The sequence below is a fragment of the Lactuca saligna genome, chromosome 1, assembly GCF_052625555.1.
Source record: "Lactuca saligna cultivar CGN05327 chromosome 1, ASM5262555v1, whole genome shotgun sequence".
Classification (NCBI taxonomy): domain Eukaryota; kingdom Viridiplantae; phylum Streptophyta; class Magnoliopsida; order Asterales; family Asteraceae; genus Lactuca; species Lactuca saligna.
Window position 1 is genome coordinate 3,381,226 of NC_136417.1, and position 71,932 is coordinate 3,453,157.

Sequence of the window (71,932 nt, forward strand, 5' to 3'; positions counted from 1 at the left end):
GCTTCGCTCGCTGCGATGTACTCTGATTCGCACGTTGAATCAGCTACGGTTTCTTGCTTGGAACTTTTCCACGTCACTGCTCCTCCATTTAGGGTAAAGACCCAGCCCGACTGCGAACGGTAGTTGTCCCTATCGGTTTGAAAGCTGGCGTCACTATACCCTTGCACCTTCAAGTCATCACTCCCTCCAAGGACTAAGAACCATTCTTTCGTCCTCCGAAGGTACTTAAGGATGTTCTTCACCGCAATCCAATGTGCTTTGCCAGGGTTCCCTTGATATCTGCTAACCATGCTCAAAGCAAAGGCTACATCAGGGCGAGTACATGTCATAGCGTACATGATTGAGCCAACTGCGGAAGCGTATGGTACTCGGCTCATTTCTGCTATTTCGGCTTCGGTACTCGGACTTTGAGTCTTACTCAACTTGGCATTTCCTTGTATCGGTAGTTCTCCCTTCTTTGAGTTTTCCATACTAAAACGTTTAAGTACCTTCTCCAAGTAAGTATTCTGACTAAGTCCAATTAGTCTCTTACTTCTTTCTCTTACTATCCTTATTCCCAAAATGTAAGAAGCCTCTCCGAGGTCCTTCATAGCGAAGCACTTCCCGAGCCAGGACTTAACCTCCTGCAGAGTCGGGATGTCGTTTCCTATGAGTAATATGTCATCGACATATAGAACGAGGAAGCTTACTACACTCCCACTGGCTTTGACATATACACAAGATTCGTCTTCGCTTCGTACAAATCCAAACTCTTTGACTTTCTCATCGAAGCAAAGATTCCATCTGCGAGACGCTTGCTTAAGTCCATAAATGGACTTCTCAAGCTTACACACTCTATTCGGATGCTTCGGATCCACAAACCCCTCTGGCTGAGCCATGTAAACATCCTCAGCCAACTTTCCGTTAAGGAAAGCGGTCTTGACATCCATTTGCCAAATCTCATAATCAAGAAATGCGGCAATCGCTAGCATCACTCTAATAGATTTAATCTTTGCAACTGGTGAGAAGGTCTCATCATAGTCAACTCCGGGAGTTTGAGTAAAGCCCTTCGCAACCAATCGCGCTTTGTATGTGTATACGTTCCCATCCACGTCGGTCTTCTTCTTGAAGATCCACTTGCACCCTACGGTCTTACGTTCGGGCACGTAATCAACCAAATTCCAAACTTGGTTATCGTACATGGATTGGATCTCGCTATCCATCGCCTCTTTCCATTTCGCAGACTCCGGGCCTGCCATGGCTTCCTTATAGCTATTAGGTTCATCAAGATTTACTAGTGTACCATCACTAATATACGTGTCCCCTTCGGTAGTAATATGAAAACCATAAAACTGGGGTTGAACTCTAAATCTATCGGAACGTCTAAGAGGTAAGGATTCGTCAATCGGTTCAACCGGAGTTTCCTCCTCGGGTTGAACGCCAGTGGTAGAGGTTCCTTCATCTATCGATTCTTGAATCTCTTCAAGTTCGATTTGCCTCCCACTGTCTCCTTGGCTTATGAGTTCTCGCTCTCGGAAAACTCCTCTCCTCGCAACAAAGATAACATTATCTTTCGGTCTATAGAAGAGATATCCAAAGGAAGTTTGCGGGTAGCCGATGAAAATACATCGCTCACTTCGAGGTTCAAGCTTGTCGTGAGTATCTCGTCTTACGAAAGCCTCGCAACCCCAAACCTTGATATGTGCCAACGAGGGAACTTTCCCCGTCCACATCTCGTGAGGTGTTTTGGCAACCTTCTTGGTAGGGACTCGGTTAAGGATATGGGCGGCAGTCTCTAAGGCATACCCCCAAAAGAAGATAGGTAGTGAAGCACGACTCATCATAGAGCGAACCATATCCAATAAGGTTCGATTACGCCTTTCTGCCACACCATTCAGTTGCGGTGTCCTAGGAGGCGTCAATTGCGAAACTATTCCACACTCCTTGAGATACTCGTGGAATTCAAGACTTAAGTACTCTCCTCCTCGATCGGATCGAAGCATCTTGATTTTCCTGCCCAATTGATTCTCCACTTCATTCTTGAACTCTTTGAACTTTTCAAAGGTTTCTGACTTTTGCTTGATTAAATAGATATACCCATATCTACTATAATCATCGGTAAAGGTCACATAGAAGCGGTTCCCATCCTTCGTGGTTGATCTAAAAGGTCCACATACATCGGTATGTATTAGGTCTAATAGTCCCTCACCCCTTTCACAAGTGCTCGTGAAGGGTGACTTAGTCATCTTTCCAAGCAAACAAGACTCGCATGTGTCATCTTCCCTAAGGTTGAATGACTCCAACACTCCATCCTTTTGGAGTTGGGCTATGCGTTTCTTGTTGACATGTCCAAGACGACAATGCCACAAGGATGCTTTATCCATACTAGTGGAAGAATCAATATTCAAAACATCATTTCCTAAGTTATCAACAATCATAACAGTTTCATATATTCCATTACATGGTATAGCTTCAAAATAAAAGACACCATTCAGATAAGCCAAAATAGAACCATTCTCATTATTAAAAGAAAATCTAAAACCTTGTCTATATAAACCATGAAATGAAATGATGTTTCTAGCCATTTCTGGCGAATAGCAACAATTGTTCAAATCTAAAACTAAACTATTCTTAAGCACCAAAGAATACACTCCAATCTTGGTCACAGGCGACGATCTTCTGTTCCCCATGATTAGATTGATCCTTCCTTGCTCCACATCCCTACTTCTTCTTAGTCCCTGCACATTAGAACAAATGTGATAACCACAACCGGTGTCAAGAACCTAAGAAATAGCATGATTAGAATCGTTAGATTTTATTGCATATATACCTGCGAAAGATGGCTTGATCTTTCCTTCCTTGATGGCTTGCAGGTAGTCCGGGCAGCTTCGCTTCCAATGTCCTATCTTGTGGCAGTGGTGGCACTCTGCCTCCTTCGGGTTAGAGCAGGGCTTAGAGGGATCAACTTTGGTCCCACTAGAAGAGGAACCATCTCGGGCTTTCACCTTTCGATAGTTATTTGAAGAAGCTTTCCTCTTCTTTCCCTTCCCTTGACCAATAGCCAAGACAGGAGCAGCAGACGGATTGGGAGTTGGTGCAACAGACTTGTCCTTGAAATTGCTCTCAGCAACCCTCAAGAGACCTTGGAGCTTACTTAGAGTGACCTCCTCTTTGTTCATGTGGTAGGTCATTCTAAATTGATTATACATCGGAGGCAAAGAGTGAAGCACCATGTCGATCGCCAAGTCTTCGCCGAAGTCAACATTTAACTTGCGAAGGCGGTCGACATACCTTTGCATCTTTTGCAAGTGCACGGTAAGAGATTCTCCATGACCCATCTTAGCGGAAATCATGTTAGTGAAGATCTCGTAACGCTCTTGTCTCGCGTTTTGGTGGTACCTCTCCAACAAGTCTTGATGCATCTTGTATGGATACATGTCCTCGTAGGACTTTTGGAACTCGGAGTTCATGGTGGCGATCATGATGCAATGTACTTTCGTCGCATCTCGCTCATGGGTTTCAAAGGCGGTGATTTCGGCGGGAGTAGCAACTTCGGGGTTGATTTTCTCGAGCTTCTCGTCGAGGACATACTCTTTATCCTCATAGCGAGCAATGGTGCGAATGTATCTTATCCATTCGCCAAAGTTCGTTCCATCGAAGGTGACCTTTTGGCAAAGGCTCATCAACGTGAAAGAACTAGCAGCAGCGTTGTTTGCGTTTGACATCTATAGAAAGGACAAAGATAGATTAGAACAAGAATCCCTAATTATCAACCAATAAGAAAAATTAGGGCTAGGATCCAACAATAACATTTACTTACTAGAAAAGGGATGCCGTAATCTAACATGCAAATAAATTGAAGGTAAGTGAATGACGATTCACTAATTCTCCATCACAAAACTTAAACTTTTAGTCCTAAGTGTTTTTGAGAATTCCTAGGTTCGGATGAGATTCATTGAACTATTCAATGGCATGTTTAAATCTCGATATGCCCCTCTTGTTTGTGACTGGGATGCCGAGGATCACAAAGCGGGTGTGAATTACCATGCAAATTTACATGGTGCCTTCATTGTTACGATCACCTATTCGATGTGCCGGTAAACCACACACGCTCCATCGAACTATGATAAACAATGAATCACCCTTTGCCACCTTCGCTTAGAACCAATTAGTGTGCCGGTAAACCACACACGCTCCACTAACATCTTAGCAAGGTGCAAAGTGTAATTTCATGGGATTGCAACAATTCACTTTTCCTAAAGTAACTAAGATTGGGAAATTTAAAAGGAAAGTTTAGTTACTTCGTATTTATTATACTTTTAATGAGAGGATGAGGTTGCCCTATCCTACCCGTTCGGCTAACGACCCTCCACCAATCAAGCAAGCGGTGGGTGTGAGTGTACACCCATTAAGCGCCATTTTATAGGCCGCAACCTTATACCCACCTTATAGATCGGCTTCGTGAATGAGGCCTACTAGCGGTAAGACTAGCATTTAGTTATACATATATATATTATTCTAATAATATCATATAAGTATAGGGTTGCATTTTAAACTTTTCAAAATTTAGGGTTTGAAATTTAAGTTGTCTAAATTAATGCTTTTAATCACAAATATAAATTTCAAAACTATAGGGTAGGTTTTAAACATTTAAAAACATGGAGGATCAAATAACAAATAATTTCAATTAACAATTAATATCTTAATTATCTTTATTTGATTTATCTTTGATTTCTTTGAGGATAATTACCAAAAATAATTAAAACAATTAATTAATTATCATATAAAGAAACTAAATATTTAATTAGTTGATAATTACCTTTAACTAGATCAAGATAACACTTATATTTATCAAAAAATCGGATTCATATTGATCTAATTAGTTTATGGAAAGTTTGGATAAGATAAACACAAAGAAATCCCGAATCTGGCCCTATCTGACGCTTGGACTCGCCGAGTGCACAAGGGGACTCGACGAGTCAGGCCTACTCGACGAGTCCACCATGGAACTCGACGAGTCAGTGACTCAAAACCCAAAAATTCGAATTTTGCAGGTTTGTTTCAGTTATTCAAGCAACAATTTAAAGAAAACCAATCTAGGCTCTGATACCACTGTTGGGTTTTAGCCATAAGAACTTTCCTATGTGCGCATGCAAAACCCTATTGCTTGGATCTAGGCTTTCTAATAAACATGCTTTTGAATCCAAGACTTCTAATGGCTAATTAGGTTAAACAACAACATTAAAACAGATCTAGAATCATACCTTTGAGTTCCTTGTTGATCTTCTTGTCTTGGAGCTTCTAGAGTCACAATTGTCACTCCTCTAATGGTTTACAAACACCAATAGCAAGCAAGATGATTTAGGAGAGAGGAGAGGGGATGGAATTCGACCAGAGGTTCCTTGCTTTAGGTTCTGAAAGGTTGTACACGAATTCCACATCCCAAGGGCCTATTTATACTTGTAGACTCCTTAAGGGTTTCACTCTAAACCCTAATTGGATAATCTTCTCTTAAGGCTATCCAAATCCATTCCATAGATAACCCTATGGACGATTTTGAGCTATCCTAAAGCTCCTAGAATCCGTCCAAGGTCAACCCTAATGGATTTACAGTCTAAAGCTTAACTATCAAACAATTGACAGTTTATACCCTCTTATTTAATTAATCTCTTTAAGTCACCAAATTAATACCAATTAATTTATGACTTATATTAATCAAATAGCTAAATATTATTTCTTATAATATTTACTCTCTCTTAACAAATCATCCTTCAAGTTGCTATGGTGAAGGCAACCCAAAAGGACCATGCACAACCGAATATAGTTACAGCCTTAGACACTATTCCAACAGTATCAACAACGACATCATAATGTATTTTCGTTTCATGCATAACCATGGTGGAAGATTGTAAATGCATAAAAGAACCGGCCACGTACTACTACGACTGCTAATGTTCCCAAAAGGATTGATCCCGTCTGAACTTAGCCCAAACCGTATGTTTCTCATCTCTTTTCCAAATTCAGGATACTTCTTATCAATATTTCTCCACTGAGGTGAATCTGCAACATGTCTTAGTTTTCCGTCAGTTACACGTTCTTCCGAATGCCAACAAAGTAACTTTGCTTCTTTTTCGTTTGAAAATAACCTTTTTAGTCTTGGTATAATAGGGAGATACCATAATATTTTAGCCTGTGGTCCATTTTTCGTCACATCATCATCTACTTCATCCGAATCTTTTTTCCGTTTATACCTCGATGCACCGCAAAAAACACAATTATGTTTATTCTCGAACTCCTTTCTGTACAACATACAATTATTTGGACATGCATGTATTCTTTCAACTTCCAATCCCATCGGACACATTAGCTTTTTTGCTTGATATGTAGAAATGGGTAATACATTATCTTCCGGAAGAATGTCATGCAAAACCTCTAATAGACTTGTGAAACTTTTATCATTCCATCCGTTTTTCGACTTTAAGTTAATCAGCCTACATACCACATCGAGTTTCATAAATTTGGAACCGCTATATAACGGAGTTTCCGCTTCTTCAAATACTCGTTGTAACTTTTCTTGTTCAACATCATCCATGTTAGTCTCCATGTCATCAAACATTTCATTGAAATTGTCATTTGGGTCTTTTGAATGATGATCATCTTCATCAACAAATGAATCATTGTTGTATGTACTATTATGAATATTTATATTGCTCGACGATGTGCCACAATCAACAAGTGTTTCTCCATGTCTTGACCAACAAGTGTAATTAGGCACAAAACCATTTTGCAACAAATGATACTCTATTTCTCCAATAAAATTAAACGTTTTAAAGTTTTTACAAAGGTTACAAGGACAAGAAATCGATTCATTTCCATTATTCACGCGATTTGCTTCGGCAACCCTAATAAAAGTTCGAACACCCTCTATATAAAGTTCGGAAAAACGTGAAGCTTTGTAAATCCAATAATCACGAGTCATCTGAAAATTAAAATAAACAAACAAATATATCGATTTTCAACAAACAGGTTATGTAAATTTTAACATTTTAATAATCTATAAAAATCAATTTAAAAATAACAATTAAACAATCATTTAATAAATAAATAGGTAATATAAAATCAAAAGAACAATAAAATTTAATTTACCTTTAATGAAGATAACTAGACAATTTAATGAGGCTATTTTGAGTTTTTGTCACTTGCAGAGGAATTTCATCGAAGAAGAATGTTCACATTTACAAAGAAGAGAAACCCTCGCACTGAGAATAATTAGCTTTTAATTGATGCGGTTTTTCGAATATGGCACTAAAAATCGTAATTTAATGAAGCGGTTTTGGAATATGGCACCAAAAAATCGTTGTTTAATGAAGCGGTTAGAAAAAACGCACCAAAAAATCATAATTGATGCGGTTTTTCGAATATGGCACTAAAAAATCGTAATTTAATGAAGCGGTTTTGGAATATGGCACCAAAAAATCGTTGTTAAATGAAGCGGTTAGAAAAAAAACGCACCAAAAAATCAGAATTTAATAGTGCGTTTATAGCAAATAGCATCAAAAAATCGTTTTTAATGCTTATTTTTGGTGAACCGCATTAATAAATCTGTTGGAAGAATTTTTTGTTGCTCTTCTAATGCGGTTTTCATATTTTTTAGTGTTACATTGATTTGATGAGACGGTTTCCTAAAATAAGCGCATCAAAAAAAAATTCGCACTACAAAAGCTATTCTGTACTAGTGGAATACAATTTAGATTTAATATTTATTTAACCTAATTATCAAATTATAATTATTATTATAAAAAAATTGAAAAGTCATGAAAATTTCAAATAAATATGGGAAAAGGAAAAAAGAATCCGGATTGGTTTCAAATACATGAATTCAAAAAAAAAATATTATGTTATTAACCAAATTTTTAGCAAAATAACCTAACACTCCTGCTACAAAATACCACCATTTAATGAGTTTTAATTACTGCGAGTGAATAAATACACACACAAGTGCATTGACAACGCTGTATTTAATTACCACGTAGAGGAGTTCATCTTCTTGAAAGTCGATTCTGCCGCTTCTATTGCGAAAAAGGTCCAATCATATTTTGCAACGTTGTTTAATTACGTATTCAAATTTCATTTCGCTTCCACGTGCATGGTCGGGTCTTCAACTCGTATTATTTTAAATATTATCCACTGGAGTATTAGTTTGGCCTTATAGTCTTGTATACGGAAATACTATAGTTCAATAATTTGTATTATAGTTTTGTATACGGAAACACTATGCATGGTTCAATTTTATCACGTTATTGTTTTGTATATGCTTCAATAATTAGTACTGTTCGTGTCACATATAGTTGTGTTAAGGGAGTTGTATGGTAGAGCTATTTAGACTTTAGAGGGCAAATCTTGTTTGACTTTGGACACTTTATCAGCTGTATCCTTATGATCGAGATGGTGGAATACGACTTTGACCAAAGTTGAATAATTTAAATATATTTTATTGAACTGCTAATTGCTAAACTGTTCCTTTTTCGGTGATGCAAATCGATTTGGTGTTTTCATGTCTTAGTTTTATTTTAATTTGTGTCCTATATAAAACCTACACATAGAAGGCACCTGAAACACAAATTGTCCAACAAGAAACATTTCAAACATACAATCATGGGATCCCTTGCTAAACCTCATGCAGTGTGCATACCCTTTCCAGCACAAGGCCACATTAATCCCATGCTAAAACTAGCCAAGATCCTCCATTCCAAAGGATTCCATATCACCTTCGTCAACACCGAATTCAACCACCAACGCCTCCTCAAGTCACAGGGCTCAGCCACCCTCAGCCACCACCCTTCCTTCAAATTTGAGACCATTCCTGATGGCCTTCCGCCACCGGAAAATCTAGATGCCACCCAAGACATTCCCTCTTTATGCAAGTCCACCTCTGAAACGTCTCTTGAACCTTTCAAGAAGCTTCTCTATAAACTCAATGATACCCCGACCACACCTCCAGTGAGCTGTATAGTTTCTGATGGTGTAATGAGCTTCACACTTGATGCAGCCGATGAATTGGGAATACCAGATGTTTTGTTTTGGACGACTAGTGCTTGTGGCTTTTTGGCCTATGTACACTATAGCACTCTCAGAGAAAAGGGATTCATTCCACTAAAAGGTTATGCATCGTATTAATTTACCTCCTTAACACAATTTTCACAAATTCGCTAGTACTTTTAGGAAGTTTACTTTTGGTTTTTAAATTTTCTTTTATAAACATGCAGATCCTGCCGACTTAACAAATGGGTACTTGGATACAGTCGTTGAGTGCATACCTAGCATGAAAGGCACACGACTGAAAGATATGCCAACTTTCCTTAGAACTACAGATCCACACGATATCATGGTCAACTTTGTTATTCGAGAAACCACAAGAGCCAAACGAGCTTCGGCGATCATACTCAACACTTTCGAGGACCTAGAGCACGACGTGTTAAAGGAGCTCTCTTCGATCTATCCTCGTGTGTACTCAATCGGGCCTTTACATACCCTCGAAAACAATTTAAAGCACAAGGATTTGGAGTTATTGGGTTCAAGTCTCTGGAAAGAAGAGGCCGAATGTCTGGAATGGCTGGACTCCAAAGAATCTAATTCGGTTGTTTACGTGAATTTTGGAAGCATAGCCGTGATGACACCCCAGCAACTAGTTGAGTTTTCATGGGGACTTGCCAACAGTAATCAGACCTTTTTGTGGGTTATCCGACCAGACCTTGTGTCCGGAGACTCCCCCATGCTGCCACCGGAGTTCCTAGATGCGACGAGTGGCAGGGGGTTGTTGGCAAGTTGGTGTCCTCAAGAAAAAGTTCTAAATCACCCATCAATTGGAGGATTTCTGACGCATAGTGGATGGAACTCTACCTTGGAGAGTATATCGAGTGGAGTTCCGATGATATGCTGGCCATTCTTTGCTGAACAACAGACAAATTGCTGGTATAGCTGTAATCAATGGGGCATTGGGATGGAGATAGATAGTGCTGTCGACAGAAGACAGGTTGAAAAGCTTGTGAATTTTTTAATGGATGAAGAAAAAGGTAAAGATATGAAGAAAATGGCTGAAGTTTGGAAGGTAAAGGCTGAATCCATGTCATCTTTGTTGAACATAGACAACTTGATCAGGGAAGTGCTACTTCGATCTTAGGGTTCGGGTGCCTGGAACATGCAATTGATTTATGTGTTTCAAAGTTGTACAACGCAGGCATTGACGTCTTCACATTCACGACGATTGTATTATGTTACTTGATTAACTACTTTGTATTAGTATTACTATCATCCTATATAGTTTCTCACATATTAATAAATAATAATTATTTTGTTATTTTATTATTATTTTTTTAAAAACCGATAACACATATCATCTGATCGTACTTTTAAATCAAAATTTTTTTTTATAAGACTTGAACCGTAGAGAAAGATACATTTTTAATTTTTATTTTATTTACCTAACTAAAGAAACCGTGTACATACCATATGGTGTGGCCGCATCAGCATCGCCTCTCCCTATTGAAGAGGGGGAGGGATAGAGGCTATCTCCTTTCACACCCATTGACGGCCACATCATCACCATGCCGCTAAGGATGTGTATACCTTGAGGTGATGTGCCGCATCACCACTATGTCTTTAGTATGTAGCGTATCAAATATCCTAGTGTGTAGGATATACAATATGCCTTGTATGTTTTTAATCCTTTAGAGAGTTAAAAAGGTGGAAAATTTAACCTTGGATGTTTTTAACCCTTTAGAGAGTTATTTTTCCTTCACAGAGTTGTTTTTATTAATATTATAGAATATATAATTAATTAAAAAAGTGGTCCTTTAGTATTTACATATAATTATATATAAATAAACAGGTGATGATAATGGGCAATCAATATATAATTTTGAGTTGGCAATATTGCAAAAAAATAAAGAGATCAACCTTAAAAATAGCAATATAGTTTGATTTGTTTGTGTATTACATCATCAAATTTCGATTTTTTATAACGACATTGTATTTTCAGAATTTTTCTTATTAAATATATAGTGTTTTGACAAATCTACCCACTAATAGCATTGCACTTTCAATTTTTTACTATGAGAGCATTATACTTTAAAAAATATAGCAATGATATTGTACAATGTACAATGCTTTGTATTTGAAAGACATTGTTAAATAACTAAATTTTCCAATGTATAATGTCGTAATGCAAGGAAATGAAAAAAGAATGCCATATAAAACAAACCAATGATACTATATCGTTGTTTTTACATTTAACTCCAAGAAGATATGTTTGCAATTTTTATGGGACGGAATGTTGTTTCATGTACATTATTATTCCATAATGAAGCATTTATCAATTTCGTTATGGAATAGGTTTATTTTTTTGTCAAGGTGGGAACTATATTGAATATAGGTTGTGGTTACTAGCTAAATGGTAGATTAGATTGGGATCCGATCTCTATCCAAACAAGTTTTAAAAGCATTTGTTGCAAACCATGAGGCTTCAAGAAGCTAAGTTGAGATAACTATCGAAAGAGGTACAAGAGGATTAGTGGTTGTGGTCCCTAGATTGGATCAGGTGATTTTCTAAACGGTTCGACTAGGTCCAAAATAGATGAGCTTTATCTAGAAGGTTCCAATTTGAGTCTACTTGGAACTCGAGGTGTCCTATACAGATTAATGGTATTCCTACGCTTAGCAACCATGATAGTTAAGGCATTGAGGTTTCATCCATGTTGTTCCCTATTTGTATTGAAGATATTCAATCATTTGCTCGCTTTGTTCATGGCCTATGATATTTCTCTTCATATAAGGTCCAAATTGCAATCGAGTGAGGTCAAAACCCTAAGCATTTGACATTCAAACCCTTTTGATCGAGCTCAAATGAAGTCAAAAGACGAATAAGGCTTTCGATGTGGTAGTTGGTACACCTTATGGGTGATTTTGAGCTTAATGTACGGACTACCACATCGAAAGCCTTATTTTCCTTTTGACTTTTGACTTCTCCAAATCACTTAGCACTATATATGTTCCTATTAGAAATTCTTAATCTTGTTTTGGACTATTTTTTTCTAGGAAACATGGTTCAGCCCATCTGTGTGCAATGAGGGGCGTGATGTTAAATCCCCAATTGGTTATGTTGGTTTTAAGAAAAATGAAATGAAATAAGTGAAGCTGCAACTTTGAGCTTAAGGATGTATGTTTGTGGGTATGCTTATAGAAGGGTTTTTTAAGTGTCTACAACTTGGCAGTCATAAATCCAATTTTTACATAGCCCACAAAAAAAAAATCCTTTTTGGACCGGTAGTAGCATTGCGGCCAAACCCAACAAAAACTTCATCTAAAGAGATCTGAATATCTTAACTCATCCTCTGTTTTTTTTTAATTTATTTATTTATTTATTAAACATGACATTCTGTAAATTGCTCTTTCATTTTTTCTGACCCCTCTAAAAAATTTCGAAATAAAAGGTAGGCTTTAAACAATGTCACGCTCTTCAGCAACAATGGCCCTTTATTCGACATCGTTTTCTTCTCCACTGTCAATTCTAATTTCTGTCGAGAACTTCAATGCCAGCTGAAACTGGTCAACGGTTGACTCTAATTTCTTGGAGGTGGAATTTGAGATGATAACGCCTATGATCGTCTTTGACCATGTAAGATTATACCTATAAAGGGTCAAATACATCCTGAGATTGCTTTCCAATTCTTCTGCCAAATATGTAGGTCACAGGTAACTGCAGGTATTCCATATTTGTAGTGATTAAATAATAATAAAGCATTTTCCTCCTTTTAACTTTCATTTTCATAATAAACTAAAATTATCTAGAGATTACTTATTAGGTAAATTAAATAAACGTATATATCAATAATATTGTAATCATAGCAACAAAGTAATTATTAATATGGGAGGTTAATAATGGATGATAGGAATACATGAAGTAAAGAATTAACAGAATCCAGTCGTCCTGAATATGAAGACGTCAATGCTTGCGTTCTACAACTTTGAAACACATAAATTAAGTTCCATGTCCCAAGCACTCGAACCCTAGGATCGAAATAGCACTTCCTTGATCAAGTTGTCTATGTTCAACAAAGATGACTTGGATTCAGCCTTTTCCTTCCAAACTTCAGCCATTTTCTTCATATCTTTACCTTTTTCTTCATCCATTAAAAAATTCACAAGCTTTTCAACCTGTCTTCTGTCGATAGCACTATCTATCTCCATCCCAATGCCTCATTGATTACAGCTATACCAACAATTTGTCTGTTGTTCAGCAAAGAAAGGCCAGCAAATCATCGGAACTCCACTCGATATACTCTCCAAGGTAGAGTTCCATCCACTATGCGTCAGAAATCCTCCAATTGATGGGTGATTTAGAACTTTTTCTTGAGGACACCAATTTGTTAATAACCCCCTGCCGCTCGTCGCATCTAGAAACTCCGGTGGCAGCATAGGTGAGTCTCCAGAGACAAGGTCTGGTCGGATAACCCACAAAAAGGTCCGATTACTGTTAGCAAGTCCCCATGAGAACTCAACTAATTGCTGAGGTGTCATCACGACTATGCTTCCAAAATTCACGTAAACAACCGAATTATATTCTTTGGAGTCCAGCCATTCTAGACATTCCGCCTCTTCTTTCCAGAGACTTGACCCCAATAACTCCAAATCCTTGTTCTTCAAATTGTTTTCGAGGGTATGTAAAGGCCCATTTGAGTACACACGAGAATAGATCGAAGAGAGCTCCTTTAACACGTCGTGCTCTAGGTCCTCGAAAGTGTTGAGTATGATTGCCGAAGCTCGTTTAGCTCTTGTGGTTTCTCGAATAACATAATTGACCATGATATCGTCTGGATCTGTAGTTCTAAGGAAAGTTGGCATGTCTTTCAATCGTATGCCTTTCATGCTAGGTATGCAATCAACGACTGTATTCAAGTACCCATTTGTTAAGTCAGCAGGATCTGCATGTTTATAAAAGAAAGTTTTAAAAACCAAAAGTAAACTTCCTACAAGTACTAGCAATAGAAAGAATTTGTGAAAATTGTGTTAAGGAGGTAAATTAATACGATGCATAACCTTTTAGTGGAATGAATCCCCTTTCTCTGAGAGTGTTATAGTGTACATAGGCCAAAAAGCCACAAGCACTAGTCGTCCAAAACAAAACATCTGGTATTCCCAATTCATCTGTTGCATCAATTGTGAAGCTCATTGAACAATCTGAAACTATACAACTCACTGGAGGTGTTGTGGTGGTATCATTGAGTTTAAAGAGAAGCTTCTTGAAAGGTTCAAGAGACGTTTCAGAGGTGGACTTGCATAAAGAGGGAATGTCTTGGGTGACATCTAGGTTTTCCGGTGGCGGAAGGCCATCAGGAATGGTCTCAAATTTGAAGGAAGGGTGGCGGCTGAGAGTGGCTGAGCCCTGTGACTTTAGGAGGCGTTGGTGGTTGAATTCGGTGTTGACGAAGGTGATATCGAAGCTTTTGGAATGGATGATCTTGGCTAGTTTTAACATGGGATTAATGTGGCCTTGTGCTGGAAAGGGTATGCACACTGCATGAGGTTTAACAATGGATCCCATGATTGTATGTTTGAAATGGTTCTTGTGTGGACACTGTGTTTAAGGTGCCTTGTATGTGTAGTGTAGGGTTTTATAGGACGCTATATATAATAAACTAAGGTGAAAAGACAAAATCGATTTGCATCACCGAAAACTGAACTGTATAGCATTAACTTATATAGTTTAAATTACTCAACTTTGGTCAAAGTCATATATCCCCATCGTCTCGACTATGATATAGCTGATGAAGTATCCAGACTCAGAGTCAAACAAGATTTGCCATCTAAACTCTAAATAGCTCTACCATAACTCTACTATCGTTGCAACTTGCAAGATATCATTGGACCTTTTTCGCAATAGAAAGCAGAATCACTACTTTCGAGAAGATGAACTCTGCTACGTGGTAAATACAGCATTGCCAATGTACCTGAGTGTGTATTTATTCACTTGTCAGTAATTAGAGTTTTTTTTTTGCAAAAATAGGGCTGTTTTGGATTTGGTTTGTAAAACTTTCAGATTTATTAAAAATAGGGTCGTGACCCACAAAACAGACAGATACTTAGGGCCCCTATAAGTTTTATTTTTTACTTTAAGTTTTAAGATATGTAGATATAATCCCTTTAACTTACAAAAAATGTAAATATAATCTCTTTTTAATTACAATTATTATTTAGTATAACACAAAAGCCTATATATATATATATATATATATATATATATATATATATATATATATATATATATATATATATATATATATATATATATATATATATATATATATATATATATACCCTTAAGGGTATAAGCTTAGGTACCCAAACTCACCATACTACATCGCTTTGTATCATATATATATACATTGTAATTGTCTAATGTTCTTATAGTTCAAATTCTAACTTGATTTCATTCAAAGATTTTTATAAATTTCACATTTATTTTCCTCTTACATAATTTCATTTTCAACTATAATATATATAGCCTAATTGATGTTCGTAAAAAAGATGTGATGTAAGAGGAAGATAATAATAAAATTTTGAAAATCTTGGAAGTAAATCAAGTTAAGGATTGAAGTTGAAGAACATTATAATAAATATATCAAACAAAACGACGTATTATAGTGAGTTTGGGTACCTAAACTTATATACCCTTAAGGGTATATTCACTTTTCCCATATATATATATATATATATATATATATATATATATATATATATATATATATATATATATATATATATATATATATATATATATATATATATATATTTGTCATTTATTTCTGTTTGGTGTAAAAGTCATATTTTTTTCTACAAACCGACAATCTTACAAGTTATTATATCTTTTTCTCGATAACACATATCTAACTAATTTTTTTACATCAATTATGAATATTAACCTTTTGAATGATAATAAGTTTTTAAATGATACACCTTTGTAAGTTGGATATCTAATTAATCACATAACTATTCTATTATAATTATATAACTAATTTTGTTAAAATTTATATATAAAGTTATTAAACAAACAAATCTGATTTAATATTGGAAAAAATATAGGAAAAAATATTTAAAAAAATCATAAAAGTATGATTAAAGAAAAGATTTATAAAAAATATGATTAAAAGATAAAAATTACAATAAAATATTTTTAAAGAAAAAATTAGTAAAATCTTATTAAATATAATATTTATGGATTATAAAACTAAGTGTGAGACCCATATATTACATATGTTTATTTAAAAAAATTAAATATAAAATTTTAACAATTTATTGCCTATGCATCTGCTATTTCACAAGAGATTATTAATCATGGCTAACAATGGAAGAAGTTTAAGAAGAACGAGAGTAGCCTTGAACTGAGCTTCGTTTGATAGTACTTTCGGAATAGGCTTTTGGCTAGATTTAGGGCAGAATCCTGCAAGTACTTCTCGAGGTATAATGACAGACCGAGAGGCTAGATTCAAAGGAATCGGCAGATCAATTTTGTGCTTCTGCTTTCCCAGTTAGTTTGAAGTTAAACTTAGTGAAGAATGACTTTGCTAGGAGTTAGGACCTTTCATCCAATACATGTAAGGGGATCTTGATCCCAATAGAAATTGTAGACTAAAGATCTAGAGTGACCGATCCAACAGGAACGACAGCCAGAATTACCAAATGCTTGAGAAAGGATTGTAGTAAAGCCATTACTGTGGAGAATGAAGTCGGGAACGACAGAATTTGGCTGATCTAGAATGTAACTATGACATTAGCGAGATATATAGATTTGATCAGGCTAGATCTTGTAGCTGTTGGGGAAAGGAAGGAAAGTAAGGTTTCCTTCCAGCTTAGCTTGGCAGATCTCGCACCGTAATGCTAGTGCTTATTTACGAAAAATAGATTGTTGGTATGGCAGCAGCTACCAAAAGTGATCATTTCGTAGATCTAATTCAAGTTTTTTTTATTTTTTATTTATTTATTTATTATTATTATTATTATTTTTGCAGTGGAAAGGCCTTCAAATATGAAGTTTGACGCTTAAAGGAAGAAAAGAATTAGCTTTGGTTCAAAGCTTGAGTCAGAATATCGTTACCCCCATGGTAAGCTTATCTTTCTCCATATGGAAGTGCTTGAAATTAGAATATGAGTTGATACTGATAATATGATTTGAATGCAATAACATTAAGGATCGGGTGGTATATAGTTGAATTTATGGAATAATTGGCCATAATGACATTTTGGGAAATCTATTGATAATTTCATAATGAATCTCATATAAGAAGTGAATGATATTCATGAACATGAATTGACACTCAAGAGGTGATAGTGAAACATAAACATAAATGAATGTTAGCAAATATGCATCTCTAGTGATTGTTATGAACCAAGGACAATTTTGGAACATGGAATGGAATTGAGAATTCCATAGTTAGATCGGGCATTTTCAATGAGATTAATGGGGGTTTTATATGCTTGGCAACATTTACATGAGTGTTCAATAAGTTGGGAACAAACCTTGTGACCTTTGGAATGTTCAAGTGAAAAATCAACTAGTTTACTCTTCTTCTAAACACTTGAGGATCATCATGATCTTAAGGTTTCAATGAACACTTAATGGATTAAGTGGAGTGTTTTAAGATGATAAAACACCTCCTAAACATGTGTGAGAACCTATACAAATGGTACAAAGTGATTTGGAAAAAGGTCTTCAAGAACTATGCAAAGTATAGTGTTATGTTGAGAAAAAACGAGTTTTGTGTGTGTACAGACAAGGAAACACGGCCCGTGTTAATACATGCTTAATTAACACGGCCCGTGTAGTCCCCTGGTTTAGAGATTTTCTTGTTTTCTTCATAACTTTTGCATACGGACTCGGATTTACGCACGATTTTCGCCTACATTCATATTTTTGCATGAGGAATGATTTGAAACAATAAAATTTAGTATTTGAACCTTTTAGGGGTATTTTGGTCATTTTAATGAATTATATCCATACATGGTGTAGGTAGTGTTTAAAGAGGATTAACCTGGGGAAAGGAACAAGAAGAGCATTAGCTAACCTACGTGTGATTGAGGTGAGTACGTGTTGGCATTTTTCCCACTTTGGGGTACATGGCAAAATGATTTTATGATAATTAAATATAATGCTTTGATATATGAAATGTTTTGAAACGAAAGCGTCAAATGTTTTTGAAAATGGTATTTTGAAAGAGTGCCTTAAAGGCAAGAATGTTTTTGAAATAGTTGTTCTATTTCTGAATAGCAAAGTGTCCATCCAAATTATCCAAAACCATTCATATAATCATCCATCTAATCATCATCAAGATTATTCCGACGTATCATTCGGGTATAATCATCAACTTTTATCGTTATAATCGTCAATTATATTATGTCGTTAAAGAGGGGGGAGAGGGGGGGAACTGGGCAGTTGTACGGGGTCCATTTTTTTTTATTGTATTTATTTATTTAAAAATAACAACTTATAATAACGATAAGTATCCTTTTTTTTCTTGTTTGTCATGGGCATTTGAGGATATTTAATTCCTCAGGACCGGTCCTGTTGCAAATATATTTCGTATACACAAGCAAGTTATATATATATATATATATATATATATATATATATATATATATATATATATATATATATATATATATATATGAAGTCGTAAGAAACTATAATAAATTATTAAAAATATTGTATAACTAGGAAAGTGTCACCCCGCGTTCCGAGGGTTAGCCGTTGTTAGTTATGAGTTTTGATGTTCTTAAACTTTCTCTTTGTGAATCGTTGTGATCATGTTTCTGATTTTATGAATGCAAGTATTATCTTTCAAACAAACACATTAATTTGGGTAGTTTATGCATGAAACATGTGTTGCAAAGGGTTTTTATACATAAATGTACAATTCTTAATTGTCAAATCGTTCAATAGCAAGCCTTACACTATATATACTAATAATAATTAACAACATACACATATTTCAACCACATCAATTTGTATGCGACAAAAAATGTAAGGAAAGAGGTAGGCCAAAGCGAAACTCTATATAATTTTGTAATTTCTTTTTGTTTTTCATCATCATTCCCATAATCATTTGATTACATGGCATAGTATCAATTCTTGAATATTAGTGGTGTAAAATAATCTTTTCCAATCGTCACTTAAAAGTAGTCAATATAAACATTCTATAAAAGGATATATTTTGCTGAAAAGGAAAAGAAAAGTGGAGTTATAAACCCAAATACAAACAACCAATTTGATGACAACTATCAATGATCCCTAACATAGTTCTTGCCATGTGGTATATCAAAACTACACAATTGTCAAAAAGTTGCAGGCATTTGTTTAATTGTATAAAGGAAGTTGTTATTATACTAAATCTTATAGAAAGAAATAGTAGGCACTAATTGATAGCTCATCTTTTGAACATAATAAGCCGAACATGTTGAATTCAGCCATTGATAGATCGTGTATGACTTCCATGCCTTTGTAAACCAATTAAACAGATTTAACATATGTGTTTTCACAAATTTTATAATTAAAAAAAATACTTAGTTTTTTAATGTTCAAATAAGTGCAGGGGACTTACAAATCCAGTTAGAAGGGCTCTGAATTCAAGGTTTTCATCTATTTCTTGTTGGGGAGTGTTTTGAAACTATATCACCAATAATAAAATGTTTTTTTATAAACAAACAGATACAATTTGCCATTAAATAAAATTAAAAAAAAATCTAAAGAAAACTAACGTGTAAACCCAAAAATAATAAAAAAGAAGATTATAACCACATATATTATTAATACATTTGAATAACCTATTGCCCGTGTATCTGAATTTGCATTTGGTTGAGGACTCATATCAAGAAGTTATCTTTCCTCAAAAAAAATTCCATTACCTCATAATTATTTAACCTGAAAAGGAAAATACATTAAAAAAATAAAACAAATATTTAACAAACACAAAAAGCTATAAAAATATAACTCACCTCTGAATCAAATATAAATCATAGTTCAAATCTGAACATTATTAAATCAACTGCATTTGATATGATAAAAGAAAAGTCCATACCCAATTTGGAAGCTGGTTAAAGGATAGAAGTATCTATTCATGTAAATAACGCTTTAACTCCTTATTGAACTCGATCAAAGCGATAATCCATTTTTTTATAGGAGTAAATCAAGTACTTTAAATCAAACTCGGGAATCATGATGATTTAGAGTTACTAATTAACAAACTTTATACTGTGTGCGTACGTTTTAATTTAAGGAGGGGTATAACTGTCAATTTCCTTCAAAATCCATGGAAGTATCAAAAAAATTTGTTGATATATCAACGTTCTTTTAAAAATATTGCAAAATAATATGTTAGTTGACTTTACATTTTTTAAATTTAACAAAAATTGTATTATTGTTTTGTGAAATGACATTGTCGCATGAAATAATATTATGCAACTTTACTTACCATTATGTAGTGACAAATAAGTATTTGGTGCTAACCTTACCAATCTTTCAGCATCCTCGACAAATTCACTTAAGTTCTTACAGTGTACACGAAGATGGTCTCCAGTCTCATATCTAAAAATTACACAAAAATAGTTTAATTTGGAATGATATAAGATAAACTATAAACTATACAACCCTATGAAAGTTTGTTGATGTACCTTATCTTTATTCGAATTTAAGATGATCAAATGGTTTAAAGGGTTATGACTTAGGCAAATTCTGAGTTAGTCAAATCCATCTCCTCATATGGATTAACGCCAACTTTTAAATCTTTATAATTTAAAAAACAAATATCGTTTATATAAACTACATATATGAGTGAAAGGAAAACTAACAAATATAGAAGAGATCCACAGTACTCTCTTGGATGGCATAGGCTCCATTTTCCTATTTATCAGATTCCACAATCCTTTGGGTTTCACTTAATCAAAAGCTGTAAAGATAGTGAAACATCGTAGGAATATTGCATACATTAGCTACAATCACAAATATACCTGCTTCTGTCTTTGATTCACTAATTCCACTGTAGACCTCAACATGTGGCTTTTTCTTCTTTCTGTCTTTCCCGATACACCCAAAAACATGGTCTTTTATGACCAGAGACCAAAACAGAATAAGAAAGACCTAAAAACCGAAATCACAAAAAATCATAATTCATCCTATTCGAAGTAAAGTTAAAATTCGAAGCTTAAAACCTAAAAATCAAACCTTTTGGGTATCCTTTGGAATCCCATAACCATTGGAGTACATCAGGAACACCAAAAGATGCAGATACCCCCGTTTTGGCTTATTTTTGGTAAGCAAGGACCCAAAATGGAAATCGGGAAGCCCCTGGCCAAACCAGGCGGTGGAGGGGGAATCAGAGACCAGGAGAAGTAGGTCGAGGTGTCGTTGGCGGTGACGTTTCTGTTCTCTGCGATTCGATGAAAGAGGCGGCCGCAATCGAGACAACACCACCATATAGCGGATACCTTCATGGATAAGGCGGTGATAAGTAGTATCGCCAACTTTACAGATGAGATTGAGAGAGGATAGAGATTGATATTGAGAAGAGGGAACAGTGGAAAGAACTAGAACAAAAATTAAATCAGAGAGAACGATGATGGCATGATTGGATAAAAAATTAGGGCTCACTTGGGTACATACCTTCAAAATCGAAGCCAAGCATGAACTGACCTTCGATTTCTTCCTGTTTTTATTTGAAAGCGTTCAGGGAGAAGTGAAATCAATTTAGGGTTTTTGTTGGCCACCACCAGGAACACCAGCAAAACATAAACTTCAAGCACAGAGGAGCGTGTTGTGATTTAGAGGATCTAAAGCAGCCCTTGTGGCCGATGTAGTTGGAGGTAAATGTCGATGTAGGCGAATCTGTTGAAAGCAGAAATAAAAAGGGAAGAGATAGAGTCATAGAGATAAGGGGTAAGGCGGTGGAGCGGTGGGAACTGGATTATAATGGAAGAAATGAGTATCACCGATTGAAAAAAGAAAAAAAGAAAAAAGAAATTGATGTTGGTCCAATAGAAAAGAACTACTATGGTAAAGGAACTCTAAATTAATATGATTATAAATATGTATTTGTCTAAAAAACTAAGGTTCTTATATAGAAAAAAAGTGGGAGAAAATTAGAATAAAAAAGTTTAGAACAAATGAAATGGAAGGGAAAATATCAGGTGAGTTTTAGAGTTTTATAATCGGATGATTAAAAACTTGATAAATAAACCCAAAAATCAAATGAGAGAGAATATCAAGGATAAATTTGAACTATCTGGAACCTTAAGGTAAAAACAAACTAAAAATCATTTAATTACAAATAAAAAATAAACGGTAGACTCAGATTTAGAAAAATAAAAAATAAAAATCTACTCGAAGATTTTGTGGTTATTTTGAATTAACATTTTTTCCAGCACGTTATTTTATAAGTTTTCATATTTTATTAAATATCATATAATATTTTAATATAATAATTGTAATAAATGTAGTAATAATTAGATATTAATTTCATTAATAAACTTATTTTCTAATTTCAAACTTTTCAAATTAAGGTCTCTTCGTTTCTTTTGTTTATTTATTTAAATTATTTGATTAAATTTAAAAGATAAAAAAAACATTTCAATTTTAATAGTTCGTTATTTTTCTTATTTTCTTATAAATTAATTTTTTTTAAATATTTAAACATTCATATTTAATTTTTTTAAAATAACTAATGTAATATATGAATTTCACAATTAGTATTTGATAGAAATAACTATGAAGTTGAAATTGCAAGTATTAAAAACTTTAGGTGCAAAAAAGATAAGGGTAAAAAGGGTAAAAAAAAAAAAAAGAAGAAAAAAAAGTTCATATAAAGAATTAAAGGAGGGAGGGTGACTCCAACTTAGCTTCCTCGAAAAGAAGGCAACATACTACATAATGCGTTGAACAACATTAAATGAGACCGTATAGTTATACATCTATACAAATCCTTATAATCCGTTTTAAATGTAAGAAATAACAAAGTATTTTCATTTATTTGTACATTATAGCCCTTTATACTTATTTTTTTTTTCATATTACAAAAAATGACATTTGAAAAATCTAGAGTAAATTACTGAAATCGTCCCTATGGTTTGATCAAAATTGCACGTTTGGTCCCTAACTTTTTTTTTGCACTCGGATCGTCCCTGTGGTTTGATTTTGTTGCATTTTTCGTCCCTTACATATATAAAGTTAGGGACCAAAAACATGCATTTTTTACCAAACCATAGGGACGAAAAACGCAACAAAATCAAACCACATGGACGATCCGAGTGCAAAAAAAAAAGTTAGGCACCAGCCACCAAACATGAAATTTTGACCAAACCACAGGGACGATTGCAGTAATTTACTCAAAAATCTACTTAAGTATATACAAAGCAAAATTTACTTAAGTATATACAAAGCAATTTTTAGTAGATTAGATTTTGAAAGTATAATGTCTCATATATTTTTTGAAGTACAATGCTATAATTTGGTAAAACTACGAAAGCGCAATATCTTAATAAAATTTGTTTTTGAAAATACAATGTTGAATTAGAAAAAAATGAAAGTAGGATGTAACAAACAAATATATGAAAATACATTGCTATTTCTTGCATTTAGATATGGTGTTATTATTATTTTTTTCACTGTAATTTGTCGTAGATAATATACATCCAGTGGAGGTTGATCGTGTTCTCATACCTAGTGGATACTAAGGGTGTTAATTCATGGCACAAAACGACAAAAATGCACAACACTAAACGAATTTGGGACCAAATTAACTTTCGATAATTTGTGTTTGTGTCAAGTGTAGTCATGTTCAAAATTCAATACACAATTGACAAGATATCAACATGTGCTTGTCGTGTTTATAGTAATTTATATAATTAGTTGTGAATTAAATAAATTAAAGTTATTATTATTATTATTATTATTATTATTATTATTATTTTATCATTTTCACGTTTTCGATCATGTGCTTTAAATGTGTTTTTAAGTATTTTCGTGAGAATAGGAGTCATAATTCTCAAGTTACACATCAGTAACTATAAGATACCCTTTGGTAGAAGAATCGGGGGGAACAAAACTGGAGTAGACTTAACTGAATTGGACAAACAATTTATATAGTGTTTGGTAATATTGGAACCGGACATAACAAGTTGTTTGAAACACTTTGGTAACAATAGATATAGACAGAACAAGATGTAAAAATGATCATATTATCTTTTTGTAAAAAATATTAATAAAAATTTTATGTAACATACATAACTTCAAAATTAAAATTTTTATTTGATAAATAAATTAAATTTTTCATATTAAAACAAGTTATAATACCAAATAGTTGAAATTGTTTCAAGATTAACAAAGTTCTAAACCAAAATGGTTTCCAATTTGCATAATTTTAAATAAGAAAATAAAAAGCATCAATTGTCTTCTTACAATACAGTCTTTGCAAAAAGTGGTTTGGTAGTTGCGTCCAAGCTATTCCACATCGGTAAGAAATCCATTTTTTTGTAAAATTCAAACAAATTCGCATGATTTATGAAGAAAACAGCTCCATGGTCTTCAACTCTTCATGTATCGTTTTTAAACCTCCCAAGAACTAGGTTGCATCTATATCATAAAGTAGGCATAAACAAAAGCTTGGGAGCAATTTAGTCAAAACTTTAAGGTATACTTGCATCTGTTATTCATTCCTTGCTTGGAAATGATCTAGTCCAAAAGTTGAGTTCTAATTGCATTTGTTATTTATTCCCTTCTTAGGGGTAATTTAGTAAAAAATTTGACGTTTAATTGCATCTGCTATTCGTTCCATGTCATGCACTTCCTAGTGTTATGTCTTTAAGATGATGATGAAAGAAAGTCGTTTGGACAAAAAGAGAGAAGATAAAATATTGAATTATATGGCTAAATAATCAAGAAGGATAAAGGATGGAAAGTGATTATAAGATTTTAGTATTTTTTACAGAAGATAACTTGTAAACAACCAAGAGTTGGAATCCACCATGTATTCGAACATCACAATAATTACAGATTAAACTACCAAATGAAACAAAAAGATTTTATTGCAGGTAATTATAAAGTAATCAAGAAAGAATCAAGTAACAAGTGATATTAAAACACAAAATTATACAACAACAAATGTAAGTAACGATTGATAGAGAGAATGAATACAAACATCGATCAAAAAGTGGTTTTCATTATATAGAGAACTTTAGTCCAGTTGAAATTAATACACATAAGAGATGCGACTAAGGATAGGAGAGAAAGAGATCAAGATATTGTTCAATTGATTGAAGAGATGATGATACTACTGAATCTCAATAAAGAATGATGCCTTGCGATGTTAAGTATAACTAATAATGATGAGATTATCGATTGCTTGAGAGTTCAAATGACACTTAATCTAGAATCAATAATCAAGAATGAGTTTTTGTGTGCAGTTGATTAATTATGAAGATTATAGGAGACAATGGTAGATAACGAGGTAGGCGGAGATGCAAAACGAGACTCGCTCCAAGGGTTATTTTCGTCAGATTTTTTTTGGGCGGAGACGTGTTCTACTGAGTTCCACCTTTTTGGGTGTGACTGTTTTTTGAGTGAATTGTCCCATTGGACTTTATCAAACTTTCAAATTGTTCTTGTTCCAGGTATGCCAAACACCATCTAAAAAACTTAGTGTTGTTTTATTCCACCCAGGTCTATTCACTAAGCAGGGCCTAAAAGACCATGACAAGTTACTCTATTCAAATTCATCTACTTGAGTTGTAATGGTTTGGTAAGACATGCAGAAGATATGATGGATAACTTATTGACATGTGTTCAAATCCTCATACTAGTCAGTCCTCGTTGCCATTTAAAATTCGTTTGTAGTGACTCTAGTGCATGAGACATAGGTGTTGTTTGTTTTTTCTGAGGCAAAATGTCTGCAGTAGAAGAGGTGGACCAACCGTCTGCAGCCTGAAAGAATAAAACTGTTTGTTTTTTAATATCTGCGGGGTATTAGAATAAACTAAAATCTAATTAAACTGATTAAAAAAACTTAAACGATTTTTGTTAGATAATTTTATAACTTTATTATAGATAATTAACAAATGTAGATTAACTTTTATGCATGATTGTATCAAAAATGAAAATAAAATGGTAATAATTATCCTATATATTTAATAATAACCAACAAACTCTTATCGTAAAGTTATATTTAAATATTGTAATTAGGGATAATATAATTTAACACATAACATGAATGGAAATAAACTTTGATTTTAAATGAAAATTATCAAAATTTTTATTTTATTTTTTCAATTAAATCAATTAAAAACTGATCATAAACATTTTTCCCAATAAATGAACAATCATAAAAATTTTCACAAAAAAATATATAAGACAATATTATGAATTTTTTTTTTTAATATCTATATAAACAGCTCCATGAATTATTATTGTAATTAAATATTTATTTATAAATTTTTCACAAATATCATAGTTGTGTTATCAAATCTTTTTTTTAAGTATTGTATTTTTTTTTCAATTTATTTATCATACATAAAGTTGGAATAAATATAAGTTAAAAAAAAACAAAATAAAAATATATGTGTTTTTTTAGGTTAGAATATGTCTGAAGAGGTTTGAAGATTCTGGTCCACATATGCACCAAGAAGAGAACGCACAGACCTTTTTTGGTCTGCAGTCTTAAAAAAAAATAAACATTTGGCGAAGCTTAACGTTTGCATGGCGCAGACAGAAGATGACAAGAAGATCTGCAGCCAAAAACAAACAACACCATAATCTCATGTTTACAGCCGAAGATTACTCGTTGCACAAAATCCGAAACCCTTGTTAGGGAAGTTTTCTTAAAAAAAAAAAAAAAAAAGAAAATCCACGAATCAATGCACTTGAGGGTTTAACGGTTTAACCAACCGTATAACTAACTATTCAATTTAGCCTCTAAATTGTAATCCAATTTTTTCATAGCCCACACGAATTCTTTTTGGAATGGTGGGATCCACTATTGCCACCAAGCCCAAACAAAAACTTCTTCTCCTCTCCATTGTCGATTCTAATTTCTGTGGAGAACTTCAACACCAGTTTCATTGAAACTGGTTCACTGTTGACTCTAATTTCTTGGAGTAGAATTTGAGATGAGGTTTGGTCTCGTGATCACTGTTTCATCAGGTGATAACGACTATGTTCGTCTTTGACAAGGTAAGATTAAACTTATGCTCTTGATATTCGTGTCCAGTGAGTTCCTATTTTATGTTTACGGAGGTAGTTGATTTTTGTTATGTGGCAAATGTGAATACCCCGTCGATGGCGAGTTTCTGATTCGAGTCCTTTTGCTTTGAATTAGTATTAAGAATCAGTAGCATTGTCAATGGCGTTTTGGCGTCTGTTCTCCACCGCCACCAAAAACAAGCAACTGCCGCTGAAAAACTCCGCCGTCGCTAACCCTAACCCTAGTCTATGTTCTATCTCAACCTTCATCACACGTTCTTACTCGACTTCATTTCTAATCACCAAAACCCCCAAATCTCAGAAGAAAAAACGCAAAAAGGAAGAATCCGCGAGAACCAAACACGTCCAGCACGAATCCGAACGTATTCCTCACTTCGAGAAGATCCTCAATCGAGACAATCACTTCCGCTTTGTCACCAAAACCAAGGATTACCTCTTGAAACAACCACAACAAGTCCTCCGCCTAGATGATGCCGGAAAACTCTACCGTGAGCTAGGGTTTCCTCGCGGCCGTAAAGTTCTAAAATTCATCCAGCGCCACCCCCTCATTTTCCAAACCTACCGCCACTCCAATGACAAAATCTGGTTCGGATTCACAGATTTCATGGAGACATTTCTAGAAGAAGAGAAGATGATTATGGATGAAATGGAACATGATCGGATCAATACTGTTAGAAAGCTGCTAATGATGTCTGCAAATAAACGAATTCCTCTAAGCAAGATCTATCACTGTAGATCATTATTCGGGATTCCAGAAGATTTCAGAGATCGTGTGAGAAAATATCCAGAGTATTTCAACACCATTGTTGAAGAAGGTGGAAAGAGAATTCTCGAGCTTGTGAACTGGGATCCAAAACTTGCCATCAGCACATTAGAACAACAGTTCATGGTTGATGAAGATCGAGCCAAGAAAGCTTTTCAATTCAAGATAAAACACGGAAAATCACTGAATTTAGACGAACAAGATGAACGGAAATTGAATCTGTTAAACACTCTTCCTCTGGTTTCGCCTTATTCAGATGGGGCGAGTTTGGATCTTTGGACTTTGGAGGCTGAGAAGTATCGGGTAGGTGTTCTTCATGAGTTCTTGAGCTTGACATTGGAGAAAAGAGCATCGATTCACCACATTGTTGAGTTTAAAGAGGAATTAAGTCTTACTAAGCATACTTATGCAATGCTGTTGAAGCAACCAAGGAGCTTTTATTTGGCAGGAACTGAGATGAATTGGGTTGTGTTCTTGAAGGATGCTTATGGTGAAGATGGTGTCTTAATTCATAAAGATCCACAGGTTTTGTTTAATGAGAAGTTCTGTGAGTTTGCAGACAAACAAGTACTGGAAATTGAGTAGCTTGTGAATCATCCCTTGAATACAACTTGACATTGCTGTTAAATTCAAAAAAGTATGATCCATTTATATGGTTTATGAACAGGCGAAATAGAGATTAATGTTTGTGCTTTTACTATATTATAGACTTAGCATAGTAACATGTAACTATTTACTGTAGTGATTAAACTATTATATTTTTTTGACTGTTAAAAAAATACTTCTTTCTGGTTACTTGGTTTTGATATCAAAGCACAATACATAAGAACATTAAAATAATATAGAAAAAACCATGTGTAGTTTTACCATTTTGTTGTTTTACATAATCAGATGTCCGTTAATCTTTGTTTTTGGTAGTATGAAAAAAAAAAAATTTAACGGAAAATTTGAATACGTTAGAAAATCATGAACATTAATCTATGAAAATCATGAACTTGTATGAAAATTTTGAACAAGTTAGAAAATCATGAACAAAAACACGTTTGAAAAAGAATTTGTTTGAAAATGATTGACGTGTTCGAAAAGATGTACCTTTAATTAATAATAATGTATGTTTTGTATTTTATTAATATAATTTTTTTTGATATATGATAAAAAATCCAGATGCTCAAGACATTATCAAAATAAGAGAAACGATGTCATTGAATAAAACATGTATGTCTATGACATGATGTTTTTATACGAACGAATTAGGCTGGAGGGAATGAGCTTCAATTTACCACACTCAATGAGTGGTATACCATGGAGAGAGGAAAGAGAAAGAATAAAGAGATAGAGAGAGGGAGGATAAGTGAGTGAGAGGAGCGCTCCCTAAGAATGGCCGCACTCCCCTAACCGCATACAGAGGGCGGTGTTCCATATGCCACATAAGCGTCATATCATCTTTATCGTACTCTACTTCCTCTAGTCTTACTTCTGATAACATGAGTTAAAAATCCTACACGATCTTGATCTGAATTACTCCTGATAACAGAAGTTAAAAAATCCTATACAATCTGGATCTATTTGCTGACATTCTTCGCAATCAATGCGCTGGAATTGCATTTTGGCAAGAGATTGTCTCATCCAAACCTAAGAAAGATGTGACCATTCATTCATGGGATCTGAGACTTTTAAAAAATAATGTTTTGTTATTATGGACACTCCACGCTACTCTAATATATTTTAGGTTAGACATCATTACTCTCAACTAATCATTTTTATTAATTAAAGATTTTATTACATTGTTTTCCGAAAGAAACATATTTTTTATTTTTATTTTCTCTAATTCTCTCTCTTATATATATATATATATATATATATATATATATATATATATATATTAACTATTAATTTGAAAGAATAGAAAATGAAAGATTTTTTATTTTCTCTAATTCTCAGTCTTTTCCGTGACAAATAAGTTTTTGGGAAAATATGAAACAAAAAATGAATAACTTTAATAAAATGAAAAAGCATGGAAATTGTGAAATGTGGAGGCATGAGGAGAAATTTGGCTAATAGACACTTTATTGGAGACTAGTTTTGTAGTTTTCATAATCTAATCTAAATTTATAGAGTGGAGTGAGTATTTATTATAAATAGTGTGGAGTGTAAAAATAAAAAAACCCAAAATAAAAAACCTTTTCTATTTCTTGTTTGATAATGTTTCACATGAATGATTATCGAAAAAAGCATAGAAAATCATTACTAGGCTTCTTGGTCGACGATATAAATTATATAGGAAACTTTATTATGTAGTGGAAACCTTCAATAAATAAAAATAGGACACTATATAAATCATGATTATATAATTGTTTTATTTCCTTTAATTGGTGTTATTATATAACGATTTTATTTCCTTTAATTGGTGTTATTTATTAGCAACTTCTTCAATGATTATATAATTGTTTTATTTCTTTTATATAAATCACTGTTTAATTTAACAAGTCATAATGAATGTGTACAACTTACAACGATTTCCCTTGCAAACTTTTTTTTAAAAATCTAGGAATAGATAGCTACTTTTAGACCAATGACATCTCATGTAAAAGATTAATCTACAAAGGAGTCGACATCGAATAAAGAAGTAGATACAAATTCCTAAATCTTTGATACTATTGTTTTCTTCTTTACCATTTGCTTAGATCAAGTTAGTAGTTACCCGTTGTTTCTTGGCATTTATGTCATATTCCCTGCTGGCCAAATTATAGGTAAGAATGGATATGAGTCTGCATAACTTTGTCATTAAGCCCGAATTTCCACTACTTGTGACTTCAACATTTCATACCACATGTTGCAGATCATTCCCTTAAATTACTTTCGAGATCTCTTATTGACCGGATGACTTTTGTTATTTTAATAATTTCTCAGTCGAGATATTTGAAAACAATATATGTATATCCCAGTACATCCCAGAAAGTTTTGATAACCACTCACTTAGTTAAGAAATATAGAATGTGGATTGATATCAATATACGCCCTTACATATACTAAAAGGAAGTGTCTTCAATAAATTTTATAATGTTCGAAAATTTTGAACTATCTTTCACTAAAAAGTGCTTTGAAAACCATAACTGTGTCCGAATTTTTTTAAAATGTAATTTTCAAAGTATTTATATGATAAATTACATTTTTGGAAATCTTACTTAGTTTGAAAAATCAAATATGACATTTTTTCGAAGATGCTTTGTGTCAGAAGTTCAGATTTTAGAAACCATATTCCGTTTCAAAAATCATTATTTTCAAACTCTAATTAAAAGTTTGATTTTTGAACCTATGGTAATCAATCATTTTCTCAAATTATATTGAAGAGATAATTGAGGTTTTTATTGATAATTTCACTCTGTATCACAATTGTTTTCAAGAGTGTTTGAAAATTTTGACAAAAATTTAGAGAGGTGTATTAAGATAAGTATCGTTTAAATTATGAAAAATATCATTTTATGGTGCAACAAAGTCGATCACACTATCTCTTCAAAAGGTTTTAAGAAAGACAAGTTCAAAATTGATGTCATTAAATCTGTCTTATCCTAATACTATATGCCAGCTGTGGTTTTTTTTCTTGGCCATGCAAATTCATATAACTGCTTTATCAAATATTTCTCAAAGATCACTCGATCGATGTATAACTACTACAAAAAAAATGTCGAAAATTACTTAATAAAGCATGCAAGAAGGCCTTTGAGGTATTGAAGGAACTGTTGGTCACCACACCAATAATTTAACCATCAAATTGGGACTTACAGTTTGAAATAATATGTGATGCTAGCAATCATGCGGTGGGAAAGGTGTTGGGACAAATAAAGGATCGGGTCCCACAACTCATTTATTATGCACTAAAGACCATAGACCATGCCCAACATAATTATCCTACCATAGAGGAAGAACTTGTAGCCATTGTGTTTGCCATGGAAAAGTTTAAGCAATATTTGTTAGGTGCTAAAATCGTGGTATTTTTTTTGATATGTAGCTTTGAAGTAACTAATAACCAAGAATGATACAAAGCTGAGATTGATTTGATGGTACTCTTGCTCCGAGAATTTAACATTGAAATTAGAGACAAAAGTGACAAGCAAAACTTAGTGGCAAACCATTTGAGCAGAAATATCAATAATGAAGAATCGATACCCTTAAAAGTCTCCTTTTCAGATGAAAACCACTTTGCTACTCAAACAATAATTACATAACATCTTGATTTAGTCAACTACTTGGTGACTAGAGACTTCCCTCCTAAATTCATACAAACTCAAATGATAAGATGATGAAAGAAACGAGAAAATATATGTGACTATGTGAGACGAATCATGCATTTTGAAACATTGCTCTAATCAAGTTTTGAGAAGATGCATTAATCTTAGTGAGGTACCTTCAATATTTAATTGATGTCATACCAAGGTTTATGGCAGACACTTTTGTCCAAATGAAACCATGTACAAAGTACTTGACTCGTGATTCTTTTGGACGGACATATTTTTTGATGCCTACATGTTTTGCAAAGCATGTATGCGGTGCGGTTTAAAAAGTGATTTCATAATTAAAAACAATAAATTGTAATGCATATTGTAGTTTGAAGAAAATAAAAACCATAAATACGAAATTTTCAAACTGCATATACGGTTAGATGTGATCACTTTATACAGAACACTCTTAGTAAAAACTTAATAAAATATATTGAATCAGAAAGTCGAAATAAAAGGGTAAAATCTAAAAAAAAAAATTATAAGAGAAATAAACTGTTAGAAAATTACAAAATTAAAGGTTTTATTGATAGTATTCGGAATAAAAAAAAAAAACAATTGTTTTTCTCGATATAACAGGGACAAGGTTAAAGTAGTAAAAATGTCGTTCATCTACGTTACATATACTCGGCCCCCATTGACACAACACATTTTCCGATATGGCCGCCACGGTTGCCACCGCCGAGGCTGACGACACCGAGCGTCCTGCTATCCGGTTGGATTCGGTCCCAGTTGTTGATCTCCGCCTCCTCTCCCAGTCAGAACTCTACACTCTCTCCATATCGTCGGACTCCTCATTCGATCCCAACCGCTGCGACGAGGTCGTTATCCCCAAAATTAACCGCGCCGTTTTCAATGAATCCGCCGGTAGCCGTAAACAGACCTACTCTCGTCTCCGTCTTGCCTCGGCGGAGTCCTCCTCCACAACCACCAAGACCACCACCCTTCACCGACGCACACCTCACCTCCGGGCGTCTCATGCGCACCCTTCCAACAACATTAATGACCCAGAGCAAGCGGAAAACTCTCAAATCATCCGTATGTTGAAACAACTCTGCAAGTCAGACCCGAATTTCCAGGATGTAGATCAGATGGAAGCCGAAAACAACAGCAATTCCGTTGTGCCTGAATTTTTGAGTACTGAAAACCTAGGGATAAAGAGAAAACGAGGGAGACCGCGGAAGCATGAGAATGTGGTATTTCTTCGTCCCCCAACCGCCAAGAGAATTCGGCATAATACGGTTAAGAAAGTCGTTGTATATGATAATGAGATGGATAGAGAAATAGTAAATGATAGTGGTGTACCAGTCAATATGGCTACACTTGCCGGACTAGACGATCCCTACGGCCCGGAGATTAGGAGGAGGACGATGGGAATGTCGACGGAGGATGACTTGTTAGGGTTTCTGAGAGGTATGAATGGACAGTGGGGGAGTAGGAGGAGGAAGAGGAGGGTTGTGGATGCAAGGGAATTCGGTGATGTTTTGCCCAAGGGCTGGAAGCTGAGTCTCTGCATCAAAAAGAAAGAAGGCCGTGTTTGGTTATTCTGTCGACGCTACTTAAGGTTTTGGTTTCTCCCTTGCTTTTAGGCTATATATGATACACTTGTTGATGATCTTGTGTATACTGAAAATTAATCAATGCTGCCAACTGTTCCATTAAGTAAATGCGGATATAGATGTATCATTTCAAACAACTATATTGTAATTTCAGAAAGAAATCATTTGGTTGATGAACCAATAATGGGAGATAGAACTTACTGCATGCATTGCATTTCACTTCTTCTAGTTGATTAGGTGATAAAAACTGAGAAACAGGGGGTGGGGGGTTGCAACCATGGAATGATTTGGGTTAATTACTCACAATTGAGACTCCAATGGCAACATTGCTAACATCCTAATCAAATTCTCACTCTGTACACAACTTTAACTTGATAGATTGAGAACAGTCCTAATCAAGTTGAGTCATGCCATTAATCTTTGAAAACCTGTTATCAAGTTTAGGTTAAGACATATAGAATGGAGACATATGTTGCAGATAATCAAATTGGTTTCATTTTAGGGAGATCGTTCACAGAGCCTATTTTGTGGAGTGAAAGTTGGTGGGACATTTGGGAGAAAAGGGCATAGGATCTATGCACAGTTTTCTCGTTCTTTAGATTTTTTGAGTTCTTGACAAGACAAATGTACTTAAAATTATTTTAATACACTTAAAATAACATTTACTAGATGTTCTTGTTACCATCATCTATCATATGAACACAAAACTCAATTATTAGCTTGTTACATTTAGATCAACTTTGTGAATGTAATGTCTTCATGGTTCTCACATAATTTACTTACCTTGATTTCAGTCCTAGTGGTCGGCAGTTTGAGTCATGCAGAGAAATATCCGCATACTTGACCTCTGTTGTTAAACAAGAAAACTCGGAGAAACAAAGTCATGTGAACATTAACACTTCTGATAATTTTGCTTTGGAAGGAGCTTCTGTGAATGTAAGTTGTTATTTACAAGTGTTCTAATTTCCCTTTTCGATTCCTCCCTTTTCCTAGTTGGTTTATGTTGTTGTTTATGACAGGCTATGGATCTTGTTATACAACAAGACATCAAAACAGATGGCCCTGTTGACAATCCATCATCATCTTCATCACCACCAACACCAGCAGCAGCAGCGCCACCTGTACCTACAAAATGTGAGGAGCAAGTCACCATTGATGAAATGGAGGTACAAGTAGAAGACCCTTTCAAGTGCCTAAAATGCTCAATGACTTTTGAGGGGGAAAATGATCTATTGGTCCACCAGGTGGAAGCTCATGACACCAAAAGATCTGAACTTGTTACACCAGTTAATGAGCATATTGAATGCAATGTGGAAAATGAAATAGAGAAAGTTGAACCATCACTTCCTCCAGCTACAGAATTGGATTGTGATCCTAATTTGATGACTGATGCTACTAACAATAAGTCTCTAGCATCAGTTTCTTCTGGAGTCAATGTTGTAGTTGAGACTCATGATGCACATTCTAATGACAACCTTGAACCTGTTTCTCATGACCTTAACATTGTGTCTCCTAGCAAACAGGATGGAAATAGTAATGTAGATAGAGGTGTCTCTATTGAAGAATCCTGTCATAACTCAGGTGAAAAGAGTATTACGAATGATGAAGTTTCTCAAACAGATCAAGATCAAGATCCTGATGTTTCTGTTTCTGTTTCTCAATCTGAACTATTAGGCGATGAAACCGAAACCCCCCTGTCCATTAATGAAAACACCAGAAACACTGAAACTTTAGGCGAATCCCATGTTAATCCTGTTGACAATAAGTCAGATTCCAATCTTGATCTGGGTGTAAATTCGGAAAGCTTTATGCTTTCTTCATTTCCAAATGAGCAAGTGGGCAATCAAGATTCAGTTTCTGATCAGCCAATCAATCAAGATTCAGTTTCTGATCATGCAATGAATCAAGATCCAGTTTCTGAAACCGGGGTTACATTTGTTGATTCCATTCCTGACCAATCAGATTCCATCCCTGAACAGATGGGCAGTAAAGATCATGTTGGTACAACTGCTAGTATTGAATTGCCCAATCCTGGAGTAAAAACAATTGAAGAAAACTGTTTTGGTGCAAAAATGGATATAGATATTGACATTAAGTCTGATGACGTGGCGACTGAAAAGGAGAAATCTGTTGGTGAGTCATCATCTGTTTTTTTCCTTGGTCGTTTTGGGCTGGATAAAGATGGTGCAACTGTAGTCAAGAAGCTTTCTACTAAAACAAACCGTGATCCAGTTAAAGTTGTCAATAGTGAAACCCTAATATCTCCCCAAAAACAAGACTCTCCATCTGTTCATAACCTTGCTCCTGACACATTCAATAATGTAAATAAACTCTCATCTGGTTTATCAAGTTCTGGACTTGATGGGCAATTTGATTTCAGGACAAATGATTTTGGCAGCTTTGGTCCATCCCTGTCACCATGGCAGGAGGAAGAGTGTGAAAATAAAAATCTTGGAAATGATGTTTCTTTTCCTACTATGGAGGAACCCCAAATTCCTTCAAATAAACAAGAGGAAGATAAATTAGACGACTTCCATACTTTTAGGAACAATGAAGCAAAAGGTAACGAATCAGTTACATCTTTGGGAAGCAATCTTGAATTCTGCTCACTTATTCCATCTGAAAATGATCAAGAATTCGGTTTTCAAGATTGTTTGTATGAAAGAGCCATGGAGGAATGTAAACAGGAAGAGAGTTCAGAAAGGGGATTACTTGATCATTTCTCCATTGCTGACACATCAGATGATATTTTTGAGAATAAGATGTATTCTACATCGTTAGGTGGGCTGAAATTTGATGAAGACAGAGATATTAGCAGCAATGAGTTGAGTCTTGCTTTTGGGAACCCTCATGAGCTGTATCCAGATTCCCTTAGAGTTGAACAGAAGAAAGATCTTGTAGCTCCATCTAAGATGGATGAAACTTTTGGTGTCCATACTAATTTGAGTATGGTTAACAATAGCATGGTGGATGATCTGAAAGGGGGAAGAGGCTTATTTAACCTTGGTTGTAATGATAAAAGTAGTAGCTTTCAAAATCAGGGTAACACTGTTTACCCTGGTAGAGCATGGGAGGATCTGAAAAATTCAGGAAACAAGTTTACTAGTAGTGGTTTTGGAAGCCAGAGTCATACAGAAGTTGTAGCTGGTGGTGGTATGTGGAAAAGTGGTGATGGAAATCAAAATCAAAATCAAAATCAAAATCAACAAATGAGAAGTGGTTTATCCAACTCTTCCTCACATGCCCAGATACCATACCCTAGCTCTTTTCACTCCTTCAATATAATGTCGGAAAAGGTACATTACTTTTATGCCATCTGAAATTAAAAAACTTGGCTACAAATGAAACGGACTAAATGGGCTAAATTGATTTAACAAAAGAAAAAGTTAGGTTACTATTTTAGCTAGAATAAATATATAAAAGTACATTGCGATATGTTGGCTTTAACCTTAAAAAGTAGACATATTTTTGTAACAAGAAGTTGATGTTTGATTGAATGACAGGCAGGAGATGGAGAGTTTAGATTGGATGAAAGGTACAAATACAATGAAGGTTTTGATGCGAGTGGGTTGAGAATGAGATCTACTACTACTACTACTACTAGTAATAGTAATAGTAATAGTAATAGCAGACCTGAGCCTTTGGAATTCAGTTTCTTAACTGCAGGTAGATCACAACACAATCCACATGCACATGCACATGCACTTGAAAGGAGGGATTCAAGGGGGGCGTATCCAATTCCATACAATGTGAATGTGAATGTGGAGATGCCAATGGAGCAACAGTTTGATTCCTCCTCATTTTGGCTTGGAAAAAACACCACCATGAATATGATGCCAAATACAAATACATCTGGAAGTGGAAGTGGAAGGAATCATCATCAGCAGATTACAAGTGTATGTGCATGGTGTAGAAATGAATTCCATCTCCAGCAGCTTCATTCTGTTTCTGGAACACAAGATGGAATTGGTTCTTTGTGTCCATCTTGCACTGCAAGCATGTCAGGACATGTCAACCTGTTATAGAACTGTTTTTTTTCACTTCCTAAACAACGTAAAGGTAACTTCTAGACATTTTGTGGAAATTATTATTAGTATTGCACTTTGAAAATTTTACCCAATTACAACATTTCATTTTTGACGCTTTATACTTTTGAGCTTTTTCTTATTAAGGCATTGTACTTTGAGAATTTTTCCCGTTATAGCATTGCATGCTCAATTTCTTTTCTTGGTGAGACTATACTTAAAAAAAGTTAACACAATTTAAAAATCTCATTCAAACACAAACTTTATTGGTTGATTTAGAGGTGGCATTTCTTTAAGCAAATGAGTCACTAATTGTAGCATTTCTTATATTCAACCTTTACAGGTTAATTTAGAGGGATGTTTCTGCTTCAACTAATTATCAGCAGTTGATGGATTTTGCTCAATTCTGGTATATGCTTCTTGAAAGCTGGTTCTAATGTGTAGTTATTTCAAACATTCTTAGACTTTTATCAAATGGTTCTCTTTGCAAAGACACAAGTTAGTATTAGTAAAAGCTTCACATTTTCATCTTCTTCTATATTGTGAGGATAAATGGTGGAATTGGGGTTTTATTTATTTGATTTAAGGATAAATAGGACATCACGAAAAGAAAAGATGGGGAACCAACCAGTCTTTTTTTTTTTCTTTCCAAGATATGTTTTATTTAGAACTTTAGTAAGGTTAGTTTGGTTTTGATTGTAGGGTTCAAGTTCTTTATGTTGAAATTTGATTTTTAAATTGAAAATTAAAATTTAATTGAGTGCTCAGTTTTTGCCACAAACTCACTGAATTTTCTATTACTTGTTCATTAAATTTTTTTGAAATTAGAACAAGTGGTAATAACAAACTCTTATACCAGATTCTGTATAATTTATAAATGATATCAATTTAAAAGTTGAATGTTTTTTTCTTTATGTTATCAAAAAACATTAACTACTTGAAAAAAACGGCCAAAAAACTGATGGGGGTTAATACAAACCTACCTGTTTAGATTTATACTAAAAACTAAAAAAATATATCACAAATATACTAAAAACTAAAAAAATATATCACAAAAGCCTAATATGAAGGTGTTTGAGATTACTTTTTGAGTTTAATTTTTTTTTTTTGTGAAAGCTCTTTTTGAGTTAAGCTTTTGAAGAGACAAAAAAGCCAAAAGTTGTTTTTAAAAAATGTTTGGGTTGCATTTCTTGACTTTTGAGCTTGAAAATCCTACTGGCTTGCTCACTTTTGGTTTCAAACTACACGATTTCACAGAAATGTCTAGGTTTTATGATGATCAATAGCTTTGACAATTGGAGCTCTACGAATCACTAAGAATCAATGAAGGAAAGCTTCAAACAATCAGTAGAGAATCGGCTGAGTTGTAGTATCTGTCGTACAACCTGTCGGTGTCTATTTTTTTTGTATGGAAGAACATTTTCATCGGCTCGCTCTATCATCGAGGCCAAATTGATTATAATCAGAGAAGGAGAAACCCCAAAAAGTCTTTGTGTCCTGTGATTAACGGATGTAAGCTTTCATTGAAAAGGGAAAATAGAAAGTTCTAACCATATCACTAAACAATTGATTTTTGAATGTTTGCTCGAAAATTAGAACAAAATCGATACTAATTTGAAGTTGTAAGTACAAAATTAATCAAACAACAAGAACGAGTCAACTGTAATACTCAAAAGGGGATTGAAATAGAAGATGTTTGATGTTTCAATGGAAGAAGATGAAATTCCAAGAAGCTATTTTTGTTGCCCACCAGGTGTTTGATAAAATGCTCAAAACAGTTTTCATCTTGTTGCAATCTTATTGTTCAAGATAATGTAGTTTGCTTAGTTTGGATGCTCCTTGTGCACACCAACAACGTGTTGGTGTGCTATTTCCTTTCCTTCCTTGTTAAATATTGCTTCATAGCTTAAGCTTCATCTCGTGGCTTGTTCTTTTGTATGACTTCTTCTTCTACAAGTTTGAGTAATATTTGTCTGTGCTCGTTCAGAAGCTTCCATTGTTGCCCAAATGGTGAAGTGGGAAGTAAGGGGATTAGCCGTATGATTTCACACATCAAAAGACATCATCTACTTACTGAAGATTGTAAATGTGTTTTACGTGAAGCTCTATCTAGTGATGTTGGTTTATTTATGACAGTGGAAGAAACTTTGAAGGCCTTGGTTAATAGATATGTGGGAAGTGTATGACTTTGCATGCTCTTAGCCGTTATTGTCATCACCCGGATGGTCGTGTGATTTTTGTTACAGGGGCAGACGGCTCGAGTTGGTACATTGTCGGTATTTTAAATCCGTCTACTAAAGAGCCGGTGACAAATGCTCTTGGAGGTTTGGTTTTGATGTTGGGCTCCTTGATCGTGTTTTTAAAGCGCATATCACTACTGTCAAGAGTATCCCCCATAGTTGCCGCCTTGCTTTCTCTCAAGCTTTGAAAATTGCTCTTTATAAGGTGATTGCCCAACCTGACCCGATTGATGCATGAATTTGTTTGTTACTTCTTCGCTGCACACTGCAGTTGTTTAGGCCCAAAAATAGACAAGAATGTAGGTCTGAGAATAGAAAATCCTTACAACAAAGCTCCATCCTGAAGTTCGTGGATACATGGGAGAAAGATGATGGTATCAGGAAGTTAGTTCAAAATATGTTGAACAATCTCGATGTTGGGGCCATGGGTCAGGGTGGAGGCATCCTTCAGAAGGAGTCTACATCAAGTAACACCAAAATCAGGCAATGTCTTCGTAAGGTTGCATATAGACATTTTACCGCAACTGTGAAAGTATTATGCTCATCGGATGTTGCGCCATATAATGGTGATACTATTAAAGCTTTGGAGGACAAACACCCTTTCAGGTCACCCCCATCCATGTCGAGCCCCATACTTTCTGAACCTCCCCTTGTAGCAGACTTTGACTGTGTATTTGGTTGCATCAAATCTTTCCCTAAAGGAACTTCTTGCAGGAGAGATGGCTTGAGGGCTCAACACTTATTGGATGCCATTTGTGGAGAAGGGTCTGTTATAGCCACAGATCTCATACGTGCTATCACTTCAGTGGTTAATTTATGGTTAGCGGGAAGATGTCCGACCATTTTGGCAGAGTTTGTTGCATTCGCTCCGCTTACGCCTTTGCTTAAACCCGACAACGGGATCTGTCCAATTGCAGTAGGCACTATATGTAGACGCCTGGTTTCCAAGGTTGCCATGAAAGGTGTGGGTAAAGAAATGGCCAAGTACCTTAATGTTTTTCAGTTCGGGGTTGGTAAGTCCGGGGGTGTTGAGGCTGTTTTACAATGCTAATAGGGTGTTAAGTGAACACCATGCTGATGGGTCTCTTGTAATGTTGATAATGGATTTCTCGAATGCCTTTAATCTGGTGGATAGATCAACATTGCTCCACGAGGTTAAGAGAACGTACCCTTTTATTTCTTTGTGGGTGAATTTCTTGTACGGGCAAGCAACGAGACTTTATATTGGAGACCAACATATATGGTCTGCCACTGGGGTGCAACAAGGCGACCCCTTGGGCCCTCTTCTTTTTGCCCTTGTTTTGCACCCTCTTGTGCACAAGATTAGAGAGAATTGTAAGCTCCTTCTCCATTCTTGGTATCTGGATGATGGGACTGCCATTAGGGATTCAGAAGAGGTAGCTAGAGTGTTGAACATTATTCGGTTGAATGGTCCAGGCTTGGGTCTTGAGTTGAATATCAAGAAAACGGAGATTTTTTGGTCCTCTTGTGATGGTAGGAAGCTTCGTGTCGATTTATTAGCAGATATACATGGTTTATTAGCAGGCTGACCATGAAGAGAGCGGTTAATGTTGTTGATTTGATGGGTTTTATTCCACAACTACGTGGCCCACAGAGCGAGCCCCTTTTGCTTCGATCATATATGAGCATTGCAAAACTTTTCTTTGGTTTAAGGACATGCAAGTCGGTGCACATAGAAGAGGCAACTTTGTTCTTTGACAAAGGATTGCGCAGGTTAATGAGGATATGGTGGTATATAGAGGCCTCTTCTTTGGAGACATTTAGTGGCGTCTGGCTTCCAAACCTATTCGTTTCGGTAGTTCGGGTTTGTACTCGGCATACGAGGTTTCCTTTTATGCATTTGTAGCCTCGATGACTCAATCTTGGCCATTATAAGACCACATCTTACATGACAGTGGTATATGTGGTATGAACTCCGATTACCTATGTGCTATGACTCGTCTTCGCGATACGATTATGGGATTCGACTGTAGCAGTTTCACTAATAAGGACACCACCCCCTAAATCCTAAAAAGCATCGTCGTGTGCCATTTTTAGCAAAATCATCAAAGATATGGAAGTCGACTTCGACATGATTGTTATACAGAAATTAGTTTTTGAGTGTCTCTGTGCACCTCATGCCCATGATTTTCTGCTACTATCTCTATTGATGGTCTTGGCCAACATATGTCTCATGTGGAATACTAAACTATCATTCGTTACCGACTCATGACTCCTCTATTCCCAATTGACGGGATATGCCCAGTTTGCCGCAAGGCATGTTTGGATACCTTTGGGGAACATGCAGTTCATTGTAGATAGCTCCCTGGTTTCAAGTACAGACATGATGTGGTTAGATATGTGCTCTTTGATGCTTGTCGGCGTGCTCGTATTTCTGCGAAGAAAGAAGCATCAGTGAACTTTTTGACGGACCCGCAGGATGGAAGATCTACACTTAGATCGTTTGACATTTTGGTTTTTGGATGAATAGGAGGAAAGCACGTGTGTGTGGATCTTACTGGGGTCTCTCCTCTCGTCGGTTTGAGTGGGGGTTTCACAGCACGACATGTCGCTTTGAAAGCCGCTGCGTGCAAAGTGGCAAAGCACGAGAACGTATGTACAGAAAATCAACATGTGTTTGTACCTTTTGTATTGGATACATTTAGTTTTCTCGCACAAGAGGTGGTAGAGCTCCTCAACAGAGTCCAACGATACACTCTAATATCATATTTTCTAAATCCACAAATATTGTTTTCAAAAGAATTAATTTTGTCATCCAAAAATAGCTAGCAGCACAGCTTGTTGCCCGTTTATCTTCCATCGATATGTATTGAACTATACTTCTCAATATTTGACAAATTTAGCTTTAAAAGACCAATGGTCACTCTTTCTTAACTAATAAAAATCCATATATTTTTTTCTTTACATCTTTTTCACTTTTTAGAAAAGTTAAAAACCAAAAGTTATTCCAAAAAAAAACCCTAAACACCATCCGAAACAAGTAGAGTTATAAAGACCAAGTCGACACGGACCTAAAAGTCTAGTCGAGTCAGCATGGACAAATGACCACCGGTGCTGGCGCCAAATTGCCAAATGGAAAAGCAAAAAAGAAAGAAATGCCACAATTCCTACATTTTTAGCACACAGCAATACAAGATTGGCCAACGCGCTAAAATTCAACCCTGGCTACAAAGATGATAATGAACATAAACACATACTTATACATATACATATCACATATACGTATATATAACATACATACACGTAGATGCATGCAATTTATATACTACATCACTACCAGTTACTATACAGCATAAGCACAACACAACTAAAAGAAGCAAAGAAGCTTTATCTTTCGGTTTCAAAAAATCTGAATTTCTGCCCACAGATCGTCCACCGTTGGATCAGGTCAGATCGGAAAATGAAGACCCACGATCATCTCATATAGCACATACCATCTTCAAGCTTCCACCTTCTCGCATTCACAAACACAGATCACCTGCATTGAATTAAAAAAATCTTGAAAATAAATGGCTTATGGGTAATATATGATTTTGAACAAAAAATAGGTTGTTACAGATCATTAACACTTACCCGGTTTGCGAAAGCCGCCTCCAGTTGTTGATTAATTGATGAGATTGCGTACGCCTCTGCAAATAAGAACTATCTTCACCAACAAACGTCTCCGAAAAACTAGAAGTGGAAGGCGACCACACAGGCACAACACCTCCATCTCTTTCCCTCGAACTTGAACTCGAACTGTTGGAAGAATCCGCCGGCAAATCATCCGTAATTCTCAACGCCCTCGTGATATCAATCGGTGGCTGCATATTACCCGTTCTCACCGTTTGACCCTCTCCATCTCCATCTCCACCTTGATTAATCGGAACTTCCGCCCTGCTATCTTCCCTAAAATTTCCAATTTCTGAAGACGATTCCTCTTCCCCTCCCCTAAACAACGACGTCGTCATACTCGGAACCATTTGGTCTTCGTAATGACGGATCGTGGTGGTCGTAGGGTTTGTCCTCAGCGTATTCTCATCCATCTCCATCTCCATATCTTGAGGGAAAGCAATCGGAGCAGTTTCCGACGAGTCTCCAAGCCCTTCTTCTATCCCATTTTCCAGAATCGCTCGAGAAGACGCTTCGTGCTGCCACATTTGAGTAAGCGCTTCTTGTAATCGGGCTTTTGCCTCATCCATTTTCACAATCGGGAGAGGGTAGTTGGATCCGAGCTCGATTCCGGCAGCTTGAAGGACGTATTCCGGTGCATCCCAGGGGTGGTGAATCCATTCCGTCGGTAGTCTAGCAAGTTCCGGTAGCCATCTCCGTACGTATTCGCCATTCGGGTCAAATTTATAGCCCTCAAACTGTCAAAAAAATAAATAGCCAATCGATTGAACATTATCTTATTTTTTAGGGCTTGATATAATTTCATTATTATGTGCAAATAAAGAAAAAAAAAATGAAAGTAGCATATTCTATTCTATAATATACAAATAAATGAAAGTATATTTTGCTATAATAGAATACCTGTGGATTATCGATACGATCAAATTCACGGCCATCGGGTAAAGTACCCGTAATATACTGCCAACCCAAAGCATCACTTTCAAGATCCGCATCCAAAAGCGTATCCCAAAAATACTTCATTCCCCATCTCCATGGTAACTGTAAAACCTTCACAAAAAAGCTTGCAACCACAACCCGTATCCTATCATGGAGCCAACCCGTGGCCCATAACTCTCTCATACCCGCATCAACCAACGGGTAACCCGTTCGACCCTGTCTCCACGCCTTAAAGTACCCCTCGTCTATCACCCAAGGAAAAAACTTCAAATGCCCCAAAAGAGGCCTTTCGTGACTATATGGGTGATTAAAACTCATGTACCTTGAATATTCCCGAAGCCCAATAGATTTAAGGAATAAATTTACGCTTTCTTCACCTGTGGTGTTACCTTCGTTGGCCCAAAGGACTTGTTTGATTCGTAATAAATGGAAGACTTTTCGTACAGAAAGTTCCCCAAAATGGAGGTGGGGAGATAGGAATGATGTGGTAGCACTATCCGCTTTTCTACGGTTTTTGGAGTATTCGAGAAGTGGCCCGTTGATGAAAGCCGCCAGGGCTTTATCTGCATTGCTCCAGCCCGGTGACCATGCCCGGGCTAGAAGTGCATTGCTTCCTTTTTCGGATTCATCCTCGAATATTAATGTTTCCGAACAACACTTTGATAAATTGCCTAATGAAAAACAACCATGGAAAAATGGAAATTTACAACAGTTAAGGGTAAAATCGTCATTTACTTGCATTCATTAGTTGAAAAAAATGATGGCATGCTTTGGGGAATGTAAAGAAATATAAACAAAGGCAAATTTGTAAAAAATCGTTGCTCAATGGGCAAGTCTCATTTCTATGACTTTCTGTGTTAAGTCATTTTGTTGTTGTTAAGTCTTTTAAGTAGAGGTTGATACACGATTAGGCATATGAGAAAAGTGACCTGAGATTATCTTTTTTGGTGGGAGTTGTGGAGATTCAGGATCATAAGGCATGCTAAGACACCTGTCCCAAAATTGTGTAAATGTATTGAATGGACGACCTTCATCATCAAGAACTTCCCATGGTTCATATAATAAATCCGCATTAAATGAACGTACTGATATCCCATTACTTGTTAAAATCTCCTTCATTCTGTGATCTCTAACCAGAGACAACGGATCTAAAACACATAGAAACAAAATTATGTTGATTAAAGTTTTCCACATTTTTTAAAGTGGGTTTATAATCAAATTCAATTTGATACTAGTCGCAAAAAAAATTAATTATTAGGTAAGTAAAAGATCTCTGATTTCGGTTGCAAACACTACCTACGACTTCTTGAATCATAAGGATGATGCATCCAACATCTCAATATTCATACTTTATTTGAGGGAAAAACCTAACAATCCCAGAGAAGTTAGGACACATAATAATGTATACAAGATCTCAAAATTCTTACTTTTTTTTTTGTTGGGAAAACCCTAATAATCCCAGAAAGTTCGGAGACACAATAATGTAAACAAGATCTCAAAATTCATACTCTTTTGGGTAAAAAAATCTAACAATTCCACTTAGGACATAAAATAATATACCCAAAATCTCAAAATCCTTTCTATTTTGGGAAAAAGATCTACCAATTCCAGATAAGTTAAGACAGAACAACACCATAATTCTCACCAAAACTACCATAAAAAGTAACCAAATAAATAAAATAAACTAACCATATAAATGATTGAAAAACAGCTGAGTAGCACCAGTCGATTTAATAATTTCAAGAAGAGAAGAAACGCTATCAGTAGATCTCTTGGTAACAAGAGAAGTACCAAGGTTTTTCAAAGACGAATCCAATAAAGCTAAACTCTGTTTTAGCCACCATCTCGACACCCTTCCAGGGTAATAATGACCTTCTTCTTCAGGTGCCCATATGTACACTGCTATCACGTTTCCTGCCCTAACACCTGCAGTCAAAGCAGGGTTGTCTTCTACCCTCAGATCTCTCCTAAACCACACTATACTACACCCACTCGACATCTCAAATCCTTCAAAACACCAAATCTTGAAAAGCCCAGATCCTAATTTCGATCGTGAACAGTTAAACTATAAAGTTCGGATCTTGTTTTCTTGATTCGGGTTTTCAAGTAGACATAACCATGGAATTTCTACTGTTCTAGGGCCTATAGGGTATTTGTTGAAGAATAATAGAGTTCACTAATTAATCTTATCTTCTCTTTATTCCTTATCGCTCACTTGATCTTCACTCATGTGATCAAGAATCATTGTAGGCCATGAACGAAAAGGGGAGCATCTTTTTCGTAATATAAATGAGGGGATTTGGAGAAATTAATAACTGCTAATCCTAATCAGAATCTTGGTTCCTTCGGTTTTCAATTGATTTAGAAACACACGAAGACACCAAGAAAGGGAGATGTAGGAGGTGTGTTAGCTTCAATGGGGTTTAGGAGAAGAGACGTAGTGATAGCCAATTTGCAGCCACAGGTTCGTGTTCTCTTTCCCTTCTTTCTTGGAATTTTGCTCTTTAGTTATTAAACAACTACAAAAATAGCCCATGTACTATTTAAAACTTTGTAGGTTTCTGTGTTTCATGCATATTCGTTTACCGTTTGGTCCTCAAATCCTTACATTCAAATGGCTATTTGACTAAGGTTAGAAAAAGATTCTTGTTTTAGAAACATTATTTTTTTATACGAAAGAATTTCGGTCTATCTATATCTACGATTCAACTAATCTTAACTACATGTGACAATTTATCAAATTTTAGGGACAAACATTTATTTAAAAGAGTAATTGTTATTAATTATGGATCGATTTTTTTTGTTCAACCTGATTTTCAATTTTCTTCCCCAGTACATTGATAACATTTATGTGATAGCAACCCTTCTTTTTGTTTGACTTCAAATCTTAGAGAATATCATAAAAGTGTCATCAAACCAAATGTTCAATTTATGCATTCATCGTGGTAACAATTGGCAGTGGATCCAAAATTAATTTTGGTGTCACTATAGATTCACATATAAATTAATTTATACATAAAAAAAATACTCTACGAACTAAATTTGTCCAGAGTGGTAAATTATTGCACTTTAGACTATCAGCAACACAACTAAAAACATTCAAAAAATATATATTACATTAATACAATACAAGTCTAAAATATGTGAGCTTCATTTAACAAATATAAGAAGATAACCAACTTGAGCTACCATATTATAATGTTGTTTAATATGTTTTTACTAGGTTTGGTAACAGGTTGACTCTAACTCGGTCAAACCGTTTGATAACACAATTAAAATCTTTTGATTCGGTCATATAGCCTTTGATAATAAAAAGTTGACTCTGACTCGATTAAAATTTTACTCAATTAACAATTATCCAAAAAACTTTATATTTCATTTGGGATGGTTGTCCGGATTATATATAGCATAGATCTGTCCACCGACAACATCCATTCTATCGCAATGTTGGTTCTTGATCTTCATGAACTCTTTTATTATAAACACTAAATTTAAAATAATTTTACGAATGCCTCAATGTACTAGTCGATGAGTAGTCGAAGGGTGGTTTTGTAATTTACTGCTTTTTGCGTTTTTTGCTGACTTTTCTCTCCTTATCTTGTACAACATAACGGATGAGACCCACCAAAATGTAGTGCATTCTCCATATCCTTTCTCTATCTTTGCCAGAGTGGAAAATTCTAATTTCATCAATTATTATCCTCCTTCCTGGCCAGAGTGGATACTTCATGAATGATGAACCAATTGACAAGGGTAAATATAACATTTCTTCAAGTAAACTATTGAATTTACTGTTATGATAATTTATACCAAAGTGAAGTTTAAATTCAAAGGAAAACGTTAAAATGACTAGCGAATTATTTTATTTGTTTATTTATAGTCATTGAACTTACTTTCGTCGATAAAGAACTTTTCAAAATCATGTATTTCTTCTGTCACTTAACGGTCTCAACTTATTTGTGTCCATTTTTTCAGGTAATAAACTTTCCAAAATTGTCTTTTTAGTCCCTTTACCCAACTATAAACCTTAACCTACTTATATGACTAAAATAAAACGACTTTAGAAATCATACAAAATAAGTTGAGTGGTTAAAATTAAAAGATTTTGAAAAGTAAGTTGTACAAAATTAAGTGAACAATGGACAAAAAGGATAGTTCTTTGGTCACTTTTAACATTTTCAATATTTAATATGATGCAATTTAGTATGTTTGACAAATAGTTAGAAGCTCGAAGCTTTATTTTTATCTGTATAAAAATAATCAACCAATGTAAATGTAATGCTTTTGAAAGATGTAAATGACATAAAATATAAAAATTCCAAAAAGGAGATAATGACTTAAAAGAGTAATATATTTTTTAATTTATACATATTTGATCATTGAGTTTTTTTTCGTACATATTTAGCCCTTCAACTTGTTAAACCGTACACATTCAGTCCTTATGATCGGTTACTCCAGGTTAGCCGAGAAAAATGTTTAATAGATAATATATTTTTCATTTTGTACACATTTACTCCTCAATATTTTTGTACACATTTAGTTCTTAATATATATTTTTTTGTTTCAAAATAAGTCTTTTGTTTTTACACTCATTCAGTACTTATGAATGATTTCTTTAGGTTTTTCTCACAATATTTTACGCGGACAATCATTGATGAGATGTTTGAGGTTCTTAATGTTTATGTTCATCATGATCTCGATTGTTTGGTTATGTAGGTCTTGTGGTTTGACTTAAGTCTTATGTTCTGAACGTTGTAACTTCTTCATTAGATATTAGATTTTAACGATCTTTATATCCACATGTTCGGTTTTTGAGTCTACCATAACTTTCGTTAAGATTACCCTCGTTAAAATGTAATATATTTTCACTTACAATTTTATTTAAAAAAAGCATCCATATATGCATTCATAAAAAAACATATGTATATAAAGATTGTAAGTAAAAATATATTATTTTTTAACGGGAGTAATTTAAACAAAAGTTATAGTAGACTAAAATATAAACGCATTAATATAAAGATCATTAAAATCCGAGATCATATGAAGAAGTTATGACATTATTAACACATGACCTAAGCAACCAAGTAGTCAAGATCGCGATGAACATCAACATTAAAAGTCCCAAACACCTCATTAATGATTGTTCCACGTAAGATGTCGTGGGAAAAATCTAAAGAAATCATTCATAAGTAATGAATGAGTATAAAAAACAAAAATGACTTATTTTGCAATAAAAAAATACTAAGGACTAAATGTGTATAAAAATATTAAGGATTAAATGTGTACACAGTGAGAAATATATTACATTATTAAGTCATTTTTACCAGCTAACTTGAAGTAGCCAGTCATAAGGACTGAATGTGTACAATTTAACAAGTTGAAGAGGATAAATATAAACGAAAAAAAACTCAATGATAAAATATGTACCAATCAAATAATATATTATCATCCCTTCGAAAAAGTTAGTTGAAGTACTTTTTATGTTAAAAGTTTTTATTTGAAATAAACCTTTTAACCTTGTACCCATGAACAAAACATTTTCTTTTATTCGAGTTTTTTCTAATTTTATTTATTTATAATTTTTTTTATAAAAACCAAATACTAAAACTCTCAGATGCATGTCGTCGAACATATCATATATGTCATTTTAACATTCTGCATAACCATAAGAAAGGAGAGAGTTATTCTCTTCCAACCCACAACACATAGAAATCCTATATTTTTGAACCCGCCTAACCAAATCAATTAACAAAATACAAAAAAAAAAAAAAAAAATTAAGGTACAAGTCTTAATTAGCAATAGAGCTACCGTTGGTACCTCCAAGATACCACACTCTCTTTAGTGGGTTGGGAGGATTGGGAGTGTTGGTTGTTTAATTGGTTTCACTAACCCGCTTCATTACCTCTATCTCATTTTCTCTTATACCACGTGTTTTAAGACTTATATTTTAATTTTTTTGTATTTTTTTTAATTGAGTGGCTTGAGTAGATTGAAAAAGATAAGATTTTTATGTATTGTAGGATGAGAAAGATGAAGAAAAAAAAAAGAAAAAAAAACTGATGTAGAAATGAGTTGAATGGGTTTGGGAACTATATGTAAAACTATAAAAGCAACATATATCGGATTATTATTTATAATTAAAAATGTTTTCAAAATCAGTATTGAATGACATGTCTTTTAGGTGTATAATCAAATATATAATTCATATATCCAAACTTAGAAGTTACTTTTTTATTTTTACTAATTGAGTCACATAGACTCATAAACGTTGATTTACAAACGATTTATTATTATTGTTACCTTTTATCTTGTGGTACATCTCTTTTTCACTTAGGTGCTGTTTGTTTTTTTGAAAAAAAACCTATTAAGATCTTATTGCTGCGTGACACAGCACACGCACAACACTTTTCATCTCGTAGCTATTTGTTTTTCAAAAGTTTTTGGATTAAAAAACATATGCGAGTGTTCTTCTTGGCACAACACTTGTTTTGTCTCTTTATACCTCTTCTAACCTCTTCTTATTTTTTTTTCTTACCAAAATATTGATTATATATTGTTGAAATCTATTTCACATTTTTTTGTTTATTCTTGGTGATATTTTTTATATTGAATAATAATACTTGGTTGATGAAATATCATTATTTTATGCTAAAATATCTTTATATTTTTTTTGTTAAATATCATTATTTTTTACTGAAATATCATAAATTCTTACCGAAATATCATACATTATTAAATTTCGGTATTAAAAAACTATTTTTGAATTATAAAAACAGTTTATTTTAATTTTTTAATATCTGCAGCAGCATACAGATGTTAAAAAAACAAACACGTTTCTTATTACAGTCTGCATACGTTTGATCCACCTCTTTTACTGCAGAGGATTGCAGATGTGGTCCGTAGACTTTATGTATTTTTTATTCAAAAAAACAAACAGGACCTCAGTGGACATATTTCTACTTGATAAATAGTGATGATAATTTGATTAAAGTTGATATTAGTGGCTCCAAGATCTTGTAAATAAGTTGGGTTAATAGATTAATCCGTATTCAAGCACAAAGTGAGCCATCATCTTATATAACAAAATTGTGCAAGTATTAATTGCTATGTTCTTCTCATTAAAGTTTTCATATCTTGGAAAATTGATGTAAACCACTCAAGTTTTGTTTTTTTCTCTTTTCATGAATAATGTAATGGCAGTTTCCTTCGTGATTGTTCATGCATAACGACATATCTTGATCAATCACAATTCATCATTGAACATTAATTACTTCAATTTGACTTTTTTTATATATCAAAATTGGCTAGAAATATAAAATATGAGTGGATGAGATTCATAGGCCATTGGGTTAAAAGTTGTTGATATATGTATCAATACCAAAAACCTTCTTTCCAGCAATTTGTCTAAGACGTCCAAAATCTATTTTATCTCGAAAATGAAAGTGACAAATATCAAAAGAGCTTGCTTTGTCCTCTTTACGGTAGATGACTAAATTACAAAGATCGTCTATGTGATTTATCACCTTTTTATAGAGGAATGTTAATTGGCTATTAATTGAACCCAATCGAAACCAGAATAATTGAAAACCACTTAAGAAGTGAAAACCAGAATAATTGAAAACCACTTAAGAAGTGAACAGGAACCGGGAACCAATTGAAAACCAACTAACTTGCTCAATTTATGATTGGGACTACGAAAACCTAGAATTTTTGTGCAAGTGAAATAGGCGTCAAATAATTTGTCATTTCTCTGATATCTATACCGGTATCGGGTCAAGTTCGAGTAGGCATGCATCAAATTATAATAATTCAAGGGAAATTGAGTAATCTAACCCTTATAAATGTGCCTGTTAATAAAAATAACCACTTTAATTTTTTTAGAAATGACAATATTCTTCGAAATATCGTATTCTGGAGCACACAATTTCGTTCCGGACTTGGGATCCGGAATACGATATTCCAGAGTATTTATGATGTTGTTACGGAGTTGGTGCTGGTTGGTTGGAATTTTGGTATGGTCGTACGTTTCAGACTGATAAAGTGTATTCCGGACTATAGTTTCGAATGGTCGTACATTTTAGAGTGATGTTCTGGAGAGCTAGGATTGGGGTATTTGTATGTTTTTGTTCCATATATGCAATATATTTGCGTGTTTAATATATTTTTGTTTTCGATACTTTCCATATACGTTCCAAAATGCGTATGTATATGAGATTTTTTCGAGTGTCAGTTTCTAGTGGAGGAAAATTACAACGTATCGACGTATATATGCAGTATATTGCTCTAGGCTACACATGCTTTAGTGTAGATATAAGCAATGATATCAACTTCATTGAGTTAGTTATGTTGGTTCCTTCCAAATCTAGGTTACACACTAATCAAATTCGTCTATCTTTTCAATGTCATGGATTAAATATAGTTATATAGATTCTTAACGATAGAAATGTTAGATGTTTTATTAGTTTTGTTAGTATTATTCCTCCTAACACATTAAAATTGTTTGTTGTTAATATTGTTATGGAAAGTGGTATTAATCGATTTCCCCGGGGGAAATTGTTTTGGTGGAAATGAGTCTTTTGGTGCTGGAAGTAACAAAATTCATAATTTATTACATATGAAAATCAACCATGTTCCTTCTTACAATAACCCTATAGATGAGGGTGATTATAGGTCTAAAGGTAAGGTTGTTGTTCACGTTAGTCCTACTGTTGATGTTTATGAATCTGTGAATGATGAGAAAAAGCTAAATATGTTGCTTGATGATGGTAATATAATTCCACATGGAGAGCTAGTTGAAATTTTTTTAGAGTTACACTGAATTTGGTGGGGATGATCTTAAGGGTGGAGATGAGGTAACATATCCCTTACAAATCCAAAAATCACAAGAGGAGAAGTTTCATTTTTATTTTTCCAATTATAAAGAAACACAAACCACCCATTAGGGTATGTCTGAACCTTTACCATTGCCTGAATTAGCTCAACAAAAACGTAAAGGGGCCACAATGCACAACTATACGTCCTATGTACAGTTATACCAACTCTTCAAAAACAAAGAGGCGGTTATGATTAATTTAGGATTCAAAAATGTTAGTGAAGGGCTCCAATATAAAGTGAAAAAATTCTACAAAAGAAAGGTTTGAAGCTATTTGCTTTATGTTTAATTATGACTGGTGGATACAGGAAACGAAACATAATACTACTGATACATTTCAAGTGGTTAAACTATTAGAGAAACATACTTTTTCAAACACACCGCTATGTCCCCATCACCCGACAAGCCAACAAAAAGGTATCGGGTCACTTCTTGGAGGGCATATTAGCTAATAGTACTGGTAATGTGTTGTGGGGGAAACAAATACAATGAACTATAGATGGTCGTCTTTCTATACATATTTCATACTAGCAAGAATAGAATGCTAAAATGTATGCTCTAAATCTATTGAGAAGGACCTTTAAAGAAAGCTTTCAAAGACTACATTTATCTTGTTACAACTTGGCGAAGAAGAATCAAGGGAAGGTTACACATATAAAGACGAGTGATGACAACAAATTTGAATGCTTTTTTCATGGCTATTGGTTGCATGGTAGTATTTTTATATTTTGACTTCTTTATATTTAATGTCCATACATATGTGTTCTCTTTAATTAGATTACTAATTACTTTTTAGGTTTGAGCGTTTTAAACATGTTTGCATCCTATTATTATCATTGACAGAGCACACCTTAAAGGGAAATAATTGGGCACCATATTCCTAACAATAGGCACAAATGGTAATAACCAAATCTTTTCTATTGCATTTGGTGTCGGAAAAACTGAAATTAGAGAGTTATGGATAAGGTTTTTATCAAGTCTCAAAGAATGTATTAGGGACATGCTGTTTTTGGCTATCATATCAGATAAAGCCAATTCAATTAAAATGATCATTCAAGCCGTGTTCCCGAATGCATATCACAGGCTATGTTGTCGCCATTTGTTGATGAATATGAGAGCAAAGATTGGAAAGAAAGAAAGAATATAGATTTTGTTTTAGGAGGCTACAAAAGCTTACTGATAGTCTGATTTCAAAGAAAGCTTGGGTAGGCTATGTCGTGCACTAACCGTTGATTGTCGTACATGGCTAGATAGATTCGGTAGTAAGAGATGGTCAAGTTCGTGTTTCCCCGTGGTTTGGTATGATATTATGACATCAAAGAGTTCTGAGTCCACCAATGTATTATAAATACACACACAGAAACTACTAATAACAATGTTGATTGATTTCTTTCGAGCAACTATGCAAAAATGGTGGTGTCAACGATGTAATGCTGGAGGTAAGTGTTTATATTATATGATGTGTGTGAAACCAACTAGTTTTAATCCTACTAACTTAAACACAAAGACAAACACACGAAAGGCAGTGTACCTATCGATTAACAGTTTAGTTCAGGTAAGTAGGGTATCGAACACAGGGAACGGTAACAATTAAAATAGATGCTAATATTATCTAAATAAAACAAGTAATAGAAAGGGGGTTTCTCTAGTTTTGCAAGACTAGAAACTTAAATATTTTACTAACACGCAAACTAAGAAACTAAGAGCTAAGCAAATAAAAATCAACTAAATTCAATAATAAAGAGGACTTCTGTTTAGGTTCGACTCATTTGTTCCCATGGATGATTTTAATGTATCGGATTAATTCTTCATTAGCTACCGACTAAGATGATTAGTTACACTTTCGCTATTACTAATCCTTAGGAAACAAATTAACTCAAGCAGTGGCCAGTTGTCTAAATCAACGAATTTCCTAGTTATTGATCCGGGTTAAATAAGACTTGTAATAGTTAATTAAATTGGTGATTCAATTAATCTCTTGTTGATGGTGTATCACACAAGCTCACACATTAACTTACCTATCTTCAAGTTAATTCTAGTTTCACATTCATTATTCCTAGACATACAACTATGTGGTCACGTAAATCATATGAAATTAGCAACTAAGAGATGTTCATACAACTTGATTACTGATTTATTAATAGAAGAATAGTTATTGTCAACACATAAGGTTCTTTAACAAGCTTAACAAAACATAATTGCCAATCAAAATTAATCCTACTCAAATAATCAATCCATGTTCACAAAATTGTCTACCCAAACAGAAGTTATGAGTTTTTAGCTCATGATTACAGCAGAAACAAGCACAAAAACGAAATCAATTGGTAAAAACATAGTTCAAACAAGAGATTAGGTAAGAGTAAACTTGATTTTGACTTGATTCTCCTTAAAATTGAATGTAGGGTTGATTCCCTTGCTTCCCACGCTCCAACAGCACCTTTAGTCGACAATTGGCCTCCAAGGGTTCATCTCTATCCTAGGGTATCGATCTGAAAGTCCCTTTATATAGATTTTTACAAAACAGGGGCTACTCGGCGAGTCCATTGACCTACTTGGCGAGTCCATCACTTAAAACCTGTGTGCGGCAAGTCAGCGCGTCCAGAATCGCAAAACTTCTGACCAACTCGGCGAGTAATCGGCCCTACTCGCCAAGTACGTTTCGAATTAGCATTTTCTGAAAACACGAAAGTCGTCCGAAATTGTGTCTACTTTTCAGAACATTTTGAATCTCGTCAATCGGAGTTACGGTTCATGAGATATGGCCAAAACACTGACGAGGGGTCAAGCTGTCCAACAACATCCTTCTTTCTTCAAAATCCAAGATCCAAGCTTCCAATCGCTAGTTCCGCTTCCTTTTCCATCCGAGCATGTAGTTGTTGCTGAAAAATGAAATTCTAAACTAATTAAGCACCTTTTGTTCGTTAAATGAGACAAAAACAACATAAAGTATTAAGATAATGCATGGATTTTATAGCTAAATATGTCCATATCATTATAATACTTCCATGATAATTGTAGTGTAATTTACTGTGCATGACAACATATACTTAAATGCTTTTATAGTTGAAAGAAAAAAAGATGTTACTGAGTATGCTGAGAAGGCCATCGATACGAGGATCAGCAAATTCTCTGCTTTTGGGTATACCAAATTGATGAATACATATATGAGGTGACCAACCAAATGAAAAGCGGTATAGTAAACTTGTAAAGTTATTGTTGCATGTGTGGGAAATGAAAACTGCTGGGTATACCTTGTAATCATGCTATGGTGATATTCAAGGAATTTAGATATCAACACTGCAGTGCATGGGTGTCATCATACTTCACAATGGAAACATATTGATCAACATATATAGAGGTTGTGTTTCCTGTGCCACTTCTAGTTGAATATGAAGAACCAGATGAAGTCATGGTTGTATTGCCACCATTAATGGACAAACGAAAAAACTGACGACCTAAAAACCTAACCGTATCCCATCCTAAAGTGAAGGTCCGATTCTGAAAAAATGTAGTTGTTGTCAAAGGATCAGTCACACAATCAGAAACTGTGATGCTATGTTTCCCGCAGAGTCAACAAAAATTGAATCTTCAAGTAAGTCCAAGTTAAGTGCCAAAAGAAACGTTAAGTCTAAGAGTAGATCTCAAGTTACTACTAGTTAAAAAATTATCCAACTGTATGTTAATGTTGATCTAAAACCCCATAGTGATGTTTGTACGAAATCATAATATTCTACAAAATATTATTTGGAAGTATAAACTTGTTTTTGCTACATCTTCATCGGAAATTGTTTTAAAACATAGACAAAGAAAACAATAACTCAAACATTATCATAAGGAAATTGTTTTAAAACATAGACAAAGAAAACAATAACTCAAACATTAGTGTAATCTGCAACATCTATCCACAGGACACTCTTAATCCACCACAAAGTAGCAAGCTCTTACACAATAGGTTGCAATAATTCGTTGGGGGAACACTGCATAAAAACAATATATAAAGGTTAACTTAAGTTATTTATGTAATAGTACCTTATAAATTATAAGGTGGACTAAACTGTTGGATTAGGTGTCTAAGCCAATAACTAAATTGGTGTATACTTAAACTATTAACAAAGTCCTTTTGGGTTGCCTTCAACATGGTAATTGAATATGATGACTTTTAGAAAGAGAGAGAGAGACTGATTTATTGATTTACTAGATGATTAATAAAGAGCAATAAATGATTTATTAATATATTATGAGAATAATATATTAATCAAAAATTATATTATTTAATTAAGAATTAATAAAAAATTAATTAATATTTATATTGGGATTAATTAGATTAATTAAAAGTGCAAGGACTAAGCTGTAATTTTTCAATAGTTGAACAAAAGGGTTTCGGGACCTTCCACCAGAGTTGGATAGTTTGGGGGTAATTCTAGGCTTTCTAAAATATCCATTGAAGATAATTAGGAGATTAAATAATTACCCAATTTGAAATAATAGTATTATATTCAAATTAGAGTTTTTAGGGTTTCCTAGTGCAACTATAAATAGGGTCTTAAACCCTTTAATTTTCAGTCACTCCTTTTGCTAAGAGCATAGTTGAAAATTTGCCTCCCTTCTCCTGTCTCTTCAAGTTTTCTTAGTTTCTAGGGTTTGGGTATGAACCATCAGAGACACAAGATTTATGGTGCTTGCTTCCAAGAGCAATTGAAGAAGGAATACATTGATTATCTATAAGAATAATAAAAAAGGTATGTATTTCCTACTTGTTTATAGTTTTCGAAAATAGTTAGGGTTTACAGAGTTCTTGTTGTTCAATAGAATATTACTTCAATAGTGTTATGACTTAGATCTAATAGGTTGCATGTACCCTTAAGAGTATAAGAGTTATTCCGCTTTATTATATGTAAAACCCATCAGTGATATCAGAGTGTTTGGTTGTCTAACAATTGATGGTGAATTGTTTGAACTTGAGCAAAACTCGACTTAGAGAATTGGCTGAATCGACATTCTGTCGTGGCACTACTTCGTTATACTTTTATGCTACGACGTAGGGATCTTCTGATCCACATTTTTTCCATGTTCTGCCACGACATGGCAATCCAATGTCACACCGTGGTGAACCCTCTAACTAACAAATATCGTTTTGCTAAATTCACATTGAATAGGATAATTACTTTAGATAATTTTTTAATTGTATAAAATTGAATATTTTTCTTGGTAATCAGATATTCTATATCTTGAATTTGTGAATTATCCTTATGATATAATTACATTTAATTATTTGATTAACTAAAAGATTAATATTAAAAGCATATTTGGTTTAAAGATTAGTTAATTAATTGCTTAATTTTCATAATTAAATATTTAAACCTTGTATTTTAAAAATGTTTTAAAATACACCTTATACTTACATTATTAAAAGTTTAATATATTATATGTATAAAAATAGTCAGTCAAATCGCTACTACGTCTCATTCACGAAGCCATACTATAAGGGGAGTTTAAGGAAGCGGCCTATAAAATGACCGTCATTGGATAGCCACTCTTACCTACTGGTCTCTTGTATGGTGGGTAGTCGTTAGCCAAATGGATTTGATAAGACATAGTCTCATTAATAAGTATAATGATATAAAGTAACTAAACTATTTCTACAATATCTCTTTCTTAGTTACTTTAGGAAAAATTCGAAAAGTATGCTAATCCATAAAATTTCACATTATGCTTTATGTGTAGTTAGTGGAGCCTGTATGGTTAACCGGCACACTAATAGTGACTATAAAGAGGAATAATGGGCATCTAGAAAATTATCATTATTCATGTAATGTGTGTGGTTAACTGTTGGATTAGGTGTCTAAGCCCATAACTATAATTGTTATATACTTGAATTTATAGTAGCACAATCATTTTGGGTTGCCCTAATAACTAGCAACTAGACATGATGACTTTTGAAGAGAGGTTGAATTTATTATTTGATTAATAAATTGAAATAAATGATTTATTAATGTATTATGGAAATAATATATTAATTAGAAATCATATTATTTAATTAATAATTAATAATAAATTAACTAGAATTAATTTTAGGATTAATTGAATTAATTAAAAGTGTAGGGGCTGATTGGCAATTTATTGATAGTTGAGGAAAGAGGCTCTAGAACCTCCCTAGAAAGGGTTGGATGAAAACTTCTAGGAAGGCCCTATAAATTGATAGGTTTTGAGCATTCTAACTCTCCTAAGGTGTACATGCAACCCTAGAAACCTTGGATCTATGTTTTACTAAGATACATGCAAAAATGATTTTCCAAGGTTCTTAACCTATCTAGCATAGCATGGGAAACTTTTAAACATAAATGCTAGAAGAAGAACATACCTTTTTGTAGTTTTGGATTCCTTAAGAACCTTGTGAGCCTAGCACCTCAAGTGTGATACCTCAAATGTCTAACACAACACTACATCACTTGGAATAACTTTGAGAGAAGTACACTTACACTTTAAAATCGGATTGCCCTCTTTCTTGTACAAGTAGTCCGATTTTTCTTGCATAGGGGTCTTTATATAGTTGTGGCACAAGTAGGGTTACACCATGTAAACCCTAATTGTCATGACTTTTCATATTCCATGATCCATGGGTTTGTAACCTCCATGGACTATCCATGGAGCACCTTATGGGTTTTAACCCAATCCATACAAACCATGGATCATTAGCCCAACAATACAAGAATAGATGATTAAAATAATTAACCCCATATATTTAATTAGTCTCTTTTTAATCACTTAATTAATTGTAAATTAATTCTTGATCAATACTAATTAAATAATATTATTAATATATTAGAACTTATAATATATTAATAAACTTTAAGTGTTATTTCTCTAATTTAGTCTATCCAAGTGTTCAATGCCATGCAACCCAAATGGACCATGCTAACTGGGTCAAGTACATTCTAGGAATAGTTATGAACTTAGACACCTAATCCAACAGTCTCCCACTTGGATAAGTCTAATAACTATAGCTGCAAGAGAACCGATCAGAAATCGTAGCTCTTTAAAGGTCTCATGGAACTGAGATGATGATGATACGCCATTTAAGATAAGTGATCATATAATCCTCTGTTCTAGATATCAACCGGATGAATACATGGAACAATGTCTTACTTATTGTCCAACAGTTTGTTTCCTGATTTCCGATTTGTTTGACAAAGAACTTAATCGAACACATCAATTTAGTTATGACCGGGCCTGATACATAGGTCAAAAAATCATCGAGGGGCCCAAATATCGTTCTAATCCAAGAAGGAACAGATAAACTTCGACTCATATGCTTGTTTTACTATTTGTTGAATTATACATAAAGGCACGTTTTATAACATCGAGTTACCAATGCGTTTTCGTACAATCAATGTATAACCAACTCATAGTCAACAAATCATATCTCTAGGTTTGAAGACTTATATGATATTACCGTCTCACGATCATTCTTGATAAATTCCATGAAGTGATACAAGTGAGCGTGGGTTGAATCCAATACTCAGAACTTATGAGCACTCATGAGTGTTGTAGCACCTCTTGCTATGTCCAACAACTTAGACATCTACAAGACAACTCATGACAATCTATTCATATCTACTTCCAACATATGACTGACTGTGGAGAATTTGAATAATATGATATACCATAACATAATTATTCTGGAAGTCAAAACATGCAAAATGAAATGATGGTAAACGATTGAAAAAATATAGCAATACTTATACTTATAAATAAAAAAACAACTTTTATTTATCATCAAATGTCGATTACACTTTACAAATTTCAAAGCTATCTAACTACTAAAACTAATATCGTCCTTCAGCCCTATGTGCCTCTTATGCTGGAGATGCTTAACCCTACCCAGTCCCTTCGAGAGGGGATCTGCTGGGTTCTCATCCGATGATACCCACTTTGCCACAAGGAGTCCTTCTTCTATATGATGTGTGACGAAATGATATTTTCTGTCGATGTGTTTGGATCTCCCATGATCCCTTGGTTCCTTGGCTAAGGCAACTGCACTTTCACTACCACAGAAAGTTTCCACAGGATCCTTTATAGCTGGTACAACTCCAAGGTCTCTAATGAAGTTCTTTAGCCTTATAGCCTCCTTTGCTACCTCGCTTTCCGCTATATACTCTGATTCGCAAGTTGAATCAGCCACTGTCTCCTAATTGGAACTTTTCCAAGTAATTGCTCCTCCTTTTAAGGTAAAGACCCAGCCTGACTGAGAGCGGAAATTATCCCTATTAGTCTGGAATCTAGTATCACTATACCCTACTACTCTCAAGTCATCACTCCCACCGAGGGTAAGAACCTAGTCCTTAGTCCTCCGAAGGTACTTGAGAATGTTCTTCACCGCAATCCAGTGAGCCTTGCTAGGGTTCCCCTGATATCTGCTGACCATGCTCAATGCGAATGCCACATCAGGACGAGTACAAGTCATATCATACATGATTGAACCTACAGCGGAAGCATACAATACTCGACTCATCTCAGCTATCTCAGCCTCTGTACTCAGACTCTGGGTCTTACACAGTTTGGCGTTACTCTGGATTAGTAACTCTCCTTTCTTGGAATTCTGCATGCTGAAGCTATTCAACACCTTATCTAAGTAGGTACTTTAACTAAGTCCAATTAGTCTTTTACTCCTGTCTCTCAAAATTCTTATCCCTAGGATATATACAGCTTCTCCAAGGTCCTTCATAGCAAAACACTTCCCATGCTAGGACTTTACTTCCTGCAAAGTTGGGATGTCATTTCCCATGTGTAGTATGTCATCTACATACAATACCAAAAAGCTAACTATACTCCCACTAGCCTTGACATATACACAAGATTCATCTTCACTTCTTGAAAAGCCAAACTCTTTGACTTTCTCATTGAAACAAAGATTCCATCAGAGAGGTGTTGGTTTCAATCCATAAATGGATTTCTCAAGCTTACACACGCTATTTGGGTACTCTGTGCTGACAAAGCCCTTTGGCTGACTCATGTAAACATCCTCAGCCAACTTTCCATTAAGGAAAGTGGTTTTGACATCCATTTGCCATATTTCATAGTCATGAAATGCAACAATGGCTAACATAAACCTAATAGACTTAATCTTTGCTACTGATGAAAATGTCTCATCATAATCACCTACTGGAGATTGAGAAAAGACCTTTGCAACCAATCTAGCCTTATAAGTGTGTACATTACCATCCATGTCGGTCTTCTTCTTGAAGATCCATTTGCACCCAATTGTCTTACGACCTGGTACATTGTCAACCAAGTTCCAAACTTGATTGTCATACATGGACTGTATCTCACTGTCTATAGCCTCTTTCCATTTAGCAGCCTCAGGGCCTACCATGGCTTCCGTGTAGCTGTTAGGTTCATCCAGACCAATCGATTTGTTATCACTGATAAGTGTATCACCTTCCGCAGTAATATGGAAGCCATAATAATGCTCAGGTGCATTCCTAACTCTTGTGGAACGCCTCAGATGTCACATACCCAAACCAAGGATGGCAGAAACGTCCGGGGGTGGAGGACTTCATGTAAAGTATCACAACAACAAGTATAATAGTGCTCAAAGTACAAACAACCAACATAAATATAATTGAAAAAGTTACATAATAGTATGAGTTTACATGTTTCTAAATCAATTACATTATGTTGAGAAAAATACAATGTTTGACGCCTTAGTGTTCCATCCTCAAAAGCCGTTGTTTACCTGTTTTACTGATTCCCTGAGAATACAAGTAGTTTTGAAAAAGTGTCAACAATTAAGTTGGTGAGTTCATAAGCTTTTTGAATGAAATGTTGAAATCTTTCCTTGTAAAAGTAATGTTTGTTCCGGAAAATCCAATATTTTCCCTTTTAAAATGTATTGTAGTCTTAAATGCCAAGACTAATAGTGTACTAGTATTTTTCCATATAAAATTGTAAATCATGAAAGTTTAAATCGACATAAACTTATTAGTTTAAATGGAGATCCCGTAAATCTTATGTTTGTTAATACCCCATGTGAGTTTTTATAACCATACCATGACTTAGTTGGCCTTGTATACGACGTTCTTCAGGCGTCAGAATGTTAATGACATTTGTCACCCCATGCCTTCCGGTCTAGCTGTTGCATGCAACTAAGGTGTGGGTTTGTGAAACCCAATATAGATCTATACACAACTATCACGTTCTCCCTACAAGAGATTCTGGTTATAATTAAAGGGCTTTTGTTGCGCCACTTGGAAGTAACGTGAGGTGAATGTCTCACAAATTTATTCATTAACAGATTTACGTAGTGTTAAAATGAAAACCCTTTTTTTGTAGAAATGTATTCTTTCGTAATGTATATGAAGCGTAAACTACACCTATTATAGTTTATTCAAATGTTTGTAATGTGTACTATTCATTTTCTGTGTAAGTAGAATATATAGCAAAACAATACTATGTTTATCGTGCCTCATAATGCATTAATTGTAATAATAAGGAGTTCTTACAATTTAGTGAACATTTTTTTGTAATCTAATTATATCCCAACAGAAACCAAATGCAAAATATGAAGCCATCAAAGATTTACACTTTGCTCAACATGTTACAAAGTGTTAATAAAATTGTAATATGTAAATTCGTTTTTACCATTTTTGCACTGATTTAGAAAAACCACAGAAAAATCATATGAGATCGAAAACTAGATTCGTAAACTCTAAGAGTTTAGAAAATGTGTGTAGTTTGTTCACGATTTTTATTATGATTTTTAGAATCCTTTAACTGGTGTGGAAATGTCCATATTCACAGACAGGTCCGAATTCGTAGCTACAGTGATAGTCAGTTTTGTAAAAATCACCATAAATTGTAGAAACAGCATGTGCACATGTGCAAGTAGTCATTTTAAAGGTATAAACCTGAAATATTTTCAACTAATACAGTTTTGAAAACTAAAAAGTGTAATATGTTCAAAACAGTTCGTGAATGAACATTAACTTTTCTGTTGAAAGATGATCTTTGAGTTTAGTTATGTTGTTGGTGTTTTAACTTGTATTCTCCCCCTAAAACTTGAAGAAAACATGAAAATGTGGGGTTATGAACTCACCTTGAGTTAATTTAATAGATGGATGATGAAGAAAAGAAGTTTCCAAGTTAAGAACACTTGGGAGATACTTGAGGATTCGAAGATCTAGTAGGAAACATGGTGATACTTGTGTAAGGAATCCATGATTGGAGTGAAAGTATGAAAGATAATCAAATGTAGGATGACGTTACTTACTAAACTTGGAGGGAATAGCTCAAGAATAGCCTCCAAACTCAAGTTTAGAGAGAGAAAGTGAGAGTGAAATGGGTTTGATTCTTCTTTGAGAAAGAGTGAATAATGTGGGAGGAGAAGTGAAGATTTACAGACCTTTGATTTGATTATGGGTTGGTGAAATAGTGTGAAAGGAAAACTAGTTGACTAGGTATGGATGAATAGTGACGGAGTATGGCCCTTGAGTGGGTGTGGTGGGTTGTTTGTGTCATAACTTTAAGGCAAAGTCAACACTCCACCTCAATATCTTATCCACTAGATTTTATTCTTAAATAAAGATTTCCCTAAAAATGTGTTTAAATTATGAATATTTAGGGTCTTATATGTCAAAATATGATTTTTGGTGAAAATCCCACGTCAAAATCATGAAAAACGGGCTTAAAATGCGAAAATGGTCGAAAATCTGGTAAAAGTTGCGAATCTGCAAAAATCCGGGTTCAGGGCTGAGGTTCAGTCCTTTTGAAGCTTAGAACCGAGAGGAGAGTTCAGTTGTTGGAGAAGAACCTAGAGAAAGATTTGGTTCTTGGCAATCTCGCATGCAAACTTGGGAAGGAGCGAAGGCGAGAGTAGGGGAAAGAAGCGAAAGCGAGGCTCGGGTTCGGTCCTATGCGAGGTTCGGTTTTGACAAGCTCGGTTCTGACAAGTTCGGCTCTCTGGTCCTTGGCTTCGGCTCTGTGCTCTCGATTCCAAGGGGTTTCGGTTCCCAGGGCTTCGGTTCCTTAGGGGTTTCGGTTCTCAAGAGGGTTCGGTCCTGAGAGGCTGTTTTTCACAAAATCTTCCCGTTTTGCGCAATTTTTGACCAAGTTAAGGTTCGGGATGCCCCAAATGATTATAAAAAGTTAAGGTATATTATGAGAGAGATTGATATAGAGAGATTGAGAGAGACTTCATTTGTGACCTTTTTGGATGTTTAGCTTCGCAACGCAAGGTTCATGCACCCCATTAAGTTTTGTTATGATGGTTATATGACCCCAAGGGGTATGGAATAATGTTTTATCGAATAGTTTCATCACTTAACCCGATTAGGGTTTAGAATTTCTGAGCGTACAAACTTTCCAAATGATAACTTCTCATTAAAACAGGGAGTTGTACAATAGTAACATAATGTAAACCCTAATATACAAGGGTTAGATGAGTTGACCGGTTTGACATGTTGACCTTATTTGACTTTAACTTGATCATAAATTGATGGTTGTCACAATAGAGGTTCAGATTTGTGAGTCAGATCAACAAGATTTTCCTCCTTAGGTTGATTGCTAGGGTTTGAGGTTCGTTCACCACTTTACTCTTGAATTTCTTCAAGGTCAATTTGCCTCCTACTATTTCCTTGGCTTATGAACTCTCTCTGTCTCTCTCTCTCTCTCTCTCTCTCTCTCTCTCTCTCTCTCGACTCCCCTCCTTTTTATAAATACTATATTATCATTGGGTCTGTAGAAGAGGTAACCGAAGGATTTCTATGGGTAGCCGATGAAAATACACCTCTCACTTCGGGGTTTGAGATTATCAAGAGTCTCGCATCTCACGAAAGCCTCGCAACCCCAAATCTTGATGTGGTTCAGATTGGGAACTTTTTCGGTCTAGATCTCATGAGGTGTTTTGGCAGCCTTTTTGGTAGGGACTAGATTAAGAATATGGGCAACAGTCTCTAAGGCATACCCTCTGAATGAGATTGGTAGCGAAGCTCGACTCATCATGGAACGAACCATTTCCAACAAGGTTTGATTACGCCTATCAGCCACACCATTAACCTGTGGTGTCCTGGGAGGTTTCAATTGTGCGACAATCCCACATTCCTTAAGATAGTCAAGGAACTCTGTACTAAGATACTCACCACCTCGATCGGATCGAAGCATCTTAATGTTCTTGCCCAATTGATTCTCCACTTCCTGCTTAAACTCTTTGAACTTTTCAAAGGTTTCTTACTTATGCTTGATCAAGTAGACATATCCATATCTACTAAAATCACCAGTAAAAGTCACAAGAAGCGGTTAGCATCCCTTGTGGTGGTTTTGAAGGGTCCACACACATCAGTGTGTACAAGATCCAACAACCCTTCACCCCTAGCACAAGTACCTGTGAAGGGTGATTTTGTCATTTTTCCAAGCAAACAAGATTCACAACTATCATTCGACTTTAGGTCAAATGACTCCAAGACTCCATCCTTTTGGAGTTGGCCTATGCTTTTCTTGCTTACATGTCCAACAAGACAATGCCACAATGATGCTTTATCCAAGTTAGTGGAAGAATCAATACACAACACATTATTTCCTAGGTTATCTACAACCGACACAACTTCATGCACACCATCACAAGGTAATGCTTTAAAATAAATAACATTATTAAAGAAAGCATTAATACTACCATATTCATTATCAAAAGAAAAGGTAAACCCTTGTTTGTACAAAGCATGAAAAGAAATAATATTCCTCGCAATTTCAGACGAGTAACAACATTTATTCAAATCTAATATTAACCCACTACTTAGCAACAAACTATAAACTCCAATCTTGGTAACAGGTGATGCTTTCCTATTCCCCATGATTAAGCTTATCTTCCTATGCTCCACATCCTCATTTCTTCTTAGTCCCTACCAGTTAGAACAAATATGAATACCACAACCGGCATCAAGGACCCAAGAATTAGAATGGGATGAGTTATTAGACAATATAGTGTAAATACCTGCATGGTTGGGTTTCACTTTCCCATCCTTCACATCTTGCAGATACTTTGGGCAGTTTTGCTTCCAGTGCGATTTCTCGTTGAAGCATTTAGCATCTTTAGGGTGAGTAGAAGGAGTGACGGAACCTTTATTGGTTCTACTTGAAGAGGAGCCATCAAGGGACTTTCCCTTGGTACCCTTCTAAGGGCTCTTCCTCTTCTTCCCTTTGCCTTTCCCAATTGCCAAGACCGGGGCCGCGGTAGGAGTAGGAGTGGTAACAACCGACTTACCCTTTAGACCACTTTCGGTGATCTTCAAGAGTCCTTGAAGTTTGCTGAGTGTAACTTCCTCATTGTTCATCTGGTGTGTCATTCGGAATTGATTAAAACAGCTATGGAGTGCAAAATGATATCAATTGCCAACTCCTCAGGGAAGTTCACATTTGGCTTCAGCAACCGGTCTACATACCTTTACATTTTCTGCTAGTGCACGGTGAGGGGTTCACCATCCTTCATCCGGGTTGTTATCATGGAGCAGATGATGTCATACCTCTTTTGGCGAGCACTTTGATGGTAGTGGTCCATCAAGTCCTGGTGCATCTAAAAAGGGTAATAGTCCTCATAGGACTTTCGGATCTCGGCTGTCATGGTGGCCAACATGATACATGCCACTTTAGTGGCATCTCTCTCATGAGTCCGGAATTCAGCAATCTCCTCAGGAGTAGCAGGCGACTCATCATGTTCCTTTAGCTCCTTGTCGAGGACATATTCCTTGTCCTCGTAACTAGTGACCATCCTGATGTTCCATATCCAATCCATAAAGTTGGAACCACCGAAGATGACTCTCCCACAAAGGTTCATGAGAGAGGAGCCGGTAGGGTTTGAGCCAGAAGCAGCATTGTTTGAAGACATCTGAAAAGGAAGAAAGACAATTTTAGATTAGATATAAAGATAGTCCTTAATAAAACACCAAAATGTAATATTTAGGCTATGACCCAACACAATATTTTATAACTTAGAAGAGGGATGCCATAATCCAAGCTATAAAATATTTGAAGGTAGGTGAATGACGATTCACTAGTTTCCACCATGAAAACAAAATAAATGATTAGGTTTTAATTGGTTTTGAAACTCCTAGATTCTTTGAGATTCATTGAAATTTTCAATGGAATGTTTCAATCTCGAGTGTGCCTTTAAGTTTGGTGACTGGGATGCCGAGGATCACAAAACTTGGTACCCTTAATATTTACCCCTCAATCGATGTTCCGGTTAACCACACGCGCTCCATCGATACTATGATAAACATTAAGTTACCATTTGCCTACCTTGTTAAGTCCAAGTTAGTGTGCTGGTTAACCACACACGCTCCACTAACGATTTAAATAATGTGCAAAGTGTAATTTCATGGGTTAGCACCTTATTCACATTTTCCTAAAGTAACTAAGATTGAGAATTTATAAAAACATTTAGTTACTTTAGTATCATTATACTTTTAATGAAGATTAAAGTTATTGTCCTACCCGTTCGACTAACAACCCTCCGCCAGTCAAGAAAGTGGAGTGTGAGAGTGGACATCCATTAAACTGCCATTTTATAGGCAACAACCTTGTAGCCTCCTTATAGACCGGCTTCGTAAATGAAGTCTACTAACAGTAAAATGAATTTTGCTCTTATATATATATATATATATATATATATATATATATATATATATATATATATATTAACTTATAGTATTATAGGTATAAGGGTTGAATTTTAACTTTTAAAATTCTAGGGGTTGGAACTAAAGTTTTTAAAGTGACTTTATATGTTCCAAAACTTGAGGGCAAGTTTTGTAACTTTCAAAACTTTTCATCTTTCATAACTTATGAGTTAATGGATTAATAAAACGAGAGACTTTTCATTTTATGTAACCCATGTGTTTAATAATAGACTTTAAAAGTTTGACTTTTGGTAATCCATAACTTGAGGAAAAATTATGGATTCCATTAAAACACATCAAGATCAAGAATTAAACTACCAAGCAAGTTACAAATAATTCCTATGATCTTCTAAACTCATAAGTTCATGAATGTTCATATAAAAAATTTCTAGAATCGTAAATAAACCATACAAAACTTGAAATTATGATATTAGCCATTGAAAATGGATTAGCACCATCATTACACCATCTAAAACTAGTTTTACAGCACCAAAACAGTTTAGGGGTAATGTTTCTAGTCCATTTCCAGCAGCAAAAGTAAAAAAACTGCACTCTGACAAGCCAACTCGTCGAGTGCATGAACTGACTCATCGAGTTGGTTGAAGAAAGGCATGGACTCGTCGAGTTCACCCAGGCAGAAAACACTTTTGTCGATTTTCTTAACAAGTTTGCATCAAGTATCAAATAAACAAGCCTAGGCTCTGATACCACTGAAGGGTTTTGAGCATTCTAACACTCCTAAGGTGTACATGCAACCCTAGAAACCTTGGATCTATGTTTTACTAAGATAAATGCAAAAATGATTTTCCAAGGTTCTTAACCTATCTAACATAGCATGGGGAACGTTTAAACATAAATGCTAGAATACGAACATACCTTTTTGTAGTTTAGATTACTTTAGAACCTTGTGAGCCTAGCACCTCAAGTGTGATGCCTCAAATGTCTCACACAACACTACAACACTTGGAATAACCTTGAGAGAAGTACGCTTACACTCTAAAATCGGTTTTCCCCATTTCTTGTATAAATAGTCCGATTTTGCTTGCATAGGGGTCTTTATATAGTTGTGCCACAAGTAGTTTTACACCATGTAAATCCTAATTGTCATGGCTTTTCATATTCTAGGATCCATAGGTTTGTAACCTCCATGAACTATCCATGGAGCACCTTATAGTTCTTAACCCAATCCATACAAACCATGGATCATTAGCCCAACTATACAAGAATTGATGATTTACATAATCAACCCCATATATTTAATTAGTCTTTTTTTGATCACTTAATTAATTCTAAATTAATTCTTGATCAGTACTAATTAAATAATATTATTAATATATTAGAACTTATAATATATTAATAAACCTTAAATATTATTTCTCTCATTTAGTCTATCCTAGTGTTGCAATGCCATGCAACCCAAATGGAGCATGCTTACCGGATCAAGTACATTCCAGGAATATTTATGAACTTAGACACCTAATGTAACAAAAATTTCATCCAAGGGCTCTTGGAAGAGGATTTTTGGGATGCTTGGTCCTTAAGCTAAGGGATTATGGTTTCCTCCTAAAACCCTAGCTTTGGCTCTAAGCTACCTCACCTATATAAAGGGCCTTACCCCTTAACATTTTTGGCCATCTAAAAAAACCCAAGAGAAATAGCCAAAAATTCTCAAGCCTCTTTTCCTCTCTCCTCTCTCATTCTCTTGCTTGTTTAGGTGTGAACCATTAGAGGCGTGACACTTGTAACGCTTGCTATCAAGGTTTCAAGAAGACTAGGATTTCATTGTTATTGCTATATAACAATCAAGGTATGTTTTCTTAACCTAATTTTATAGATTTTGAAAATATACTAGTGCAATTAGTGTTTTCCATTTGATGTTCAAAAGTTGTATGTTTAATTAGAGAAAACATAGATCCGTGAATTAGGGTTGCATGCACACATAGGAATTTGTTTGTTATGTTCAAAACCTATCATTAACCAACGTATTAATTGGAGTTGATAAATGACATCGAGAGTGCCAATCATTTTTGTATAATTATTCATATCTTTTTTGTGATGTTCGACATCTCAGTCACAAATAGAAGAGCATAATCTGAGATTAAACATGTGATTGATAAGATTCAATGAATCTCAAAAGATACAAGAATTTCATAGTTCGATATTGGTGAATTGATTTTACCTACCTTTCATAAATTCACAATAAGATTACGGCAACCCTCTTCTTAGTTGTAAATTATTATATTGGATCCTAGACTTCAATATTAATTATGGGTTAAAATATTAAGGATTATTTTCATCTAACTAAAACTTCTTTTTCTTTATAGATTTCTACTTCTGGTGATGCTTCTGCTTCTCAAAAATCCATCCACAACTTTTCGCTACTCTCGATTGTGTCCAAGGTGACATTGGATGGCACCAACTACAATGATTGGGTGCGTAATGTAACGACCCAATTTTTTTCAAATAAAATTTTTATTTTTAATTAGCCATATGTTCCCATAAAATGTGGAGTAACATTAACCAATGTTTCCAAAATTCATAACATTATTATTTATTCAAAACATCAGAGTGTCCCATCAAAACAAATGTCGGAGAGTACACACCACGCCATCAAGCCTTGCCCTTGCCCTTTGGCTCCGAAGTACATGAAACAAATCGAAAAACTGTAAGCTAATGCTTAGTGAGTT

The 71,932-nt window shown here is 34.7% G+C and overlaps 7 protein-coding genes across 16 annotated transcripts; 3 read left to right on the forward strand and 4 right to left on the reverse strand.

Annotated features, from left to right (window-relative positions):
* Window positions 1-5,818: 5,818 nt before the first annotated feature.
* On the reverse strand, window positions 5,819-6,958 carry LOC145047618 (uncharacterized). The gene has a single exon (XM_078995928.1). It carries the CDS (start codon window positions 6,956-6,958, stop codon window positions 5,819-5,821), a length of 1,140 nt encoding a protein of 379 aa, XP_078852054.1.
* Window positions 6,959-8,504: 1,546 nt separating this feature from the next.
* Window positions 8,505-10,265, forward strand: LOC145030264 (7-deoxyloganetin glucosyltransferase-like). Its single transcript, XM_078978680.1, has 2 exons — window positions 8,505-9,139; window positions 9,246-10,265. The coding sequence occupies exons 1-2, from the start codon at window positions 8,635-8,637 to the stop codon at window positions 10,157-10,159; spliced, it is 1,419 nt and encodes a 472-aa protein (XP_078834806.1). The 5' UTR covers window positions 8,505-8,634; the 3' UTR covers window positions 10,160-10,265.
* A 2,725-nt stretch (window positions 10,266-12,990) lies between these two features.
* Window positions 12,991-14,616, reverse strand: LOC145047800 (7-deoxyloganetin glucosyltransferase-like). Its single transcript, XM_078996165.1, has 2 exons — window positions 14,074-14,616; window positions 12,991-13,958 (listed from the first exon to the last, which is right to left on the reverse strand). The coding sequence occupies exons 1-2, from the start codon at window positions 14,576-14,578 to the stop codon at window positions 13,234-13,236; spliced, it is 1,230 nt and encodes a 409-aa protein (XP_078852291.1). The 5' UTR covers window positions 14,579-14,616; the 3' UTR covers window positions 12,991-13,233.
* Window positions 14,617-19,129: 4,513 nt separating this feature from the next.
* LOC145030337 (uncharacterized) lies at window positions 19,130-22,081 on the reverse strand. Of its 8 annotated transcripts, none has more exons than XR_013676606.1 (8): window positions 21,686-22,081; window positions 21,248-21,609; window positions 21,034-21,163; window positions 20,875-20,926; window positions 20,534-20,611; window positions 19,852-19,948; window positions 19,629-19,694; window positions 19,130-19,524 (listed from the first exon to the last, which is right to left on the reverse strand). XR_013676606.1 is itself a non-coding variant. In XM_078978830.1 (7 exons), exons 1-6 carry the CDS (start codon window positions 21,705-21,707, stop codon window positions 19,891-19,893), a joined length of 702 nt encoding a protein of 233 aa, XP_078834956.1. In that variant the 5' UTR covers window positions 21,708-22,081; the 3' UTR covers window positions 19,554-19,694; window positions 19,852-19,890. The 8 variants fall into 8 exon arrangements, 4 of the variants coding, with proteins under 4 accessions (XP_078834956.1, XP_078835030.1, XP_078834858.1 ...); XR_013676604.1 differs by having other exon boundaries at window positions 19,841-19,948; XM_078978830.1 differs by lacking the exon at window positions 19,130-19,524 and having other exon boundaries at window positions 19,554-19,694.
* A 4,955-nt stretch (window positions 22,082-27,036) lies between these two features.
* On the forward strand, window positions 27,037-28,731 carry LOC145030656 (Ubiquitin carboxyl-terminal hydrolase family protein). 2 transcript variants are annotated; one of them, XM_078979082.1, is made up of 2 exons: window positions 27,037-27,241; window positions 27,387-28,731. In XM_078979082.1, the coding sequence occupies exon 2, from the start codon at window positions 27,411-27,413 to the stop codon at window positions 28,617-28,619; it is 1,209 nt and encodes a 402-aa protein (XP_078835208.1). In that variant the 5' UTR covers window positions 27,037-27,241; window positions 27,387-27,410; the 3' UTR covers window positions 28,620-28,731. The 2 variants fall into 2 exon arrangements, with proteins under 2 accessions (XP_078835208.1, XP_078835270.1); XM_078979144.1 differs by having other exon boundaries at window positions 27,400-28,731.
* A 4,196-nt stretch (window positions 28,732-32,927) lies between these two features.
* LOC145030796 (uncharacterized) lies at window positions 32,928-38,655 on the forward strand. The gene is made up of 5 exons (XM_078979253.1): window positions 32,928-33,875; window positions 34,665-34,806; window positions 34,890-37,166; window positions 37,374-37,929; window positions 38,239-38,655. Exons 1-4 carry the CDS (start codon window positions 32,971-32,973, stop codon window positions 37,893-37,895), a joined length of 3,846 nt encoding a protein of 1,281 aa, XP_078835379.1. The 5' UTR covers window positions 32,928-32,970; the 3' UTR covers window positions 37,896-37,929; window positions 38,239-38,655.
* A 4,681-nt stretch (window positions 38,656-43,336) lies between these two features.
* On the reverse strand, window positions 43,337-47,123 carry CRY1 (cryptochrome 1). 2 transcript variants are annotated; one of them, XM_078979367.1, is made up of 5 exons: window positions 46,394-47,123; window positions 45,634-45,852; window positions 44,669-45,375; window positions 43,730-44,505; window positions 43,337-43,634 (listed from the first exon to the last, which is right to left on the reverse strand). In XM_078979367.1, the coding sequence occupies exons 1-5, from the start codon at window positions 46,701-46,703 to the stop codon at window positions 43,631-43,633; spliced, it is 2,016 nt and encodes a 671-aa protein (XP_078835493.1). In that variant the 5' UTR covers window positions 46,704-47,123; the 3' UTR covers window positions 43,337-43,630. The 2 variants fall into 2 exon arrangements, with proteins under 2 accessions (XP_078835493.1, XP_078835535.1); XM_078979409.1 differs by lacking the exon at window positions 46,394-47,123 and adding an exon at window positions 46,001-46,331.
* Window positions 47,124-71,932: the final 24,809 nt, after the last annotated feature.

Coding starts and splice junctions, on each gene's coding strand:
- LOC145047618 (XM_078995928.1), bottom strand. CDS start 6,958: ATGACTCGTGATTATTGGATTTACAAAGCTTCACGTTTTTCCGAACTT.
- CRY1 (XM_078979367.1), bottom strand. CDS start 46,703: ATGTCGAGTGGGTGTAGTATAGTGTGGTTTAGGAGAGATCTGAGGGTA. Junction 45,853..46,393: donor GTTTTTCAATCATTTATATG/GTTAGTTTATTT, acceptor TATGTGTTTTAG/ATCCGTTGTCTCTGGTTAGA. Junction 44,506..44,668: donor ATCGTATCGATAATCCACAG/GTATTCTATTAT, acceptor TTTTTTTGACAG/TTTGAGGGCTATAAATTTGA.
- LOC145030796 (XM_078979253.1), top strand. CDS start 32,971: ATGGCCGCCACGGTTGCCACCGCCGAGGCTGACGACACCGAGCGTCCT. Junction 34,807..34,889: donor TGGAAGGAGCTTCTGTGAAT/GTAAGTTGTTAT, acceptor TGTTTATGACAG/GCTATGGATCTTGTTATACA. Junction 37,167..37,373: donor TCAATATAATGTCGGAAAAG/GTACATTACTTT, acceptor ATTGAATGACAG/GCAGGAGATGGAGAGTTTAG.
- LOC145047800 (XM_078996165.1), bottom strand. CDS start 14,578: ATGGGATCCATTGTTAAACCTCATGCAGTGTGCATACCCTTTCCAGCA. Junction 13,959..14,073: donor GGGATTCATTCCACTAAAAG/GTTATGCATCGT, acceptor ATAAACATGCAG/ATCCTGCTGACTTAACAAAT.
- LOC145030337 (XM_078978830.1), bottom strand. CDS start 21,707: ATGCTTGGCTTCGATTTTGAAG. Junction 21,610..21,685: donor GCTTGGCTTCGATTTTGAAG/GTATGTACCCAA, acceptor TTTTTGTTCTAG/TTCTTTCCACTGTTCCCTCT. Junction 19,949..20,533: donor GATGCTGAAAGATTGGTAAG/GTTAGCACCAAA, acceptor TTTCCTTTTCAG/GTTAAATAATTATGAGGTAA.
- LOC145030656 (XM_078979082.1), top strand. CDS start 27,411: ATGGCGTTTTGGCGTCTGTTCTCCACCGCCACCAAAAACAAGCAACTG.
- LOC145030264 (XM_078978680.1), top strand. CDS start 8,635: ATGGGATCCCTTGCTAAACCTCATGCAGTGTGCATACCCTTTCCAGCA. Junction 9,140..9,245: donor GGGATTCATTCCACTAAAAG/GTTATGCATCGT, acceptor ATAAACATGCAG/ATCCTGCCGACTTAACAAAT.